The 72089-nt window shown below is 39.7% G+C and overlaps 1 protein-coding gene and 1 non-coding gene across 17 annotated transcripts; one reads left to right on the forward strand and one right to left on the reverse strand.

Annotated features, from left to right (window-relative positions):
• The first annotated feature begins 1291 nt into the window (after positions 1-1291).
• Positions 1292-53765, forward strand: AKAP11 (A-kinase anchoring protein 11). 16 transcript variants are annotated; one of them, XM_086328834.1, is made up of 13 exons: positions 1374-1483; positions 6168-6277; positions 13855-13964; positions 19938-20054; positions 22908-22955; positions 24473-24607; positions 29420-29684; positions 30676-35179; positions 39899-40054; positions 43178-43261; positions 44040-44086; positions 47339-47499; positions 49889-53765. In XM_086328834.1, the coding sequence occupies exons 3-13, from the start codon at positions 13905-13907 to the stop codon at positions 50027-50029; spliced, it is 5718 nt and encodes a 1905-aa protein (XP_086184960.1). In that variant the 5' UTR covers positions 1374-1483; positions 6168-6277; positions 13855-13904; the 3' UTR covers positions 50030-53765. The 16 variants fall into 16 exon arrangements, with proteins under 16 accessions (XP_086184963.1, XP_086184960.1, XP_086184962.1 ...); XM_086328832.1 differs by lacking the exon at positions 1374-1483 and adding an exon at positions 1939-2132 and having other exon boundaries at positions 6168-6414; XM_086328840.1 differs by lacking the exons at positions 1374-1483; positions 6168-6277 and adding an exon at positions 1948-2313 and having other exon boundaries at positions 49889-50045; positions 51928-53765.
• LOC147361379 (U2 spliceosomal RNA) lies at positions 13908-14105 on the reverse strand. The gene has a single exon (XR_015138527.1). It is a non-coding gene; the product is annotated as a U2 spliceosomal RNA (small nuclear RNA).
• Positions 53766-72089: the final 18324 nt, after the last annotated feature.

Genomic DNA, 72089 nt, shown 5'->3' on the forward strand with positions numbered 1-72089 from the left:
TGCTACTGACTCTGTTAGGTTTTTCTAAAAATTCATTTCATTTCCCTTTCCAGCTTCCCTCTTGTGGGTGTGTGCATGCCAAAATATAATTCAGGCTTAACCACTTTGCATGCAGGCTAGTTCATTGTCTTGTTTTATGCATGAGGAAGCTGAGACTTACGGATGATAAGGTACCTTGCTTGATTTGGCTGAGTCACCAGTTAATGAGTTCTTCTAGTTGGAACCCAGTTCTCCTGATCTCTGTTTCTTGTTAGTGAAACATCTCCATTTTCTAGACTTAGACCTCTATCTTTTCAAATCTTATACTCAGGAATAAATATCTGCATTGAACATCATTTTATGTTGGCTATTCTTAGAACTGACCTTTGGACAGAAGAGGTGGTTATCTGTGAGTTGTAAATGGAGGGGAAAAAATCAAAGGTAATGATTTTTTGGGGGCCATTTGTTTTCCCGTGTAATAAAATTTCCCATTTATTTCTCCAATTGTAATTAAACAGCAGTAACTGAAGAATATCTAGATTTTTTTTTTTTTAACAAAATATGGCAAACAGAACCAGGACTCTGACCTAACAGATTTTAGAACAGGAATGTCAATGTCATCGGAAATTAAAAATTTCGGGGCTCCTTCTTACATAGATTATAATCCTTTAATCTCCCTTCTTCCTCTGTGGCCTTCTTAAGATCCGTGCTCTGCAGCAAAGAGCTTAAAATTATTAAAACATAGGTGTCTCTTCCCTATTTAAAACTCTCCAGGGCTTTCCACTGCATTCAGAATAAACTAATTCCTATATTGGCTTACAAAACCCTACAGGATGTAACCTGTGCTTGTTTACGTCTCCAAGCGTGTTTCCAAGCTTACTTTCCTTTTACTTTCTCATACCTTCCCCCTCAAACCCAATTTAGGGCCTTAGAATTAGCAGTTTCCTTCGCCCCAAATTCTTCTCTGATATTTGCATGCCTGTTACGCAAACCGCTTCTTAAATGTTTCCTCCTCAAAAGGGCCACTCCATTGCAATAGTCATCAATCACATCATTCCCTGCATTTCTTCTGCGTGGAGCTTAACACCAAAATACTTTTCCTCCCCTGCTCATAAGCTCCCTAGAACTTAGATTTACATGTTTTTGAGGATGCTCAATCGAGAGTTTGAATAGTCCCTAACATAGAAGCTCAACAAAAAATTGTTAAGAAATAAACATATGAATATGCCCTTTGTTCCTTGCCCTCCTCTCTCCCAGCCTGGGCAAAACTTATAATGAAGATGTACTTAAAAATGTCGTTCTCATCTATCAGGTATCTCCACTCTTGACGAATGGATGTCTTCGAGGAGACTGCAACTTCACTGGACTAGCCCTTCCGATTCTACTTTCTTTTTTTTTTTTTTTTCTACCTTGATTCTAAACATACTAGCTTTTCATCTCTGTCTTGGTTTCTCCGTGATCAAGGCTTTACTTCCCGATTCTGACATCGCCTCACGACGGAAAGGTGAGCATTAGGGCCTGGAGATCCCTTGATACCATTTGTCCAGGTCTGCATGGGGCCGTGGGCCTGGCGCGCTGTGAATGGTCCTCTGGGAAATGCTGGGGGGAAAGGGCGGAGCTGTGTCAGAGGATGAGCCCTTCTAGAGCCGTCGGATCTCGAGGGGCTGCCGCTATGGGAAGGGGACCCCGGAATCAGAAGCAAGCACAAGCTAATCTGGGGCGAAGAAGGAGCCCAGCTGACCTCCGGCGGTAAAACCTAGGGGACGAAGGAAAGGAGGCAGGGCCTTACACCCGAACCGCAGAGCAAGCCAAGATTTGGATATTTTGCCAGAGGAAAGGGTTAAACGGTTTCCCAGGTAACGGACCAGGAAGCGCGCAAGACGTCTGCAGGAGGTTCGTAGGTCAGCCTCGAGTTTAAAGCTCCCGTGGGCCAAACGGACTCTGACCAATGGGAATGCCGCTGGGCGTGGTCACGTGACGCGCGCGGCCATCCGGCTGGCAGCCCCGGAGCACGTGGGAAGGCTTTTTCCTGTTCCTTCTCTCCTGTTTAAAAGCCCACCCACTTTTTGCGCGGGCTCGGTCGCGGAGTTCTTCTCGCGAGAGGCGGGGTGTCCTCTCGCGATAGCCAGTGGGAGGCGTGAGGACTCTCGGAGGTGTTGCGGGCTGGAGCTGCGGTGGCGGAAGCCGGGGGCGGGTGGGCCGGCCGCGGGGCGGGGAGGGGGGAGGGCTGGGGGCCGCTGCGGGAGGGGGGCGCCCGCCTCCTCGGCCGCTCTCGCCGCTGGTCGTTGCGGGCGGGTGTCATGCTTGTGAGCTGCGGAGGCTGCGGCCCCCCAGGTGAGCCTTGGCGCGGGTCCGCCCGCTGAGGTGAGCGGCGCCCGTTGGCTGGGGCGGCGGCGGGGCGTGGGGCCTCGCTGGATGGAGCGGCCAGCAGCCCCGGCTCTGACTTCGGGGCTGCCCGGAGCTGCGCCTTCGCACGGCGGAGGGAGGAGCGGGGCGGGGAGAGGAGAGGAAGCTTGAGGCCCTGGGCCTGAGGGGACGGGGACGAGCGTCCTCGGGCTCCGGAAGGGTCTTCCCGGGGTCTGAGGGCGGCGGCGGGGCGGCAGCTCTTTGGGTGACAGGCCTAGTTGCCGTCCCCTAAGGTGGTCTTCACAGCCGGGCCCCCGCCGTGCGTGCTGCTGCGTGTGCCTCGTTGGGGTGCGTGCTGCACGCACAGAAACCTTTGCGGGAGGAATAGGAGGATGCATTTTGTCCCCCGAACCAACAGCCATCCTCTGTCAGATCCCTTTGAGCCCTGGAATCGGGCACAGCCCAAATACTGTGACAGAAACGGAAAGCGTCAAGCAGCTCCTCGGGGTGCTACTTGGATTTATCTGCTCTCAGATTTCCTTCAGCGCTGTTAAACAGCTCAAATGCAGGCCACCACCCCTCATCTGAATGGACTGGGTAGACTTATTCTTTTATTCCAGGCACTTAAACTGCCTAATTAAAAAAAATACGTGGGTGTGACCAAAGTGTTAAAAACGTTGGCAGAATAACAATGGCAGTAGAATCTGAACCACAGTGTATGACGTGGGGACAGTCTTTCTGATTTCCTTCCACTGAAACCCCTGTTAAACTGGAGGTGGTTTAGCTTAAGATGCTAAGGAAATTTCAGGGTGAGAAATACTGCTGAGACATATATCTAATGGCCTTTTTGCAGCCTGGCGTTAAACATTCTGGTTCGCTTTTCAGCTTTGTAATTCCTCAGTCCCTTGCAAAACTCATAAGCTTTCCTTAGCTGTTTTCCACCTTGTTAGGGATGATATATTGATTGATACTGACTTTGGTATGTCTGGAAATAGGAAATGTACTCGGAAAATTTAGGGTTCTCAGCAGTTATTTTAATGTCTTATTATTGTCTTATTTATGGTTTTAGAGGAAATGGCATCCCAGTGCCCAGCACAATCACTGTCAGTTTAGGTAGTACCATTTTAATGAAGCTCTTAAAATACACAGTTGTATTTTTCTTTATGGCCCTGTGGCAGAACTGACTCAAAGGTTGACGGTGAATTTCACTCTTGGCTGTAACAGAAGTTTATGAGAAATCTGAGAATGTAAAGGGCAGTCAGAACAAATTCCCAAAATTGAACTGGTACCTAGGGATGAATATCTGTACCCACATAGCTGCTCTGTTAATAAGGGCCTAGTGGTTTACCTCCAGGAGAAGGCAGTGGCACCCCACTCCAGTACTCTTGCCTGGAAAATCCCATGGACGGAGGAGCCTGGTGGGCTGCAGTCCATGAGGTCGCTGAGAGTCGGACACGACTGAGTGATTTTACTTTGACTTTTCACTTTCATGCATTGGAGAAGGAAATGGCAACCCACTCCAGTGTTCCTGCCTGGAGAATCCCATGACGGGGAAGCCTGGTGGACTGCCGTCTATGGGGTCGAACAGAGTCGGACACGACTGAAGTGACTTAGCAGTAGCAGCAATGATATTTCCCAGTTATTGAGGATATGGGACCTGCCAGAGACCCTGAACCACAGTGAGAAGTTCTCTAGTTTTACAACTCTTCGGAGAACTCTAGAAGCTGAAGAAGTTTTCCTTTGCCTTTCAAGGATGGAAGAAGGATAGTACATTTGTTTTTCTTTTTTTTTTAATGAAACATTCCAGGAACTTAACTGTCTGGAAAAGTAAATCAAACCAAATCAGATGATACATTTTAGGTTGTTCTTAGGGAAATTTCCAGTAATGAGTAGGCTATGCTGTTGTTTGTACTTGGAGAAAACATGAAAAACTTCAGCAGTGTCTTTTTGAGAATGGGCAAAAGAGATTGTATAGATTTAAGAAGTTCTCTGTCATTTCATCTTGGGAAGCTGATTTTCAGGGATAGAAAAACAGTTTTATGCTGGGTTTTTTTATCACTTTGGCAATATTTTCAGGTTTAGGATGTAGATACTTGTAAATGAAGTCACTTTGGGTAGGATGATTAGGTAAGCTAAACTGTTCTTTTTCTGGCCTGCATTTTTAGTCAAATCAATGATTTGGAGGAAATGAGGAATGGGGCAGGTCAGGAAAAGATCTAAGCTGGCCTGGGCTTGAGTTAAGGGTTAGTGTATAAAGTGGTAAAGTAAGGAAAGAAAAAACTTCATCAATTTAGAAACAAATCAGACAGCTCCTAGTGGCTTTATTCTGGCACTCATCTTCATTATTAAAGTTTATTATAAAATACTAGCATAAAGGCATTTGAAATATACAGGTTAGAGACTGGACAGGAGAAAAGAAAACATTTTTGGACTAATCAGAGAATGTTTCATGGGAAAAAATAGATAAATGGCATTGAGGATTGGAACAGATTAGATGTTACTTGAGTGAAAGAGGTACAGTGTAAAAGAAAAAAGTAGAAAGAAAAGAGTTTGTGTTTGGGAGTCCAGCAGATCTGTCCATTGATATTACAAAGCCTCTTTTTCTTCATCCCCAACAGGAAAGTTTTTAAAACCTTAGTTACAGTGAAGCACATAGTAACTGCTTACCCAGTGTTTTTTATTTGACCTCTTTTAATGTCTTGAGGATTATTTGGCTGCAAGAAACAGAAACCATTTGAATTAACTTACTTAAAAAGGGCATTTGTCAGACAGAAGGCGTCTGAAGTCCAGCTCAGCGTTCTGGAAACCAGAAGATCTTCAGGCAGTTAACCAGCCAGTTTTTCTCTGGGAAGCCATGACACGTGTCTTGTGTCTCTGTTACTCTGTAATGTCTGTTTCGACTTCTTCAGACTGACTTTTTCTTTCAAGTTCTTGGTTTCTGCTTCCCCATACCTTTGGTTTGCACGAGACTTTGGTTTGCTTTAGTGCCGACACAAGATGTTTTGATTTTGCAGTGTGGTTCTCTTGAGATATCTCTATGTCTTAATTCCGAATTTCTGGAGATACAGATGGTCCAGTTGATCAGGTACCTACTTGTAGTCCTGTTGGCTGAGGGTGGGGAAAGATGGGGGAGAAGATGTAGGTGTGCTCTACACAAAAGTCCCAAAAAAGTCCCACAGTTTGTATTTTTTCAGGCTGGGTACTGCAGTTTCTCTAGTAAAGGGGGTGTGAACAGCAGGAAAAGGTGGGTACTTCCGGTGTACTCTGACCTCCTACAGTTAGAATTTTCCCCTTCGTACTCCTCTGAACTTGCTCTCACCAATGATCTCCTTCAGGACAGGTTCTAGGTGTATGAGGGAGAAATGTGTATGTAAGTCAGGTGTCCCCAACCTCCAGGATCTAATGCCTGATCTGAGGTGGAACTGATGTAATAATAATAGAAATAAAGTGCACAATAAATATAATGTGCTTAAATCATCCCGAAAACATCCCCCCCTCCGCAGCCCTGCCAGTCCGAGGAAAAATTGTCTTCCCCAAGACTGGACCCTGGTGCCAGAAAGGTTGGAGGACCACTGAAGTAAATGTTTTGTATCTCAGTTTTCTTATGTAAAAATGGGTATAAAACAGCAACTTCTGTTGTGAAAAATATAAATTCTGTTTATCAGCAATTCAGCAGTGCCTGCCTGGCAGAGTGTAAGGGATGTGGTGTGACTGACTGAGGGCTGTGGGTATTGTGTGTGGGTATTGTGGTGTGGCTCCTGCAGCATTTGAAGAAGAAACACTCATTCCTAGCTAAGTCTAGTACTGACCACTGCATACTTTAAACTGTTTCTTGACTTCAGTGACACCTGCTGCTGCTGCTCCTGCTGCTAAGTCACTTCAGTCGTGTCCGACTCTGTGCGACTCCATAGACTGCAGCCCACCAGGCTCCCCCGTCCCTGGGATTCTCCAGGCAAGAACACTGGAGTGGGTTGCCATTTCCTTCTCCAATGCGTGAAAAGTGAAAGTGAAGTCGCTCAGTCCTGTCCGACTCTTCCTGACCCCATGGACTGCAGCCTACCAGGCTCCTCCGTCCATGGGATTTTCCAGGCAAGAGTACTGGAGTGGGGTGCCATCGCCTTCTCCTCAGTGACACCTAAATTCTCCTAAATTGCTGCCTCACTTGCTTTGACTGCCACTGATTTGTGGTTCTTCGTTTACCTGCCTGGGGACTGTTCGTCATGATTGTCTTCTGTCTTGTCAGAGTCTCTAGGGTCAGTCAGCTTTGAAGCTCTCTCTATGCAGATAATTCCTAGAGTAGTGTCTCTAGCTCTGACTACCACAGCTAAATTTATTTTTTTAGGTGCTCTTTGGATATTATCTTGACATAAAATAATGCTATCTTCCACTTACCCTCTAGTTGGCTTCACTTACAGCTCCCCAAGCTTGAAACCTTAAAATTACCTTTCACACTTTTTTTTTTTAAACAACTGTTTATTTTTTTATTTGGCTCCACCTGGGTCTTAGTTGCAGCTTGCAGGCTCTGTCGTTGTGGTATGTGGGATCTAGTTCCCTGAGTAGGGATCGAACCCAGGCCCCCCTGCATTTGGAACACAGAGTCTTAGTTACTGGACCACCAGGTAATCCCCACACTTTTTTTCTTTATGCTTCATGTATTCTGTTGGTTAATAGGTTCTGCACAGAATTTTAGAATGCTTCATATGTGCCAAGCACTGGGCCCATCTGCAAAGGAGATCTGTTCACTCATTCCTGCTGCTGGCAGTTTGGGGTAGAACCTTATTATTATTTGCACGAGCTGCTTAAGTGCCTTTTCAGCAATATATTCTTAGAGCTGTGAAATCACAGATGCCACTGACATGGAGAAATGTGTTCCTGAATTAAAATTTTGAGCATACTTTTTTGTTAAAAATAATCTTGTAGGTGGGGATTGTGCAGAAGGTTAAGAATATTATTACCCTACCTTCTAGGAAGCGTATTCACGTTAAGTGCACAGCCTCAGTACTTTAGGGTATTTTTTTAAGTTGTGTTTGTTGTTCACATACAGGACATTTATAGAGAGATATCTTAGTAGATAATCAGATTACATTCACACTTCTTTTTGCATGAATGATTATTGTGTTGAAAGACAAAGTAGTAACTGATAGCTGTGATATTTTTAGATTTCATAAATCTAAGGAAGAAGCTAACATTTTTCAGTTCTTTCTACATCAAGTATTGTTTTTAAATGTATTAATTGTATTCTTATAACCATCCTGTGAAGATGAAGCCTTGGGTTCCTTACCTGCAAAAAGAGGATAGCACCTCTTCACACCACTTTGCTTTGTATTTGATGGTTGCTCTGGGGTTAACAAGATAACTTATCAATATCACTTTTTGTATAGTGTAGAACAGTATTTTTTTTAGTTCTTAACTGTGTGTAATTTTGTTACACATCTTACTTATATGTATGTTGTAAACCCCATAATTCATTGTTATTTTCAGTTTAAAGTTATTTTTTAAGGAATTAAAAAAGCAGAAAATATTTTTTATATTACCCTTATATTGACCCTTTGAGATATTATGCTTAGTTTAGATCCAAATTTGCATGTGATAGTGTTTTTCTTTTGCCTGTAGAAAAAAAAATTTTTTAACACTGATTATAGTGATGGTTGGTTGGTGATGAATTCTCATAGCTTTTTTTTAGTTCAAATAAATTTATTTTCTCTTAATTTTTGAAAGATATTTGGGAATGCGTATCTGGGTTGACACTCTTTAGATGTTTCCCCATTGTTTTATGGTTTGGCATAGTTTCTAATAAGAAATTTGTTGCCTTTGTTCCTCTGTATGTAGTGTGTAGTTTTCTCTCTGGTTGCTTTCAAGAGGTTTCTCTTTATCACACATTTTCAGAAATTTGGTTGCAGTGTGTATTGGTGAAGTCCTCCTCGTGTTTGTTTTCCTTAGGGTTTGTTAATCTTCCTTACGTCTGTCAGTTTATGGTTTTCATCAACTTTGGGACATTCTGAGCCATTTTGTCTTCATATGTTGCTCCTTGTTCTCACACTTTTTGGGATTCCAGTTACTCATCTTTTACAGTGAGTCATTTGTTTGTTTTTAAGTTTCTCTGTGCAGCATTTTGGGTAGTTTCTATTGCTATGTCTTTAAATTAACTGAGCTTCTCTCTTGCAGTGTCTAATCTGCTGTTAATTGCATCTAGGATGTACTTTATTTTTATCTCCAGAAATTCAATTTGAATCTCTTGCATCTTCTGTTCTCTCCTTATCATAATCATGTTTTCTTTCCCTTCTTGACTGTATGGAACACATTTGTAATATAGTTTTAATATCTGTTCTGTGCATTCCATTATCTCCATCATTTCTGGATCTGCACTTAGTGACTTTTATCCTCCTGCTTATGGGTCTTATTTTTCTCCTTTGTATATCTGATAATTTCAGACTGTGTGCCAGCTATTAAATTTTATGCTGTTACTTGCTCAGTTTTGTTGTATTCCTTAAGTGTTGGAGTTAGTTGGAGTATACAGCTAGATTATTTGTAGTCTGTTGGGTGTTTTGAGGCTAGACTTTTATCTTTGTTAGGGTAAGTCCAGAGCAGACTTTAGTGCTGACTTAGTTCCTCAGCTGAGGCAAATTTCCTTCTGAGGAGTCCATCCATTTCCTGGTATGTTATAGAGTTTTCCCACTCTGGTTGGTGGGACTTATTCCAAAAGTCCTGTGTGGCTCAAGGTACTATTTGGCCTACTGCTCTCTGGAAATTATTTCCCCATCCTCAGCTACTCAGCACATATAAGGACCCTAGGAAGCCCACCTTGCAGGTCTGTAAAGTTCTGACTCTTTCTGAGCTCTTTCTCCAGTACCTGCCCTGCAAATTCTAAGCAACTTGGCCTTCCCAAACTCTGGCCCCTGTTTCTTCAATTCGGTGAGACTGCCAGACCGCTTGGCATGTGTCTCTTTGTGTTGTGACCTGGAAGTATTTCTCTTGGATGATAGTCTTGCATAGATCAACTCTTGTGTTGTCTCTTGTCTGGTAGTGTCTGAAACTAATGTTTCACATATTTTGTCCTATTTAGTTGTATTTATATTCAATAGAATATTTATTTTTAACACTGGATATTTGGGATTTGGCCAAAATATGTATTTGGTGTATTTATTATAAATACGTTCCCAAATATTATACAATTAGAAATTATTGGAGACTTATATTTTCAGAAATAATTTATTAAATGTAGAGGTATCCATTTCAACATTTAAAGATCTACTTTGTACTTTAAAAATAATTTTTTATTTTTTTCAGCAGATGTTTGAATGCTTACTGTGCTTGAATACAAATACAATAAAACACTTCTGTTTTCAGAACTCAAAAAGAGGGAAACATGCAGTGTCAGTTTTGTATGTATATAATTTTTAAAAAAATCACCGAGAGCACACTATTTACGTTGTTCTGTAGCTTTCTTTTTTCCTTAATATATTGTGAACACGCTGGACTATCGTCAGTATGTATTGCTTTCTTTCCAACACAGTCATATGAATTTATTATAATTTATTTGACTTGTTGGGCTTCTAGGTTATTTTTAGTTTTCATCCTTTTTTGTCTTAGTGAATATTCTTTCACATATATCCTCGTGAATTTTGTGCAAGTATGTATATAGGATAAATTTTAAGAAGTGAAATCGCAGGATCAAGGATAGGTACAGTTTATTCAAAGTGTCTGATACCTGTTTTCTGTGCTCTTTATAATTGTTTTTCTAGTTTTCATTTGTTTTCTTTTACATTCTGTGGTATTTATTTTTCTTTTGTGATATTTCTTAAAACTTTCTTGGTTGTTTGTGTTTCAGCAAACAACTATTCTGCTTTTTTGCTGCTTCTCAGAAGATTTCATTTGTTTCATGGTGCTTTATATCCTGTGGCTTTCCTGAGCTCTGACAGCTTACTCTTGAGTTGTTTGCCTTGTCCATCTGTACTTTCTTTTCTTAGAGCTGTTTAGTAAAACATTATCCAGGTTCACTCTAATATTTGACTTTAGAGAAAAACCCTTAGTGATTTCGTGTTTAGGACTCTTGTTTATTCACCCAGAATGGAACACAAAACAAAAAAGCATTAAGGGAAAAGTTTATTATCCTAACATAAAGATGTTCCAGGGAAAAATACTGTATTTTTGCACCTTTTGTAAAATCTGTTTAAAAGTACATATTCTGTAATTATGAAAGAGTGAGGAACCCTACTCTGTTACTCTTTCTCCCTCTATCTGCCTTTGTGTCTTTTCTAAAGAGATTTTTGTTTCTTTGCTTTATCAGAAGTATGAGTCATACCATCTCATGCTGGATTCACTGTTACGGACTGTTTCATAGATATTCTTTGATAGATTTCTTTTCTCTGCAAGGTTAATATTTTGCTTATGTTTTAAGTGAAACACAGAAGTAATGGAGTAGGATTCAGTAAGTATTTTTCTTCAGTGAGTGAAGCAGAGTGTAAACGTGGGATTAAAACTAGTTTCTTAAATTCTAAAAATAGATAATGTGAGTTTTGGGTGGCATGAGTATGTTGGGAGTTTGTTTTTTTTTCCTTTCTTCAGTGTATATTTGTGTGTGTGTGTGTTTTAATGATTCTTTGTAGGTTCATACTGGATTGTTCAGTTCTCAGCTTTGAAAAGGGTGTCCTGTTTAGGTCTGCCATTCAGGAATATTTCAGGTAGTGAGCTGCGGTAGTACACGGTGTCAGATACGGATGTTGTATCAGAGGCCCTGGCCTTCCCCGAAGGCCTTGTGACTGCTTCTTGCCTTGGGGGCTTGGCCTGTTGCAGAGTCCACCTTCTGGTGAGGTAATGGGTCAGTTTCAGGTTTGGTGACGCCACCATTGAGTTCAAGTTTAATCTTTGCTCGTGTTGCCTTTATTCTGCAGCTGCAAAGTTAATTGCTTTTAGCAATTACCATCTCTTAGCAACTCCATCTCTTGGGGAAGATTAGGGGTCAGAGAAAGTACAGATGCTTTGCATGCTGGTTGTCTGTCCTTGCGCATTGTGTACCACGGCCGACATCATGTCATGGTGGGAAGGCACTCTCGGGCATTCAGTCTTTCTGTTTCTGACATCTGGGGTGGTCCTTATTGCTATTACAAAGTGCGATGAACAGCTTTTCAGGCCTCTGTACACTGTAGAGAGGAGGATAAGCGCCTGGGGGCTAGAGTTCAAAGATCTGGATTTGCGTCTCAGCCCTCTGCTGCTAACTGTGGGGGCCTGGTGAGTGGTTAACTTTGCTCACCTCTGTTTTTCTCACTGTAGAACTGGATTCTGCCAGTCCTAAGGATTGAACGATACGTGCAAGGAAGTCTTTTAGCACAGCTATTGGTGTGTCTTAAGCTCTCCTGAGAACCCTGGCTGCTCCAGGGGCATTCTTTCCTTTGATGAATTCCCAGAAGTGGAGTGGCTGTGTCAGAGTGTAGGGGTGTTTTCAGGGTTTTGGCATGCATTACAAAATTGCGCTCCAGAAAGGTGATGCCAGTTTACTCAGGAGCTGAGTTAGAGTTTCACTGTTGTTGCATCCTTGTGTTGGCCTCTTAATTTTATATGTTTTATGTGAAGTTTGAGGCAAGTCCACTCGTCTCTGAGGGTTTTTGGTAGGTGTAGAAAAATCGGGGCGGGGAAGAGGGGAATGGAGAGTGTCTTGGACTGGGACAAAGAAAAAGATTATTTCTTTGCTTTGGTTACATAAACCTTTATACCTTGTTTTGAGAAGTTTGGTCCTCTTAATCATTTTGGTCTATAAGTAAATCTTTTACCTATGTTTATAGTTTTTGAAGTGCCTCTTATAAATTTCTATTTGATTCTTACAATAAACTTGTCCAGTAAGTAGGGTAGTATACATCGAGGTTAACATACATCATATACACCCAGATATATACATAGAGGAAACAGATCCAGAGATAATGCAGTTTGCCTAGAGGGAACAGAGCTAGTGAGAGTCACAAGGGGGATACAAATGCTACTTTTCTGTATCCCAGTGTATCACTCTTTATCTTGTGCTATCTGGACATTCCTTGTCTTTCTGACAACTCTGCTTCAATTCCAGTCACTAATCACGTTTTATTGTTAAAGAGACCAGAATAGAAGTTTATTTTAGTTCAGAATAGAAATTCTTTGTCTGAAACAATTAAATTCTGGGACTTCCCTGGCAGTCCGATGGTTAAGATTGCGCTAGTCCTGCAGAGGGCACAGGTTTGATTCCTATTTGGGGAGCTGATAGCCTCCCCAAGTGTGTGGCCCCCCCAATAAGTAAAAAATATAATTCTTTGGGAAAAATTAGAATCTAGGAATCCCTAAAGTGAGGTGCATTTGTGTGCAGGCGCTGATACTTCAGTTTTATCTTTGTAGCAAAAGAATATAAAATTAGAGCTCCACTATAATTTAGGTTTTCTTTTTTTTTTTTTGCAGTTCTGTGGGGGACTAGTTTGAAGTTTGGTTTTGTGTATAAATCTCTTCATAGTATAAATTAATATCAACCAGATGTCTTGAAAACTTCAACTAGGTAATTCTTGAGAAGACCAATTTGACTGAAACTGGTTAGGCATGTCTTCAATCTCCATTCAGATTTTTTTTAGTATTAAGGATTTATTTAATTATTTATTTTTTAGTATTTTTTTTTTTTTTAGTATTAAGGGTTTAGAATTCAGTTCTCACTCCTGCCCTTTACAGTAATAAAGGATTTTCCTTGTAAGGCTCTGACCCAGAAGGGCTGTATATGCCCCGTTCTATACCTGTATCCATAGCATCTGGTGCCCATAGATTGTGAACGAAGGGACAAGTTACTGTGGTCAAATGTGGGTATTGAGTGGTTAATACTCAAGTTGATTTAAGCTCTCAAAGGTGTTTCATTAAAGCATTGATAAAAAGTGACATAGCTCTAGCGTTTTCTACCAAGGAGGGTGTGTGTGTGTGTTTTAAATACTATGGTGTTAATCATTTGAATTGGATGTTTTTGAATTCTTGCCATTGGTATGCTCTTAAGAGTCCTGTAGAAGGGATTTGTTTTTATCTGATTTTATCTGATATGTACAGATTTCATATTTTCGTTTGTATATTATTAAACCTTTCTCCCCAAGAAATAAGAATGTCTAGAGCATTCATGGTTGCTGTAGTAATAGAGTCACTTTTAGGAGACAAGAACGTTGAGGTTCTTTCTGTGATACTCTATGTTTTAGGTTTTTTTAAAGTTTTTGAAATATTTCTTACTAAGGCTTTCAGATATTATTTGTAATTAAAAAGGGCTAAGACTGACTAGATATGGGTAATTTTGAATATATAATAATTTTGAACCTAAAAATAACATTTTGTAATAGTTTGATCTTACTAAGGTACCAGTATTCATAGTTTTCATGAATATTCAAATATTCATGTTAGACTGTTGAGTACATTTTTATGTCTGAGAATTTTTGTTTATGTTTTCATTTTTCTAAGTGAATTTGAAGAAGTTATTTTAGGACAAAATGCTTGCCTGAATTACTCAGATCAATAAATTAGTTTCTTTTACTATTTTTTCTTTAGGTCTTTAGTGGATTAACTCTTCATTGATTACATACAACAGCAGAATAGTCATGGCGACCTTCCAGTCTTTCAGGAACAATCACATGAAAACTAGAGCATCTGTCAGAAAAGTAAGTTCACTATATTAGATTTCTTTTAGTGATCGTTTTAATAAAAATGTTGATCCTTTTTCTGAAGTCAGAGTCTTTTTAAGCAGCTGTGTTATATTACTGTTTTTACACTTGATCTTAGCCAAAAGGCCAAGAAGGAATTGATATTACTGTTTTTAAATGCATTTTAATTATTGAAATCAATAATGATAAAATGCAGAGATTGGGATATATGTAAATAGTGATATGAAATCATGGAGACAATAAACATTATTTCCCAAAGATCAAAATCTCTCCCTATTTCTTCTCAGTAGTTTTCTTTCTTCTTCTTCACAATATAAGCATCAGGTGTGACTTTTCTTACATAGCTTTAGCTTTACCTCAAAATATTACTGTTCACTGATTCACTCAGCAGATATAAACTTGAGTGCTGCTAGTATGCCTGGCCCTAGGCTAGGTAGCAGGTGGAAAATAAAGAGTGAGCAAATGAAATGCGATTTCTGATGCTTCCGGGTTTCTCGTCTGAGGAAGAACCCTCTCTCTTTTCCTCTCGTGATGATTTTGTTACCCTTTCATTCTTGACATTTTTCCTGACTAACACTGTGGGGGTGTCACTTGATGAAAGGGAGAATGAACACTGGAGGACGGTTAGCAGTCTTTGTCAAACCTTTTTTTAGCTTCATCTCTTACATTATATGACACTGTTGACAAGTCCTTGCTTGATAAATGGTCTTTGACTTCTTGCATTGTAGCTTTTTCTTGCTCCTCTCTTATAGTAGCTCTTGTCTCTCTGCAGATCTTCTTTCCAGCTTCTCATTGTTAGTATTCTTAAAGCTGCTAGGCCTGCTTTTTCATTTAGCTATTCATTTCTTCAGAGATCTAAGAAATGTTTGCGTTTGACTGCTAACTGGAATAGAGTGGTTGTCGAAAAAGGTGCCTGTAAAGTTGGAAAACAGAAAGTAAACTTATTTATTTTATATTTTTTATTGGAAGATAATGCCTTTATAATATTGTGCTAGTTTCTGTAGTAATTATATTTTTAAGTAATATGCCCCTTGTGTTTTCAGGGACCTTTAAACTTAGTAGGTCCCCTTTTTAATTTGAAAAAAGAAACCTGGGTTCTATCCCTGAGTCAGGAAGATCCCCTGGAGAAGGAAATGGCAACCCACTCCAGTACTCTTGCCTGGAAAATTCCATGGATGTAGGAGGCTGCTGGGCTATAGTCCATGGGGTTGCAAAGAGTTGGACACGACTGAGCAACTTCACTTCATAGTAAAAACTATTTTCTGTGTGTTTTTACTTTTTGTAAACTATAGGTATATTATAGTTTTTTCAGATTAGCCATTGGATCCATAGCTTTAAATTAGTAATTAAATTGTACTGATTGCTTTAAATTAATATTAGAACTAAGAAATGCACATATACAGAAAATATAGTAGTGAGTGACCATGTACTCCAAGCATTGTACTACCTATTTAATTTGAATTCACCAGTGTATTCAGCCACAGCCGAAACTTCATACTGTTAATTTAATATTGTTATTTAGCAACCCACTCCAGTACTCTTGCCTGAAAATCCCATGGATGGAGATGCTTGGTAGGCTGCAGTCCATGGGGTCGTGATGAGTCGGACTTGACTGAGCGACTTCACTTTCACTTTTCACTTTCATGCATTGGAGAAGGAAATGGCAACCCACTCCAGTGTTCTTGCCTGGAGAATCCCAGGGACGGCGGAGCCTGGTGGGCTGCCATCTATGGGGTTGTACAGAATCAGACACGACTGAAGTGACGCAGCAGCAGCAGCCCATTGTTTATATTAGACACATGATAAAATTCTGGCTTGAATTCTCTTGAATATTTGGAAACCCTTTTAGATAGAAGTATGTGAATCTAAATCTTATATACTTTGTATGTGTGTTCTGTATGCACAGTACAACTTTTGACATTTTTTATTTCAAAAGGTCTGTGTGTGTGTGTGTGTGTATTATATGTATTATATGTATAATATATATATAATATATATATATTAGCTGAAAAAAACTTCCCTGTTGGCTAATGTGGAAATTGGAAACGTATACTCAGATTTTCTAGATTTCACCTTACTTTGCATTAAAGGTAAAGAGATACTTTGAATATTTATTGGGAATCAGGGACTATGAGAACCAGAAAGAACTGCACTTTATATTCCATTAATTTTTTTCTAACATTTTATTATGAAAATTTCAAGCATATAGAGAAACTATAGTACACCCATATGTAAACCTACATACCAACCACCCCTATTCAGCAGTTAATATTTTTGTTTTATTTCTGTGTGTATTTAATTTTTGGCAGAACCATTTGAAAATTAATGGTCTTTATTTTTTTTAAAACTACCATTGATTTACAATATTGTGTTAATTTGAGGTATAGAGCTTCAGATTCTTTTCCATTATAGGTTATCACAAGATGTTGAATATAGTTCCCTGTGCTATACAGTAAATCCTTGTAAAAGTTAACATTCTTGATGTTTCATCACTCCAAACATGATCACATTCAAGAAAATTAAATATAATCCCCTATATCTAATACCCAGCCATACTCAGATTTCCTTTATTACTCTGAAAATGTTTTTTATAGGCCATCACCCACCCCACTTCCATTTTGGGTTCAATGTAGGCTCCTATTGCATTTGAGCTAATTGCATTTGATGGTTATGACTCATGTTTTTGAGGAGTGGTTCTGAAAGAGCTTCTCTTCTTTTTCTCTGTTTTTAAATTCAAGACTGACTGGTTGAATGGGCCAGGCCAGTTTCTTGTACAGTGTTCCACATTCTGCATTTGTCTGGTGGTTTTCTCACAGTGCTATTTAACTTACTCTTCTCCCCTCTCTGTATATTTCATATAAACTAGAAGTTAGGTGTAAAGGCTTAACTTAGATTCAAGTTAAAAATTTTTAGCCAGGATACTAAAGGGTAGTGAGAAGACAAAATTGCAGGTTTTCCTAATGATTAGTGATGCTAGAATCGATCAGTTGATTAAGGTAGTAACTGTTGTCCATTTTAAAAGTGTTTCTGTTTTTTAGTTAGCAGATAATCTATGGGATGATACTTGGTGGTGTGCAAGCATCTTGTTTTTTCAACTTTCATTAACACTTTTGGCATCCCTTGATGGTCCTTTCCTGCAGCTAGTTCCTGAAAGTTGCAACATGGTGATTATCAATTTTCAGATGAATGATTTGGTGGAATAGTCACCTTACATGGATGCTAGTAGTTTAAATTTATTTGTGTTGCTCTGGAAGCATTGATTTTAAAATAACTATGTTTTCTTATCTTTTATTTATTTGCAATCATTTATTTATTTATTCACTCGTTTATTTAAGTTGCTCAGATTGCCCCAGACTTGGTCCCTATAAGCCCCTTCAGGCAATGCCAAAGTCCTTTTGTCTCAGGCTTATAATTCTTTAATTGCTTCCTTGCTTTCTAGTATAAGACTGACCCTGTTTCTGCTTTACCTTCCTCAGACCTGGAATGGGCTCTTTCTCCACAGAACCTTTTGATTTTAGAAATCAAGATCTGGGTACTAACTGTGACTGTTGTTCTTTTACTGTCAGGAGTTTATGTTGATTGCTTATGTTCAGATTTCACATTTCATATTTTTTCCTTTTTTAAGTTCATGTTCATAATTTAGCCTGAAAATTTCCACTCATTAGTGAAAGAAGAATCATTTAAAATTTTGAATATTCAAATATTGGGGGGAAAAGCAGTACAATGAACACCACATCTACTCTTCACTTAGATTCACCCTGTTAACATTTTACCAAACCCATTCTATCTGCATGTGTATATATGTACATACACACTTCCCTTTTGAAACCAAATAAGAGTAGGCTACAGACATTATTTTACTTCTCGTTTTCCTCTGCTAGCATGCTTCTCTTAAGAACATCAGCATTATTACTGTCCTTCAGAAAATTATTAATTCAGTAGCACAGTCTTAACGTGCAATCCATGCATAAATTTCCCCAGTTATCTCAGTATCCTTATGATTTTCCCCTTGCCTCTCATCTAGGAGTCAAGTAAGGTTGACATTCTCTACTTAGGTATTGTATCTTTTTGATCTCCCCACCCCCGTCAGCTCCATCTCTGGTCTAAATTCTTTTCTCATGATGGCAGATCTTTGGAAGAGTTTGTAGCGCTTATCTTGTAGAACATCTTCATATTCTGAGTTCACTTGTTTTTTCCTTGTGGTTAGGTTCAGTAGGAACACCTCACGGATCATGTCATGGTCATTCTAGTGTTTCAGATCAGAAGGTGCATCTTTTTAAGGCCAGGCTTGACCAGATAGTTAGTTACCCTTAACTGCCTTAACTCTGATAAACCACCAGTTATCTGCAGCATAAAGACACATAATCCCTTTGTAATTAATACTGTTAATAAGTAATCTATAGGGTGATGTGGCAAAACACTATCTTGTTCCCCAGTAGCTTTTAATCTGGTAGATTAGGATACATTGATAGTCCTTTCCTGAATCAGTAGTTATATTGGGAGTTACAAATGGAATTTTTAAATTTTGTCATTCTGTTCATATTTGTTAGCCAGCCTTCTAAGGTAAGGTAGCACAGTCCTCCAACCCCTACCCTTTTATCTGTCTCTCTTAATGGGCTTGTAGTTTCTTTTAAAACTCAGCTGTCGTACTCCATTACCATCTGTATTCTTTTGATGCTTAGATTATCCCATATTTGGCCAATTGGAATTCCTTCAAGTGTTCTTCAAGCTTCTGTGTTCTTTTGAGACACTTTCTTCCATTGTGTCACAGTAAGACGTTCAGCTGCACTTCATAAGTTTCCGCCTCTGACCTGGAATTCCTTCACTCAGAGAACTTCTAGTTCTTTTAATTGGTGAATGGTATTTAATTGGTGAATGGTAAATACCATTCCAGGAGTTTGTGTGCTGGATTTGCTCATTGCTCTTAAGGGTCATTGATTCTATGATCTATCAATGGAAAAAATGTAGTACAAACGTTTAAAGAGCCCTGAGTTCATATTGAAAGTTCAGATTTAACATTACATTTTTTTTGTTAATTGCTTTGATTTCATATTTGCATCTTTTCTCTTTGTTTGAGTTCATACTGTATGTGAGGTACTGAAATCTGGGGTAATAGATTGAGTAAAGGACAATTACTTCAGTAATTTGGATTAACAGGTAGGAAAGACATACATACAAAAGCAGTAATTATAATACATTGTGGTATAGATTAAATGATCTTAATGTGCAAACAATACAGTAGGAAGTTTGGGAGAGCTTTATTACGACTAAGGGGTGGGAAATCTTCACAGGTCTTGGAATACATAGGATTTCTACAGGGGAACATTAGGGAATAAGGACATTTTTGCCAAAATAGCAGATCAACAAATCAGAAGGGGAATAAGGTAGAGAGAAATTAATGTTCTCTTTATATCCAACTATAATATTCATTTATGAAATTTTCCTCCTCCTCTGTTTCTTTGCACTTATGACATCCTTTTCTTTCAAATCTGGAATGCCTTCCCTCTTTCATCATTCTGCTGCTTTAAGAACCCTGAAAAGCCTTATTTTGGGTTCTTACCTCTTTGATTTTTCCATCCCCAACTTCGCTATGAAATTAATCACATTGTTAGCATACCTTACTGTAAGCCCCCCCATCATCATCTTATGAATTGTTGCTTCTGTTCTTCCAGTGACTTGGAAATCAGGTGTGCGATCTGCTAGGTGTCAGTGCAGGGTGGAAGGGAGAGGGCCTGGCTGAGGGCCTCACGTCTCTCTAGGTTGAGAGCCTGGGGCTGTTGTGTGTTGAGCATGTGGAGTTCTGCTTCAGCCTTTTGTTCTTTCTTTCTCTCAGTTGAGTTGAGTTCTGTTACATCAAAAGGTGCCCACTGAATATTCTCTGGAAAGTTACGGACTCTCCATTTAATACATCACCAGGTTCTTTTACATTGTCTTAGAATTAAGTAAATTAAGAGTATCTTTTGTTTTCAGAGCTTCAATGAAGATGTGTTCCAGTCTGTGAAGTCTTTATTGCAGAGCGAGAAGGAACTATGCAGTGTATCAGCCGAGGACTGTTTGAAGCAGGATGAACATGCCAATTTGACTGAGGTTTGATGGATTACGCTCTATACCCTTTTCTAATACAGCACAGTGTATTTTCATGTATCTTTGTAGGACTACGTGGTCTGTTTTTAAATGCCTAAAATCTCTGCACATTAATTCATGTGTGAGAAGTACCTGTTTTAAGTACCTGCTATGGTGGCACTAGTGGTAAAGAACCTGCCTGCCAGTTCAAGAGACATAAGAGATGTGAGTTCAGTCCCTGGGTCAGGAAGATCTCTGGAAGAGGGCTTGGCAACCCACTCCAGTATTCTTGCCTGGAAAATCCCACAGACAGAGGAGCCTGGCAGGCTACAGTCCATGGGATTGCAAAGAATCCCACACACCTGAAGCAATTTAGCACGCATACACAGCATAGTCATCTTAGTGTATTATAATGCACACATTTAATTCAGTGCACAGACATTACTGACCACTCAGACACACAGCTGTGTATTAAATGATTTCTACTATGTTCAGTAATTGGGACTTACATTCTGAAATTTTCTACTCGGAAACAAAATATATACTTATTTTTAATACTCATTTATTGGTTGTTTAAATTCAGTGCTTTGATTCAAAAATGAAATAGTGATATATTTATTTTGAAGTAAGATATTTGCCACTTAAGGATATGATATACTACTTGCTCACCTTTTTCTCTGTTGCGTCAATGTTTCCAATCTTTGTTTGAATTTATTACTATTAAAAGGGGTAAAGTTTTTTTCTACAATATATAACCATAGTCCATCTATACATTTATTTACCAAAGAAGAGAGACAGGATATTGGGGTCATTGAAGCTCAACACTGATAAATATGTTGATTAAAGATTCTTTTTTGAAATCAGGGTTCTAATAAAAATATTGGTTATTATTTTGGGTATGGTTTTCTTTCATATTCCTTGAGAAACTGTTTGAAGTAGCTGCACAGGATGGCGAGCACAGCTTTCAGGCCTGCAGTGGTTCTGACCCGAGCCTCTTCTTTTTGTGTGAGCTCGGTTCTCTGGCTCTTGGCTGTTCTCCTGTTTGTTATCCTTTATTGTTTTATTTTAGTCGAGCCAAGCCTCTCCTGATCTCCTCAGCTGTTGCCAGGCATGACAAGTCTTCTGTGTCCTCTGCCCTCAACCGGGGTCCCAGCCGCCTCTCTCCAGTGGTTTACTCAGTGCCCTCTGAGCCCACATTCCTTAAGCACTGCGAAATGCAGTGCTCTGCTGGCACCTTCAGACCTCCATGCCAGCTCATTTTCTCTCTCGTATTCAGTTAAAGGAAGCTTAAAAGAATAGAAGGAATTTCTGTCTCATGTTAGGGCATATATATTTCCGAAGTATCTTTGTTGAAGAAAGGAAGCTTATTATTTGAGTGTCTCTTTGTTGTTGAGTGCCTGCGATATGCTGGGCACCTTCCTCCACATTCTCTTATTAGCCCTCACAACCATGGGAGAGGAGTTGTGTTGCCTTAAGATTTATACGTAAGGAGACAGGTTCCTACAGGTTAATGACTTTACCTGGACACCTGGAAGTTAACTGTAACATTTCTGTGAAGGCAGTACTCATAATTAATGAGAATAAAGATTCTGCAACAATCTTAAGATTCTTACTTGCTTTTGAGTCATCAGAAAGATGTCAAAAGTATATTGAGTGTTGCTTTGTATTTTAATTATGCTGTTTTCCATTAATTCTTGAGAATTGATTATATTGTTGCCACTTACTTCATATTTTTAGTCATAGAACTTACTTGGTAGACAGTTACTAGTCTAGCTTCAAGCAGTCAAAATTTCTTCTTATGATGTCAAAGACAAAGAAATATAAATTTTTAAAGTAATGATACTCAGATTACAAAACTGTACATATTCCGTATAGAAAAATAAGAAATACTGAAAGTATTAAAAAAAAATGTCATTAATCCTGTAAGTGAGGAAAGAAAAAACCATAGGGGGGCAAAAGTAGAGAAAAATAAGATCACTTACAATTCCATCATTAAAAGTTAATCCCTCCTTATAATTTGGTATATTAACTTCCAGAATTATTTTCCTGGTGTATATTTTTAAAAATAAGGTTGAAATTATGTGTATAGTCTATATCATTTTTCTATAATTTGTCCTTTTTGCTTAATAATGTGACATTTCTTCAGACCATTAGATTGTCTTTAAAAATTTAATTTCTATAAACTTTTGTAGAGAAATCTCCATGTAAAGGTATTGAAGGAAATAAATGTGATATCACAGAGAGTCAGTCAGGAGGTACCTTGGGAGGTTCCCAGGGAAAGCCTCTCTGTGGAGGTGACGTTTAGGTTGGAACTAGAAGAACAAGAAGCAGCTAGACAGGTAAACATCCAAGGAATAGGGGTCTGGGTTGAAGGCACCACTCTGAAGCCCTTAGGCAGGAACAATCAGGCGTGTCCTGGACCCAGCGAGGGGGCCCATGTGTTTGAATGAAGGTGAGGGAAAGTTGAAGCCACCAGCTAAGCCGGAGCCTTGGGACCTCCATTAGGACTCTGCATTGAGAAGCTTGGAAAGGTTTTGACAGGGAAATGACAGGATGGTTCCTGAGGCAGGTAGGAGAGGACTGGGGTCATGCCGGGGAGAAGTGGCCACAGAGGCTGTGGAGAGAAGAGACATGTGCTTTATGTTTGAGGGTGAGGATTGAATTTGCTAATGAGTGGGTGTGGGAGAGGTTTGGGAACCCCAGTTGGAGCCAGACCTTTGGTGAAAAACCTTTGTGATCATCTTTGAAAAAATTAATCATCTTGCAGCAGCATTTTAATGCATTGTGTGCTTTGCTTTCTGTTTCTCAGCTCTGTCAACAATCTAATTGAGACAAGACTTAAAAATTTTAATGGACCTTTATTCCTTTTTTATTCAGGTCACATTTCTAGGTTTTAATGAAGAAACAGATGCTGCTCATATACAGGTACGGTCGATTTATTGAACTGGAAAGGGACATGAGAGATTATTTGAAACAAATTTTGAGAGCATGGAAAATTTGCTCATTAGCCTTAAAGTTACGTTAAACTCTTCTGTTATCATTCCTATTTAAAGTTAAAAGATGACATTTTGAGGTCACCTTTTGAGTGTGTCCTCGACATTTTCACTTTTAGTGTTTTCACTGAGTGTTTCTGTTACGGAAAGCAGTTTTAGGTCAGGGGACCACAAAAGTCATTTATCTGAGAAGGTTGCAAACCACAGGCTAACTTTTTCTGCATCTGTCATAATGTAGAATGGAAGATTTATTTTTTATTTCGATGGTTTTTATAATCTAACTTCAACAGTCATATTCTTATGTTTTTAATTGAGAAAAGAGTTAAATTTGTTAAAGTAAGAGTAAATTTGTAAAAAATAATGAAGAACCAGTGTAAAAATTGTAGCCTGTTTGATTTAGGCAGGTGTTTATAGAGGCACTGACAGTTGAGATTAGGATCAGCAAAGCAAAGCTGCACACTTAGGTGAAGAGGAGTGGAAGCTCGGGTAGATGTGATAGGGGTACTTTCTTTTTCACCTTGTACTGCTTCTTAAAACTTGTGCTTGTCGTGTTTCCTTTTGTGTCAGTAAAACATCTGGCAGAAGCAGCAGCACTAGCACTGCATTGTTTGCAAAGGTAATGCGTATCTGGTGATGAGAAAAGAAACCTTTGCTGTGTGTCTTGATTGTGCCCTTACCTGAAGGAAATAGTTTAGACAGAGGGCACAAGAGAAGATATAGTTGCGAGAGCGTAAGGCTGAAAAGATGAATCCAAAGTTATTTCTTTCATACTCCACTTCCTCTTTAAGAATGACTGATAAAACCATGTTTATGAAGGAAAGTACTATATGAATGGTCAGAGATGGTAATAATTCTTGCACTGGGCAAAACAGTTACATAAAAGGGGCAAATGGAAAGAAAAACAGGCGTTTTTCATTACATCTTCATAAAATTTTCACTAAAGGGAAGAAAGGCAGAAAAATAGACTTGAATTATACAAATATGTAACTTAACCGCCAAAGAACTGTAAAAGCAAGAATCCCATTTGAGACATTTCATGGTTAAACTTGAGGACTCCAGATTTGACATTTGCTGCTGAAAACTGTTAAATGCCTCGTTGTTGTTGATGTGTGAGGTACCATGTGAAATCTTGTTACAGTTTGGTATCATTATGTTTAAAGTGCTAAAAAAATTGTCAATTTTAAAATATTTTAGTACATTTTATTTTTGAGTTTCTAAACAATCGATGGTGGTCAATAAACTGCAAGTGTTAGCTATTATGAACTGGAAAGTTTACTAACTAGTAGGCTTTAGCGTGCTGCAGTCCACGGGGCTGCAAAGGGTCGGACATGGTTGAGCAACTAAACAACAATAACAAGTAGACTTTATGATTTTAGTTCAGGGCCACAATATAAGGGATTTAAAGTGTTATGCTACAGTGTTATTTATTGTGTTATTGCTTTACATTAGGATTTGGCTGCAGTTTCTTTGGAACTCCCAGATCTTCTGAACTCACTGCACTTCTGCAGTCTAAATGAAAATGAAATTATTTGTATGAAGGATATAAATAAATCATCAGATATAAACAGTGATCCTCTAAACCAGGTAACTTTTATATATTATTTCTAATGAGTTTTTGTTGGCACATTTTATAAATGACTTTTAATTTAGCATTGTAGTTCACTCGCTCAGTCCTGTCCGAATCTTTGCAACCCCATGGATTGTAGCATGTCAGACTCTTCTGTCCTCCATGATCTCCTGGAGTTTGCTCATATTCATGTCCATTGAGTTGGTGATGCCATCTAACCACCTAGTCCTCTGCCTCCCGCTTCTCCTTTTGCCTTAAGTCTTTCCCAGCATCAGGGTCTTTTCCAGTGAGTCAGCTCTTTATATCACATGGCCAGAGTATTAGAGCTTCAGCTTTAGCCATCAGTCCTTGCAGTGAATATTCAGGGTTGATTTCCTTTAGGACTGACTGGTTTGATCTCCTTGCTGTCTGAGAGACTCTCAAGAGTCTTCTCCAGCACCAAATTAGAAAGCATCAGTTCTTCAGTGCTCAGCTTTCTTTATGGTCCAACTCTCACACCTGTATATGACTACTGGAAAAACCATAGCTTTAACTATATAATATAGGCCTTTGTCAGCCAAGTACTATCTCTGCTTTTTAATATGCTGTTTAGGTTGGTCATTGCTTTCCTTCCAAGGAGCAAGCATCTTTTAATTTGATGCCTGCAGTCACCATCTGCAGTGATTTTGGACCCAAGAAAATAAAATCTGTCACTGCTTCCACGTTTTCGCTTTCTATTTGCCATCAAGTGATGGACCGGATGCCATGAGTTTTTTTTTCTATTGTTGAGTTTTAAGCCAGCTTTTTCACTCTCTACTTTGACCATCTTTTGGGTTTGCCAGGTGGTGATAGTGGTGAAGAGCCCGCTTGTCAACGCAGGAGACAAGAGACTGGTTCAGTCCCGCATGGGAAGCTCCCATGGAGGAGGGCATGGCAGTCCACTCCAATGATCTTGCCTGGAGACTTCCATGGACAGAGGAGCCTGGTGGGCTACAGTCCATAGTTGCAAAGAGTCGGACACAACTGAGACTTAGCATCCACACAAGAGACTCTTTTCTTTAGTTGCTTTTCATTTTCTGCCATTAAAGTGGTATTATCTGCACATTGAGGTTGTTGATATTTCTCCTAACAATCTTAATTCCAGCTTGTGATTCATCCAGCCTGGAATTTGGCATAATGTACTATGCATATAAGTTAAACAAGCAGGGTGTCAATATGCAGCCTTGACGTATTCCTTTGACAGTTTTGCACCAATCACTTATTCTTTGTCTGGTTCTTTTGCTTCTTGACCTGCATACAGGTTTCTCAGGAGACAAGTAAGGTAGTCTGGTACTCCCATCTCTTTAAGAATTTTCCACAGTTTGTTGTGATCCACACAGTCAAAGGCTTTAGTGTAGTCAGTGAAGCAGAAGTAGATATTTTTCTGGAATTTCCTTAGTTTCTCCATGATCCAACGAATGTTGGCAGTTTGATCTCATGTTCCTCTGCCTTTTCTAAATCCAGCTTGTACATCTTGAAATTCTCAGTTCATGTGTTGCTGAGGCCTAGCTTGAAGGATTTTGAGCATAACCTTACTAGCATGTGAAATGAGTGCAATTATCTGGTGTTTGAACATTCTTTGGCATTGCCCTTCTTCGGAATTAGAATGAAAACTGACCTTTTCCAGTCTTATGGCCACTGCTGCATTTTCCAAATTTGCTGGCATATTGAGTATAGCACTTCCATAGCATCATCTTTCAGATTTGAAACAGTTCAGCTGGAATTCCATCACCTCCACCAGCTTTATTCATAGAAATGCTACCTAAGGCCCACTTGACTTCACACTCCAGGATGTCTGACTCTAGGTGAGTGATCACACCATTGTGGTTATCTGGGTCATTAAGATCTCTTCTGTATAGTTCTTCTGTGTGTTCTTGCCACCTCTTCTTAATATCTTCTGCTGCTATTAAGTCCATACCATTTCTGTCCTTTTCTGTGCCCTTTCTTGAAATGTTTGCTTAGTATCTTCAATTTTCTCAAAGAGATCTTTAGTCTTTCCAGTTCTGTTGTTTTCCTCCGTTTCTTTGCATTGTTCATTTAAGGCCTTCTTATCTCTCCTTGCTATGCTCTGGAACTGTGCTTTCAGTTGGGTATGTATTTCCCTTTCTTCTTTGCTTTTTGCTTCTCTTTCTTGCTCAACTATTTGTAAAGCCTCCTCAGACAACCACTGTGCCTTCTTGCATTTCTTTTTCTTTGGGATAGTTTTTGTTACTGCCTCCTGTACAGTGTTAAAAATCTCCTTCTGTAGTTCTTCAGGCACTTTCTCTACCAGATCTAATCCCTTGAATCTATTGATCACCTCCACTGTTTAATCATAAGGGATTTGGTTCACTGAATCAAATCAAAATGGTTTTGATTTGAACCACTGAATGGTCTAGTGCTTTTCCCTACATTCTTCAGTTTAAGCCTGAATTTTTCAATAGGGAGCTGATGGTCTGAGCCATAGTCAGCTCCATGTTTTGCTTTTGCTGACTATAGAGCTTCTCCATCTTTGGCTGCAGAGAACATAAGCAATCTGATTTTGGTATTGACCATTTGGTGATGTCCATGTGTAGAGTTGTCTCTTGGGTTGTTGGAAAAGGGTGCAGCATGTTCTCTTGACAGAGCTCTGTTAGACTTTGCCCTGCTTTGTTTTGTACTCCCAAGGCCAAACTTGCCTGTTACTCTACTCTGGGTATCTCTTGACTTCCTACTTTTGTATTCCAATCCCCTATGATGGAAAGGACATCTTTTTTTGGTGACAGTTCTAGAAGGTCTTGTAGGTCTTCTTAGAACCAGTGAATTTCAGCTTCTTTGGCATTAATGGTTGGGGCGTAGACTTGGTTTACTGTGATGTTGAATGGTGTGCCTTGGAAGCGAACCAAAGTCATTCGGTCATCTTTGAGGTTGCGTCCAGTTACTGCATTTCGAACTCTTTCATTGACTATGAGGGTTACTCCATTTCTTCTAAGGAATTCTTTCCCATGTAGTAGATACAATGGTCATCTGAATTAAATTCACCAATTCCTGTCTACTTTAGTTGACTGATTCCTAAGATGTTGATGTTCAATCTTGCCATCTCCTATTTGACCACATCCAATTTACCTTGATTCATGCACCTACATTTCAGGTTCCTATGCAGTATTGTTCTCTATATATCTGACTTCACTTTCACCACTAGACACATCCAAAACTGAGCACGTTTCCACTTTGGCCCCTGGTCTTCATTCTTTCTGGAGCTATTTGTAGTTGCCCTCTCCTGTACCCCAGTAACATATTGGACACCTTCCGACCTGGGCAGGCTCATCTTCTGGTGTCATAACTTTTTCCTTTTTTATAGTGTTGCTGGGTTCTCAAGGCAAGATTATTGGAGTAGGTTGCCATTCCCTCCTCCAGTGGACCACATTTTGTCAGAACTTTCAACTATGACCTGTCTGTCTTGGGTGGCCCAGCATGGCATGGCTCATAGCTTCATTGAGTTACGTAAGCCACTTTGCCACAACAGGCTGCAGTCCATGAAGGGGTTAATTTAGAGCATTAAATTTTAAAATGCTTGGGTGAAGTTTCTTTTTGTTTAATACCATCTGAAGGAAATATAATTCATAAGAAATCGAACTCATGAATCTTTGAAATCACTGAAGGGTAAAATAATTTTGGTCATAGCTTTAAATTAGATTTTCCATGTATGAAGCTCCATAAGTGGTATGTAAGACATATTAATTTTTTTCTGAAAATTGATTATTTCTGGATTCTTGAAGTTTTACCTGTGTGTAAGTCATATAAAATTTTCCCTCTTCTTTCCAACTCCAAATTTATGTAAATATTGAGCTGTATCTTTTAAAGAATATACTTTAACTCATTTTCTGGTTTAAAAAATTTCATGTTAAATCAGTACCTGAAGATGTGTTCTTTATTTATTTATAAGCAAAAATGTCACCTTTCAGTGAGGTCACTAGTATCATAATATTGAACATTTAGTTCTTTACTAAGTGTTAATTTATTGATAATGCACCAAACAAAAATACATTGCATATTTTCCCTCCTAAAAATTGAATCAGTAGGTTTAAATTTAGGTTACTTATTCCTTCAAGTGTTATAGACTACTGTGTTTTTTATGAGATTTACAGATAAAAGTAGAACTGTGCTCATTTCCTTCATTAGATTCTTCATTTATATTTACTTTGTTTTATTTACGAGAAGAGGTGATCAGCTATTTTATCTCATTTCTAGCCTTTTGAACAAGTCATTTGTCAACATTTGTCTTTTAATATGTATGGGAAAGTTCAGTTGACTATTTTTAATCAAAGCTATAAACCTTGGAAATTGAAATACTTGGGGAATTTAGGAGAAAGGAAGGGACAGTTCTTTTATGGTAGAAGAGAATGTATTATCATGCTGAAAGCTGCAGGAAAATGGGATACGGGAAGACTAAGACCTAGTTCCTGTCCTTAAGCAGTTAATAATATAGTTAGTGAACCAGGTGAATGATTAAGAAAAAGCACAGGGCTGTATAGTAACAGGAAAGCATCGTTGTCACAGAAATGGATGGCAAGTTCTTTTGACATTTAAAGAGACATAATAGGTAGAATTTGAATACCTGGATAAGAGAAAGGTGGGAGAAGACACTGGAAAGTGAGAAGTGTTGTGGAGAAAGAATGAAGAAAATAATTAAACATTACAAAATCAGGCAGCCTTTTAGGATGCATGTGTTTCTTTTTTTTTTCTTTTAAAACGGTATCGTGTTATTTCTGGGCTTTGTTTCCAGGTAATATGTCTTGTAAGTATAGTATATTTTGAAATTAAAATTGTTACCATCTTTTATCTTTTCCCAGAGTCAACATCCTGGAATGCTTTGTGTCATGAGAGTGTCACCTACATTACCAAGACTTAAAATTGATTTTATTTTTAGTCTCCTAAGTAAATACGCTACTGGCATAAGGTACACCGTGGACACATATTTGCATCACAAGCACCAACTTGAGGCCACCAATGAGGACGACGATGATACTAACCAGTCTGTATCTTCCATCGAAGATGACTTTGTCACTGCTTTTGAGCACTTAGAGGAGGAAGAGACTTCAAAGCCATATAATGATGGTTTGTTCTTCACTAGATTTTTTTTCTTGAAATAGAGAATTAAGGTTTAAAGTTCAGTTTTAAAAGTTTTAAGACAGACTTGTTCAGTTGACATTTATTTTGAAATTTGTTCAAATTAAAGCATTGATACCTATTTTTTGTCTGATTGAGGAATTAACTTTCTTGTGTCTTTTAAGGTCATTGTTACCTGGTTTTTAGTTTTGCTCTTTTATTAGGTTGCACTGTTCAGACACTGTTTCCCTTAAAAATGCCTAAGTTCAGACTTGAGTTAGCTGTCAGGGTCACCTAAATATTAGTGTTTCTAACATGTGGCAACGTGCTAGATATTCCTTAGACCAGGTATTCCTAGATGTGGTGTAGAATGAGAATATTTTAGTAATGGGTAAACTCCAATACTTTGGCCATCTGATGCAAAGAGTTGACTCATTGGAAACGACCCTGATGCTGGGAAAGATTAGGGGCAGGAGGAGAAGGGGACACCAGAGGATGGATGAGATGGTTGGATGGCATCACTGACGCAGTGGACATGGGTTTGGGTGGACTCCGGGAGTTGGTGATGGACAGGGAGTCCTGGCGTGCTATGGTTCATTGGGTCGCAAAGAGTTGGACACGACTGAGCAACTGAACTGAATACTTGCTCTTAAGTACAACTTGAGATGAATCTGTTAATTCAGTGGTCCCCAACCTTTTTGGCACCAGGACTGGTTTCATGAAAGATAATTTTCCCATGGAACTAGGGCAGGAAGGGGATGGTTTCAGGATGATTCAAGTGCATTACATTAATTGTACATGTTATTTCTAGTATTATTACATCAGCTCCACCTCAGATCATCAGGCATCACATCTTGGAGGTTGGGGATCCCTGTGTTAAAATAGTATAGAAGATACTTATAATATAAATGAGTATTTCATGGTTCACGTCTACTTATTCCCATCGATTTAAATCAGTTAAATTCTTTTCAAGAATAATCATTTTATTCTTTTCCTCTAGGATTAAACATAATTGCACTAAGGAGCCAGTGTGATGCTACTTCACAGACTATTTCTGGTCACCATTTGGATACCCATGATTTCAGGGTTCTGGTTGGCTCTGAGCAGCAGAAGTCATTGGCTAAACCTTCAGCTTCTTTAATAAACATTCTGGGACATAAAAAACTGCCTCCAGTGAGAACTTCAGTCACGACATCAGTCTCTGAACCGTGGGTCCAAAGGAGTTTCTATAGTTCCTTTGCTGCTTCAGAGAAAGGTAGTGATGCCCAGAGACCATTGTTCTCGTCTTCTCCTGCCTACTCGTCTGAATCAGAGTGCTCAAGTCCAAGTCCTGTTATTTTCTTGGATGAAGAAGGTTATCAAAAAAGTTTGAAAGCAAAACTTGAGTTACCTAAAATTCCTGTGATGAAAGATGATATTGAGGATTCAGACTCAGAAGTGAGTGAGTTTTTTGATAGTTTTGATCAGTTTGATGAACTAGAACAAACGTTAGAGACTGCTTGTCCGTTTCTGAAAGATCTTGCTGTAGGGAAGCCATCGCAAAAGAAAGGGCACAAACATGAAAAATTGTGCTCTGTAACCACTACTATGAATCCTCAAAAATTCAAGTTTGATCGGCCAGCTCTCCCAGCTAATGTTAGGAAGCCAACACCTCGTAAACCAGAATCCCCTTATAGTAACGTGTGTGATGCCCCAGATTCTCCCCGCCCCGTGAAGGCCTCAGGGGAAGACAGTGGTTTGTTTAGTCCTATTCGATCCTCTGCTTTCAGTCCTCTTGGAGGCTGTACTCCAGCTGAATGCTTTTGCCAAACAGATATTGGTGAAGATAGGGGTCATGAAAATCCTGATTCTCTTTATTATACCTTTGAAGATTATGCAAATAGCCTTTCCTATGAAGTTCTGGGTTCAGTTCTTCATAGCCAACATACTAATGCAACATCCAACACTAATAGTATTAAAAAGGGAGAAAATAAAATGGTAGCTCTTCAGCATGGAAGCCTTGATCAAAAAAGTAAATCTAAAAATAAACCCATAATGATTGATAGCATTCAGAAGTTTGCAGCAGATCTCGTGGAAAAAAGTTTTGGCAGTGCATTTAAAGACTTACAGAAAGGGGTCTCTTCATGTACCAATGCCTTATGCCAGTTAGCCATCAAATTGACGTCATCCATTTTTCAAATGGCGTTTAACGAACTGAGAAGGCAGTGTGCTTTTTCACTGAAAGAACGAGCCATTAGTGGCCTGGCTAGTTTTTTGGTGAGTGAGGCATTCTCAGATGCTTTAAAAGATCTACAATATGTAAAGAAACAGATCTTCACTAACACCGTCACTAGATTTGCTGCAGATCTTGCTGAAGAGCTTGTTTTTGAAGGCATCATGGAAGTGTGTCAGTTCTCATATCCTCCAACACCTGCATCTCTGCAGGGTCGGTCATTTCACTGTGAAGACAGAGTGGTGAAGTCCTATGCAAGAGATCTGTCTGAATCTGTAATACAGGAAGCATTCATTGAGCTGTCTCAAGTTGATGTTACCTTTACCACAAAGGCAGCAGTTAGTGTTTCCCCAGAAAACATCAAGTTTGTGAGCACAGAAGATGTAGTGCCAGCAACACAGACTTCTGTGTGTTCCCCTACTTCTAACAGTCAAACAGTTACGGTGACAAAACCAGTGCAGGAGTATAAAAAGGAATACACGGTGCAGCAGGCCTTGCTCTGTACTTCAGGAATTGTTACTTCAATACCAGTGCCCTTGGCAGGAAGTGCCCTTCACCCGTACCGTATTTCTTCTAATACGTATCAGACAAAGTCTCATCCATCATGTGATGATAGTCATTTGAATGGTGGTCCTACCCCAGCAAGTGTTGCCACAAAAAACAAAGAAGAGGAGCTAGCTTGTCTCAGGAATATTTGTTTACCTTCAGACCACAACCCCGGTAGCCAGAATGAGGTGAAACCAACTAGTGATGTTGTTGAAACAAAAAGCTCTTCAAAGTTAACAAATGATCCTGTCATTATTGGCGATTTTTCTGCCGCAATGGTGCATACGATAGTAAATGAAACTATAGATTTAGTGACATCTTCCAAAGTTGCAAAAACAGAAGAACACACAGATTGTTTAACTCAAACAGGAAAGGGAAAAACCCCTTCTTTCTACTGGGATCAAGCAACAGTGCCACAGAGTGAGGCTAGCAAGAAGGACATGTTCGCCGATCGGTTATCTAAATCTATTATCAAACATTCCATAGATGAAAGCAAGTCAGTGATCCTAAATGTAGATAAAAATGTCCTCCCCAAGAAAGACTTGCCTGTTCCTGGAGATGAGTCACAGTTGACCTTGGAAGAGTTCCCCAAGTTTCTTGAAGCTCAAGATCATTTAACTCACTGTTCACTTTCAGAAGTAAAGGATTGTGTTCCAGAAGGTAAAGGTTCTGTGGCTCCTGGATTTTCTTTGGAGACACTACCACCTTGTCTAGCAGCGGCAGGCCAGAAAGCTGATCTGAAGGAAATTGCTAAGGACAAATCTGTGAAAAAGCAGAATTTGCATAATTCAGCCCTCGAGCCCTTGGCTTTTGGGCAGGAAAACTCGTTTCCCCATTCACATGCTTTCTCATCCACAGTGCTCACCTGTGTAGATGGTTTGCACGTGGAAGATAAACAGAAAATGAGAGATGGGAATGTAATACCTGACACCCCTCCATCAACTCCTCTGGTTCCATCCCAGGCTCCTTCTGATTGGGATATCAAGAAGTTAACCAAAAAGCTTAAGGGGGAGTTAGCAAAAGAGTTTGCACCGGCCACACCACCATCCACACCTCACAACTCGTCTGTAAGCAGTTTGTCTGAAAATGAACAAAATGCAATAGAAAAAGAAGAGTTCATGTTGAAGCTCATGCGGTCTCTCTCAGAAGAAGTTGAAAGTAGTGACGGCGAAGAGCAGCAAGAGGTGGACATGAAGTTGGAGCCAGCAGGGAAAAAAGTTCAGTTTGCAGACGCGTTAGCGACACACATCGTTTCTCTTGCAACAGAAATGGCAGCTTCCCATTTGGATAATAAAGTGATTCAAGAAGCCAGGGTGAAAAGCCCTTGCTTAAATGTGCAGAGTCAAAGAAGCCTATCACCTGCTTTTTTTAATTGCTCAGATGAAAGTTTACAAGCATTATGCAGTTTTGCAGGTGATATGGCAGCAGAAGTCATTACGGAAGCTGAAAAAATAGCAAAAGTTAGGAGCTGTATGTTTTTCAGGAGGAAGAGGAACAGTTGTGTTGATGGTGACCAAGATCATAGATCCGAAGAGAAGTTGGATGTAGAGGCTGTAGCGCACCCGGGAGGAGTAGATCCATTTGTTCTTCCTTTACCACCAAGTTCTTGTCTGTCAGGTCTAACGTACAAGTATCCCAGCTGTGAAAGTGTGACAGATGAGTATGCAGGTCACATTATCCAAATACTAAAACAGGAAGGTGGCAACAGTGAGTTAATAATGGACCAGTACGCCAACAGACTTGCCTATCGGTCTGTTAAGTCAGGATTGCAAGAAGCAGCTAAAACAGCCAAAGTGAAGTGCAGCTCCAAAATATTCCCTGTGCAGAGCTCACAGGTGAAAACCAACGATGAACTGTTACTGTTTTTAAATAAAGAACACCAGCAAGAAGCAGATAAAAAAAGACAAAGCAGAAGTGCTGGAAGTTACCTTCATAAAAACCAGACTTGTGAGTGGACACGGGACACGTGCAGAAACGAGTGCTCGGAACTACGTAGTTTTTCAACCTGTCTTGCTCACAGCATCACAAGAGATGTTAAAAAAGAGCTGATGGCATCGACAGGTGGCTTGCCAAAATCCTTAACAGATTCTTGCCTTTATGAAAAAAACGTATGTGACGAAGATACTGAGACTCATGTCGGGCCAGAGTTTCCCAAGTCTCTTCAGCCTTCTTCACAGAATCACAGATTTTCTCAGAGTACAGGCAGCTTGAGTGGGTGTGGCTATGGAGAGACTGTCGTTCAAGCTATAGAGCAGTATGCTAACAAAGTTGTGGGCGACACTTTAGAGCTGGGTTTAGGATCTGCCACCTTCCACGTGTCTGAAGCCACAAAAGCAGTTGATAGGATTACTTACGCAGAAAAGCTGTCACCTCTGGTGGGTCAGGCTTGCCGATACTGTGACCGTAAAGAGCTCCATGACTGCACTGGAAATTCGTCTCCTCGCTTTCCCAGACCGGATTCGCTTGCTGGTAGTAAGCCAGTTTCTCATTCACAGCTTAGCAGCTTCTATCAGAAATCTAGGATTTTTCATCTCGATGTTCCTCAAATTCACGTTGATCTCGATAAGAAGACAGTGCTTGCTGAGAAGATAGTTGCTGAAGCAATTGAAAAGGCAGAGAGAGAGCTGAGCAGTACCAGCCAGGCAGCCGACAGTGGGATTGGACAGGAAGGTGTCAGCTTTGCTGAGAGCCTCAGCACAGAGATACTGGCGTCAGCGGTGGTCAGTGCTGGACAGGCCATCAGCAGGTAAGCTTCTGATTTCTTTTGGGTTTTGCAGTAAAGAGTTAACTTGATTATTTATGTCTTAGAAAGATGTTCAGAAAGATGTGATTCTTTTTAATCCTAAATGAACAAAAAGAAATACTCCCTATTACATTTGCATATCATTGATATCCTACCTGTTACTTTTCATAGACACTGTCTCATTATCCCCCAGCAGCCCTTTGGGGGAAGGAAGATATGAGCCATTTCCTCAATTGGAAGGTGAGGCTTAGAGTAGAAAGTCACTTTGCCCAAGTTTACACAGCTGTAGAGTAGGTAGGGTTGAATCAAGGAAACAGCTGGAGAAGTTCATACAGCAAGTACTGAGTTTCACCATATTAATGTACCACTCTGAGATTATGTTTTTATTTCTGTTCACAAAGGTAAGTTTTCTTACAAAGAGTATAAATAACGTGCCAGGCGTCTCTGTCCATGGGATGTCCCAGGCAAAACTACTGAAGTGGGTTGCCATTTCCTTCTCCAGAGGGTCTTACCCACCCAGGGTTCTGTGTTGCCAGTAGATTCTTGACCAATTGAGCCACCAGGGAAGCCCCATGAAGAAAGCAAGTGTTCTCTACATAGTTCCCTCCTGCCACCACTCCTCTTGATAAGCCGCCGTCTAAGGGGCAGTTCTCTGTGATAGTCCTACGGTGTTTTGTGTTTCAGAGACTGTGCCTTGTGCTTAGTGGTCCTAACAGCTTAGTTCAGATGTTTACTTTTAGCCTTCTCTCTCCCTGGGAAAACATCAGGACTGACTTGTGTTATTAGTTTGTAGGATTATTTTTGTTAGTCTTATGGAAAGAGAAAATTTCTTGAGTTGAGAAGGAATTCCATTGAGCCTCATGGTAACCCAGGATATTTTAGTAGCTTTTGTCAATGCCGTGACAAGCACTGCCTCTTTTCTTGGCCAGAGGGAGATGCAGGGAGCTAGTGCTGGGGGTGGCGGTGGGCAGCAGCAGGCGGGGGTGGCATGCAGTTTTGAAGAGGTAGCAGGAAGCAGCTCGGACAAAGTGACATTTGAGCAGTGAGCCAAAGGTGAAGAGACAGTAAGCTAAGTGGGAATCAGGGAAATGGGGTTCCCAGCCAAGGTTAGTGGGACTGCGTTTTGGGGAAACAGCAGAGAGGCTTGTGTGGCTGAGGTGGGTGAGCCAGGGAGAGCAGGAGCCCAGGGAAGGTCATGAGAGGTTATCATACCAGATGCATGTTAAAAGGGTTTGGACTCTTTATTTTGATTGATGAGAAGCCACTGGAAGGTTTTGATCAGAAGACTAACACTTCCCCTCTTCATGTTTGAAAATACGGGGCAAGATTGGGGTATAGGGTTAAGAGGCACAAACTACTATAGTGCAAAATAAGCAACAAGGATAAATTCTATAGCATTGGGAAATAAATATAAGCCATTATTTTGTAATAACTTTAAATGGAATATAATCCTCAAACATACCGAATCACTGTGTTGTACACCTGAAACTAATAAAATAATGTAAATCAACTGTACTTCAACAAAAAGTTAAAACATCACTTTAAACTGTTCAGTTCAGTCGCTCAGTCGTGTCCGACTCTTTGCAACCCCATGAATCGCAGCACGCCAGGCCTCCTTGTCCATCACCAACTCCCAGAGTTCACTCAGACTCACCTCCATCGAGTCAGTGATGCCATCCAGCCATCTCATCCTCTCTTGTCCCCTTCTCCTCCTGCCCCCAATCCCTCCCAGCATCAGGGTTTTCTCCAATGAGTCAACTTTTCACATGAGGTGGCCAAAGTATTGGGGTTTCAGCTTTAGCATCATTCCTTCCAAAGAAATCCCAGGGCTGATCTCCTTCAGAATGGGCTGGTTGGATCTCCTTGCAGTCCAAGGGACTCTCAAGAGTCTTCTCCAACACCACAGTTCAAAAGCATCAATTCTTCAGTACTCAGCCTTCTTCACAGTCCAACTCTCACATCCATATGTGACGACTGTAAAAACCATAGCCTTGACTAGATGGACCTTTGTTGGCAAAGTAATGTCTCTGCTTTTCATTATGCTATCTAGGTTGGTCATAACTTTTCTGCCAAAGAGTAAGCGTCTTTTATTTCATGGCTGCAGTCACCATCTGCAGTGATTTTGGAGCCCGAAAAAATAAAGTCTGACACTGTTTCCACTGTTTCCCCATCTATTTCCCATGAAGTGATGGGACCAGATGCCATGATCTTCGTTTTCTGAATGTTGAGTTTTAAGGCAACTTTTTCACTTTCCTCTTTCATCTTTATCAAGAGGCTTTTTAGTTCCTCTTCGCTTTCTGCCATAAGGGTGGTGTCATCTGCATATCTGAGGTTATTGATATTTCTCCCAGCAATCTTTATTCCAGCTTGTGCTTCTTCCAGCCCAGCGTTTCTCATGATGTACTCTGCATAGAAGTTAAATAAGCAGGGTGACAATATACAGCCTTGATGTACTCCTTTTCCTATTTGGAACCAGTCTGTTGTTCCATGTCCAGTTCTAACTGTCGCTTCCTGACCTGCATACACATTTCTCAAGAGGCAGGTCAGGTGGTCTGATATTCCCATCTCTTTCAGAATTTCCACAGTTTATTGTGATCCACACAGTCAAAGGCTTTGGCATAGTCAGTAAAGCAGAAATAGATGTTTTTCTGGAACTCTCTTGCTTTTTCTTTGATCCAGCGGATGTTGGCAATTTGGTCTCTGGTTCCTCTGCCTTTTCTAAAACCAGCTTGAACATCTGGAAGTTCACAGTTCACGTATTGCTGAAGCCTGGCTTGGAGAATTTTTGAGCATTACTTTACTAGCGTGTGAGATGAGTGCAATTGTGTGGTAGTTTGAGCATTCTTTGGCATTGCCTTTCTTTGGAATTGGAATGAAAACTGACCTTTTCCAGTCCTGTGGCCACTGCTGAGTTTTGCAAATTTGCTGGCATATTGAGTGCAGCACTTTGAGAGCATCATCTTTCAGGATTTGAAATAGCTCAACTGGAATTCCATCACCTCCACTAGCTTTGTTCGTAGTGATGTTTTCTAAGGCCCACTTAAATTCACATTCCAGGATATCTGGCTCTAGGTGAGTGATCACACCATTGTGATTACCTGGGTCGTGAAGATATTTTTTGTATAGTTCTTCTGTGTGTTCTTGCCACCTCTTCTTAATATCTTCTGCTTCTGTTAGGTCCATACCATTTCTGTCCTTTATCGAGCCCATCTTTGCATGAAATGTTCCCTTGGTACCTCTAATTTTCTTGAAGAGATCTCTAGTCTTTCCCATTCTGTTGTTTTCCTCTATTTCTTTGCATTGATCGCTGAGGAAGGCTTTCTTATCTCTTCTTGTTATTCTTTGGAACTCTGCATTCAGATGCTTATATCTTTCCTTTGCTCCTTTGTTTTTCGCTTCTCTTCTTTTCACATCTATTTGTAAGGCCTCCCCAGACAGCCATTTTGCTTTTTTGCATTTCTTTTGCGTGGGGATGGTCTTGATTCCTGTCTCCTGTACAATGTCACGAACCTCATTCCATAGTTCATCAGGCACTCTATCATCAGATCTAGGCCCTTAAATGTATTTCTCACTTCCACTGTATAATCATAAGGGATTTGAGTTAGGTCATACCTGAATGGTCTAGTGGTTTTCCCTACTTTCTTCAGTTTCAATCTGAATTTGGCAATAAGGAGTTCACGATCTGAGCCACAGTCAGCTCCTGGTCTTGTTTTAGCTGACTGTATAGAGCTTCTCCATCTTTGGCTGCAAAGAATATAATTAGTCTGATTTCAGTGTTGACCATCTGGTGATGTCCATGTGTAGAGTCTTCTCTTGTGTTGCTGGAAGAGGGTGTTTGCTATGACCAGTGCATTTTCTTGGCAAAACTCTATTAGTCTTTGCCCTGCTTCATTCTGTATTCCAAGGCCAAATTTACCTGTTACTCCAGGTGTTTCTTGACTTCCTACTTTTGAATTCCAGTCCCGTATCATGAAAAGGACATCTTTTTTGGGTGTTAGTTCTAAAAGGTCTTGTAGGTCTTCATAGAACTGTTCAACTTCAGCTTCTTCAGCGTTACTGGTTGGGGCATAGTCTGTTAGTCAAGAATAAAATGTAGAAGGGGCATACACAGTAACTGAACAACAAATGGAATTTCTTGTGAAGATAGAATAAAACTATAAATGTTTTTTCCTCAATGAATAAAACTATAGATGTTTTTTCGTTGAGGAAAAAAATGAGAGGGATTATGATCCATGCTCAGAATGTTGAAGAGATTTGGCTAGTCTGACTGTACCCTCGATTGGCAGTGTAGAATTCCTTGAACTACTTTTTTTGTTGTTCTTAAAGCCAGAAAAGGGGTAATTTTTGGTACAAATAAAAATACTGTTTTACAAAGCAGATGTGGCAGACTTAGGAACTTGTGGTCCTTCATAGTGTCCCTATTGAAAATATGAACTGCTTTGAAGAGAATTTAAATAAATGATGTGCTTGGGATGAACCCATAATGAACAGAGTAGGTTAGGGATATCAGTGGGTATCTCAGTTAATTTTGAAATTAATAAGCTGTCCTGCCAAGTCTCTTTATTAGCAGATCCAAACAAAGGGTTAGATCGACCACTGGTCTAATTCTGAAGGTCCCATTTCTTGTTTTTGTCATCGGTATCATCAAATGGATATTCCTGTTAATAATACAATTCAGAACCTGATGCTTTTGGACTTATTTTCTTTCTTTCTTTTTTCTAGTCCAAAAGAAACAGAAGAGATTCAGTCAGCTGAGTCTCTTGGTAGCCAGCAGATGCATCTCAGTATTGGTGAGGACAGTACTGGGAGCTGGTCCAACTTAAGTTTTGAAGATGAACACCAGGATGAAAGCAGTAGTTTTCACCATCTAAGTGAAAGGTAACTCTGATTTTGCATGTAATTGCATAGTTTAGGTACTCAGACTCCTCAGAAATAAGTCCCAAATTATACTGAATTTAATTTTAAAATTCTTAATTTGTAAACCTAACCATTATTATCAAAGTGTATTTTGTTCCAACATTATTTCTAATGGTTTGACATTTATTAAATATAGTAATTAGCTGGACTAATTTTCTTTGTGCCAATAATTGAAAAATATGTCATACATTTGATTTTATATGCTTCATGCTATACTTGGCCTTCTCATGAACTTTTGAGAAAAAATTTTCTTTCTCACTTTAAAGGACAGGAAAAAGAATAATTATCTGTAAAAGGCATCAAAATGGTCCTGTAATTTTTTTAATATTATAGTAGTATTTTTCTAGGGGAAGGATTCCTTATTTGTCCATTCAGGAACACTGTAACTTGAGCAGTTATACCTGAATGACTGAAAATACGTAAACTCATTACAAAAATACAGTATAATATAACAGAAGGCACTTCATGTATCATTCTCTCAGTTAACCTTATTCCTAAAACCAGTTTTAGAATATTTTATTAATTAGAATTATTTCCTTTATTCGTAATGCTGTACAGACCTTCCTGAGTAACCTATAAAATGTTACAAAATCTTTATTCACATTAAGTGATACTTGGAAATAGTAAACACTGACCATAGCTGATCCTAGGGAGAGGAGGGGGTTTTGGGCACTTGTAGAAAGGACCCTGTGAAGCTTCTGCAGAACAGGCCCTTGGAATGGACTTACCAGGAGGAGAAGGAAAGAGGGGATGAAGAAGCAGAAGGAAAGGAAATGGTTTTTCAGCTGTTAGAACACATCATCTCGGAGTACTTGGTTTGATGCTTGGATTAACCAGTGAGTGTTAATATTTTTATATTTTTATTGTCATAGTTTTTAAAATGTGACACAAGCCACCAACATTTTACAAAATTTAAATCCAAAAAAGGCAGTCTTTAAAATTAGTAGTAGGAAGTGGGGTAATATCACAGATTATCATTTGGCCCTCTCCATAGCTTTAGAATGTTTACACTTAAATTCTTCTCTCACTTTGAGAGGCTTCTAGAATTTCAGTGGAGTTGACATTGTTGCTTATGAAATCCTGGTGTTAAAGTGGGAGAACTTAAAGGCTAGTGGCCATAAAAGGACTATAGCTGGTTGAACGACTCAATATGGAATGCTGTCCAATATGATGAAAAGAAGGAAGTGCCTACCAGGGTCAGCCCTTGGTTCTTCCTCTTTAGCATTATTTTATCAGTGGTGTAGAACACTCATTATTTGTGAGTGACTCAAAACAGAGATGAAAAGGTTAATCCTGTTAATAGAACCAGAGTTCAGAAAGACCAAATCAGGCTGAGGCTATACCAGTTGTGTTTAACATGAGTAAATATCTTTAGGTTCAGAAAATGAATTACTTGAATGGGAAAAACCTGACCTGATAGCATTTTGTCCAGGGGAAAAAAAAACCTGTGGTTTAATTGACCATAGAATTAATAAGAACTAACAATACTGTGTGAATTTAAGGTTCCGGCACAAAGAAAAACTTAGTGGGGCTCATCCAGGATTGGTGGTGTGCTTGTCTCCTAGAGATTAAGATTCACTGGGTCATTGGCAGTCCCAAGATTCTGCATGCTTGATAAGTGCCTCAGATGATTTTAAAGCAGGTGTTTCAGAGACCTCACTTAAGATACATCCACTTTAGTGTAGAAATGGGTAAAAATTTTAATTTTGTAATTTTTTTCTGTGCGTAATCATTCTATTAATGGAAGTAAATATGGTGTTTGAGATCATTGATTTTCTCTCTCTTTGGCTCACAGCTGTCTAACCATTCTGTATTTCCATATTTTCTCGATTTTGGTTTGTCTGTCACCAGACTATGTAGGCAAAACTGGTTGGTTTCATGGTTTTACACTAGAGCTATATTTGTTTGAATGTAATGTTGAAAAGACACTGATCAGTTTTAATTTTTATTCTGTAATGCATTACGGTTTGTGACAGTTGGATAGTGCTAATACGTACATGTTAATTATTGAGATAGCCTGGAAACTCTTTAGAACTTTTAAGTAATCAGCCCCTTTTTGGGAACCGTATCAACATTTACTGATGGATAAAAGGTGATTTTATGTTAACTAATTTTTAGAACCCAAATTTTATATTGTGTAAATATTTTTATAATTGTCTAGCCTACTATGGGAAAATACAGCTGCTTATCACTGCAAACTAATGTGCTTACTAATTATTTTAATGATAAGAATTTTTTTAAATTGCATGTTTAGATTTTAATCCGAAAAGCTGAATTTAGTTTTGTTTCCGAACACAGTTGCTTTTTGTGTTGTGTCGCTTTGCCGCACTTGTAGAATGTAGCTGCTTTCTTCTTTTGATTAGGCAGTGAAAGAAGGTATTGGTGGGGTGTTAGTGACTGGCTGATCTGTCAAGTGTGACACGTGATTAGACCTTGCAGTATTCTGAAGAAACTGTATATTATTTAACCTGCTGAATTATACATAATGTGTGAAATGAAGGTAATTGACATAATAACAAGTATCTTAAAGTGAGAAGATGTCTTTTCTCCCCGTAGTTAGACGAGGTCTTTTGGGAATGTTTCAGTGTCTTCCTTCTCATCCTTTTCCCATCCTCCTTCCCTGCCCTGGCCATCACTGTGTGCACTCTCTGAAGAATCAAGGGAAAAAAAAGACTCGAGAGAATGTTAACCTGTGTAAACTTTATCCAAACTGAAGAGCATTGGCTTTTTACAAATTATGTCCTAAGTTTTGCCATAGACGTTAATTTCATTGTGAAACTTTTTCCTTCTTCCATTCATTTACTGTCCTAAAAGTCACTGTCTGAATCTGTAAAATAAATATAAATTTAGAATAATTTTCATGAACTGCTGAGGACAAGTAAGAAAACTCCCTAATCTCTGAAGCTGTCAAACACCTCGTGTAGTAGCAACGATGGTCTTCACGTAACTCCATGGATGCTGCACCCACCGAGGCAGCTTCAGAACATCCTCAGTTATCAGTGATGGATGCCGTTCCAAGGAAAACCAGGGTTGTTTTTACCATTCATTTTCTAGTTCAGCTCTGTTCTTTTCTTCCTCTGGCAGTAATGGTAACAGCAGTAGCTGGAGCAGTCTTGGTTTAGAAGGAGATTTGTATGAGGACAATTTATCCTTTCCAACATCAGACAGGTTGGTCCAGTCCAGAAATCTAAACACTGATGAGTCTTTCACCACTAATGCATGATATCATATTCTTAAAAGAATGTGGGTTAGAGTGCCAACATGTATCAACCTGCTTTTCTTCTATATTTGATTCTGCTTGATAAATTTACATATAATGAAAAAATTCAACTCTACTAAGATACGACTGACACCTAATTGCAAAATGTGTTACTTTTATGCATGTGTTGCACTGCTTGCTATTTTTCATTCTACCAATTACTGTTTCATTAAAAAGAGCTTGCTTCCTACAGGATTTCTGTTGTTTTGTTTTATTTTGTTTTGTTTCTGTATATAGTTTCATTTCATTTATAAGAAAAGTATAGGAAAAAATGTGTTTTTAACTGTTAAAAATATACAAATGGCATCAACCGAAGCACTAATAAATAATTACTCATGGCATTCTGTGATATTCAAACGCTGTGTTATCTAAAACCAAATTAGCATATTTTTGCTTAAAATTATTTTAAATTTTATTATGTAATTACTTGACACTCTGTATGTTGTGGTCAGGTAGAAATTCTATTACTGATAACTTCCCTTTAGACATCATTGGCACTTGAGATTTTAACATGAAATGGTGTGAGAAGCAAAGCTTCCTTTTTATTGTCATTTCTCCCCCTTTTAAATGTCATATGTCATATTGTAACATTCATTTTTTGGTCACATTTTAAGAATTGACTTTAATACCATTATTAATTAAAGCTTTTTTTTTTTTTTTTTAACTGCTTTTGCTTCATTTGGTAAGTGATGGGCCAGATGATGATGAAGAGGAGCATCAGACTGATGTAGAAGGTAACTGGCTGTTTGTTTTTTAAAGTGTTTGCCTGTTTTTTGTATAAGGTATAAAGTTCTTTAGGAAAGTCTTTAATATTTGTGCATTTTCATCAAATAGGCACTGTATTATTGTTGAGTTATCAGGGTTTTTACATTGCAAAACAAATTCTTTTTTGTTTAAATTCATTAATTTATTTGCCATTTTACTAGACTTGGAACATTCAAACAATACAAACATACCAAAAAAAAGACGTTTATAAGAATGTATATGGAGCCCTATCAGATGGGAAATACTAACTGAAGACTGTTAATAATAACAGAAAAAATCATTTTATAATTCCATAATGTTTTTTTTTCCCCTTCCCTTTTGGTTATTAATGTCTTTTGAGATCCCTTCAACACAATATTACTCATTTAAACTATTCAGTGTAACTTGAAATTATTTATTAGGACAAACATTGATTTATTTTTAAATTGTTTTCCATTAAAATTACAGAAGTTTGCAATTGGAGTAGACCCAGGAGAAGTTCTTGTCTACATTTCTTATTACACAGATAATAAAGGAATTGAAAGATGAAGAAATATTCCAAATCAGGGTATTCTTGAACTAATCTATCCAGTGTCAGATCTTTTGCTGAGCAGCTTGTGTTATTTGATAAACTAAAAGGAGGGGTACTCATCAGTATAAAGATGAACTACTTTAAAAGAAGTATTCAGTTATTTGAGGGAGAAATTTAGAATAGTCTCTTCATATAATTTTGTTTAAAATATAAAATTCTTATATAATGAGATATAATTATTATAATTATCACATGTCAATTTGTTTTCCTTTTCAACTAGTTATTTCTAGAATTACTGTTTGATGTCAATCTTATAAAAATCAGTAAATAAAAGATATTTTTAAACCAGTTCTCCCTTCCATTAATTGCAGTCTTACACTCGCACATATATTTGAAGAAAATACTCATTTCTTCCTTTAATGATCATGGTTCCAAATGTGTAAATACTACAGTTCTGGAATGTGATTTGTAATTCTTAGTTAAATATATTAGAATGTCTTAAGCAAATATCAAAAACTTCTCATGTTGAAACTGAGTTTTCATTATATTTAGATGGGTGTTGAGTTTTTTTCCAAAAATTTTATTTTCCTTTATTTCTGAAAATACCAATGTAAGAATATTCATGTTTAGACATTAGTTTTTGAACCAGTGATTCTTTAATCATCTCTTTAGAAATAGGCAAACAGAAAATTGTAGGAACAAATTACTTAAAATGTACTTTCCACCTGGGTTTCCAGTTAGTTTTATTACCAATTGTATTTTTTTAATTTAGAAAGGTCATGTATCAGTTTTGAGTCCAAATCCTCAGACCTAAGATTATTATTATTTTAGTTCTAAAACCACTCCTAAGTAGCCATTTTTTATATAGGGTTTCTGGAAGTAAGTTTTTTTCCTCATCAGATACAAAGTAGGGGTGAAAAGGGAAAGTAAAAGTGAAAGTCACTCAGTCCCTGTCCGACTGTTTGAGACCACATGGATTATACAGTCCATGGAATTCTCCAGGCTCTAATACTGAAGTGGGTAGCCTTTCTTCTCCAGGGGGATCAGGCAGTATTTTTAGAGTTTTTGTTAGACTGTTTATACTTAGTTGCTCAGTCGTGTCCAACTCTTTGCGACCCCATGAACTGTTGCCCACTAGGCTCCTCTGTCCATGGGATTCTCCAGGCAACAATAGTGAAGTGGGTTCCATGCCCTCCTCCGGGGATCTTCTCAACCCAGGGATCGAACCCAGGTTTCCCGCATTGCAGGCAGATTCTTTACCATCTGAGCCAGCCAGGGAAGAATATTTGCTTTATTTTTTGCTGACTAAAAACAATTCAGAATTATGGAAATCCTAAGGCAACAAGCTTTATTTATTTATTTATTTTTGTTTGTAGTTGTAGGATATCAGTTCTTTCTCTTTTCACTAGAGTTGAATGACCTCTCTTAGAGATCACTCTTAGGCAACCAGACATCCTGAACTGAAAAATCAAGTGATACAGCGAACCTTTCAACTCCATGACCTCTGCAGAATTTATAGAATGGCCCAAAGACTATGGGACTGTTGTGTGCCAGACCCATTTTTGATTGAGAATCAGAGTGTGGAAAGGAAGGAAATGATAATACATTTATTTTAAGAGAATAGCATGAACCAATTTTTTTAAATGAAAAATCTTACAGGTCAGTAGGAACCCTAAAAATTAGTAGTGGTCTAAAATGCCCTCCCAACTGTAAAAAAAAATTAGGGACATTCACCAGCAAATGTCCATTACTTGTGCAAATTGGTGTGGTGTCTGCCTACATCCCCGCTTCCTGCTTCTTGTGGGGGAGGCCTGGGCCTCAGCACTGCTGGTTGCTCAGCCACCACTAAGCAGTGGTATTCAACACAGGATATTGGTTTAGTTTTATAGTCAACAGAGATTCACCTTTTGTTATGTTGAAAACATAATTTTATTAAAAAAACAAAACAAAGCAAAACTTGAGAACAGTGTCTTATAAGACTGTATCAGAAAAGTCCGTGGTTTGATTTTGTGGATGTAAGTGTTGCATAAGACTTTCCCCTCCCACCCCCACGCCCCCCGCCATATTTTGCCTGAAAAGTGAAGTGATTAAGAGCATGGAGCCAGATTGCCAATGTTAATATCCTGACTCAACTGTGTCCCACCTGTGAGACTCTTGGTCTGTCTCTACCCCTGATCCCTCACCTGTAAAATGAGATGATGGCAGTTCCCTCCTCCTAGGGTGCTTGTGAGGGGTGAGGGCGTTAGTGTGTATAAAGAGCTTAGAACAGCACTTAGGCTGTAATGTGTGTGATCCGAGTATTCACTCCTGCTGCTGTTTCTCTTAGTTCAGAAAGCTTTCTGAAAGTCCATTTAATATATTTGTGTTTTGATTGTAATTGTAGCATTTTAGTTTTATTTGCTATACTTGTGGATTATATTTTGACATAAATTATGGCATTTGTGAAGTGCCAGTTGAATTCAGTGCCTCAGAATAGAGTTTTGCATTGTGCTGTCACAGATGATCAAACTGTTTCTTTATTTTAGCATTATTTTGCCCTTTCGAAGTAATGCTTTAGTTGGTGTTACGGTGCAGTTAAGAAAAGATTATTTTTTGGAAAATTCCTTGGAATCTTAAGAAATGGAAAGTGTTTATATATCCTTAGAAACCAGAGAACTGACAGTTGAATTGATGGATTTCACTACATATTGCTTAAAAATTTAAATTTTAGGTTTGGAGCAAGATGGAAAGACTCTGCTAATTACAAATATTGACATGGAGCCATGCACAGTAGACCCCCAGCTAAGGATTATTCTTCAGTGGCTCGTTGCTTCTGAGGCAGAAGTTGCAGAACTTTATTTTCATGACTCTACAAAGAAGGAGTTTATGCAAGTAAGTACCTACCTTGTAGGGTGGGTGTGAGGGCACAGTGTATGCTGCTCTGTGTCACACAGTTGATCTGATAAGATGCCCACTGATAGCAAATGGGCAGATGCCCAGGCATTAGAGTCCAGTGCTTGGGCTCAGATACCAGCTCTGCCGTAGTCGCAGTGTGACCTTGGGTGGTTCACTAGTCGCAGTCTTTTTATCTGGACTGTGGAAATGAGCATAGAATTTACCTGGCAGAGGTTTGTGAGGATTAAATATAGCACTGTTAAAAGGTGCTTAATCCAGTGCCTGGCACATCCTAAATTCTCAAAGCTGGGTGTCTTTAATAAGCATTTCATGTGCTCATATGAAAAGATTGAGTTATTCTTTGTACTTAATTGATGCATAATTATGCCTAGTAATGAGTATGTCTCTTCTGTTAATCCAGTGTCATTAGTATGAGAAGCTAGCATAAGCAAAAGCCCATAAAAGTTTATAAACATTTAATAAGGGATAATAGTTCACTTTGAGCATTTAGTAGGGTTCTAATAATAAAACATTCAGATTAGGTGCATTAAGAGAATATTTTTATTGATAATTTACTGTGTACCAGTTACATTATTAGCCAGAATTTTTCGTTTGCAGCCTTAAGGTTTTTGTCCAGGACTTTTCTTTATCAGAACTTTAATTTAATCGTATTATATAATGTAGAATAGTTCAAAGAATAACCAATATAAAATGATTAATAGTAACAAAAAAAGGAATTGTCAAGTTACTCTTGATTTCCAGTTCAGAATTTTCAAAAATATTATTGAAAGAAGTATGTGAAAAAGATATATTAAAAAATTGTTTTTTGTATTTTGTTGTTTTTATTTAGACTTCTTGAATTTTTCCAGCATAGATTTCTGTTCAGAGGCAGAGGGAGAAAATAAGACAGAAAAAAAGTTCAGGAAATGAATTGTCAAGGGGAAAAAATGGGTAGGGAAAGTATTAGAACTGACTATATGGAAGCAAGCATTTTCAAGTCGTTTAGTCTTAGATAAATTGAGGACTAAGGAAGGCCTTAGGCAGAGCTGAGTGTAATGGTGCTGAGGTAAGGGAACTGCATCCCCACATAACCTAAGAAAACATTCTTGCAGTTCCTCAAAAAGTCAAACACAGCATTATTATATAACCCAGAAATTCTCCACCTAGGTCTGTACCCAAGAGGAATGAAAACATATGTGCAAGGTGGTGTTATTTGTAATAGACCAAAAGTGGAAACATCGTAAATGTCCATTAACTGATGAATAAAATGTGGTCTGTCCATGCAGTGGAATATTGTCAGTAAAAAGGAATGAAGTAGAGACATGCTACACCCTGGAGGTGGAGGACCCTTGAAGTCATTATGCTAAGTGAAAGGAGCCACGTCACAGAAGGCCATATATTTTGTGATTCCATTAAAATGAAATGGCCAAAATAGGCAAATCTATAAACTGAAAGTAGATTAGTGATTGCCTCGAGTTGACGGGGTTGGGCGGAATGGGCAGTGATTATTAACAGGTAGGACTTTTTTTGGTAATAAAGATATCCTAATGTTTGTGGTGATGTTGCATTCAACTCTGTGAATACACTAAAAACCATTGGCTGGTCTATTTTAAATGGGTGAATTGTGTGGTATGTGAATTATATCACAGTAAAACTATTTTTGAAAAGGTTAAGCATATTTATATTACAAACAATTCGTTTTTATAGAACTAAATAGGAAAAAAATCTGAGTTGAAGACATATTTAGATTGGTGATGATAGTTTAAACCTGTATTTTTATACTTAAAAAAAATGAGGTATAATTGATATATAACACCATATTAGTTTCAGGTGAACAACATAATGATATTTGTTCATACTACAAAATGACTGCCATAGTATTTAATTTTTATTTACTTTTTTTCTGAAACATGAACATTTCTTACGTGTTTCTTTTGAGCCTGGAGTGCGTATTCCAGGGGAGAAAGCCACACTGTACGTTGTGGAAGGAAGATCCACATCCTTTTATTAAGCTTGACATTGTCTTTATTATTTTATGTTCCCAGTTGAGGGTGTGGCAGATGTATTTAGTTCAGTTCAGAGTTTCCTGTAGAGATGGAGCCTCTCCACGCCCACACAGACACTGTGCTGGGTGAGGTTTGTGGGGTTCTGGCTCCCGCAATCCCAAAGTGTCCCTCTGTGGAGGAGAGTATTTATAAAACCCAGGAAGGAAAAATGTTTAATTTGTGTAAAGAGTGGTGGTTTAGGGGAGAATACCTTGTTATAACTGGGAAACAATATTTTGCTGCAAACAGCAGTTTGATCCAGTGTTATAAATAAAAATGAAAACTTTATTGTTAAAAAATTGCTTTTGGTTAATGTTTGGCTTATCTTCCTTTTTTACTAGCTTACAAAACGGCTACAGGAAAAAGGGTGGAAGGTGGGAGACCTCCTGCAGGCTGTGCTTAAATACTATGAGGTGGTGGAGAAGACATCCAATGAGGAGAGATGCAAGTCCCTGTTTGATTGGCTCTTGGAAAATGCATAGAACAAACTCCAAACCAGTAAATTTTATTATTTGTTTTGGGAGAGGAAGAAAAGACACATAGGGTAAAATTTGAGTAGTGAATATTAACATTTAAAGTGAATTGGGAGGAAAGTAAATAGCTATTAAGTGTGTTGTGTCATCATATGGTGTATATAGTTCATACTTTCGTAATCTGTCAGATATTATCTTCATTTATTCTTCTGTACACATGTGCAGTGTGTTAAGTAAGACCCTAAGAACATGTATTTGAAGGAAGGTCTGACTGTGAGGCTTTCAGGAACATTGACTGATGACAGCGTTCTTTTCGCATCCAAATAGTGCTGCTAGAAATTGCACTGAGGTGGCTGAAGGTGGGTTCCAGGGATAAAGAGTTATAATTTTGCTCCTTTACAAGCAAATGGTTTCCTGTTAATAACAAATCTGACATCAAAAAAAACAGCATTGAGGCTAATTTATTTTTCTGACATCTTTTTCTATTTTTAAGGGTCAGTTTTATTTTCATGGTTCAGCTATTGGTATTTTTTTGAATCCCCCAAGTTATTTAATTTCTTATAAACTGTAGTTTAGGTTTCTATAAATACTATAAATGATAGTTTCCCCAGCCTTTCATTAAATGATCTTATTTGCTAATGTTTCCAGTTGTTCTGGCATGAAAGTGAGTGAGTGAGTGTGTGTGTGTGTGTGTATTTGTGTGTATGTAAAGGAGAACTTAAACCTTGCTAGTGGTGGGTACCCTCTTTTATTTTACTCTTTTCTGGTTACAAACCCACTGTTAACATTAAAAAGGTGCTTTAAAATAAAATGTCTATAAAGATTGTGCAGTAAGAATTTTTCTTTTTTGACTATTTTGAGTCCCCACCTTATTCTTTAAGTGAAAATAAAGGTGCAAAACATATTGAAATTTTAAAACTTAATGTTCATTTGGAAATGCATTTAGAGAAGCCCAATAATTGTTTTCTCTGTTGGGATTTTGAAAACCTTTAGCAAGGATTTTTAAATTAAAACTCCACTTTAGCAGGGATAAGCTTTTTCTAGGAAAAACGGGACCTTCCCACCAACCCCTTCCCCAGTAAAATGTATCTGTACTGTTTTGTAAAGTCCTCTGATACAGTCTTTCTGGGCTCTGCATTCTGTTCCACTCGTCTTCAGTAACTGCGAGTTGACCAGGATTGTGTTTTGTGTGAGGTATGTGCATGTGAATTTTTGATTCTTCCATTAGCAGATTTTTAATTGAGAGGGAATCATTTTTGTTGGAGGCTTTTGGTTTTGCTCTCACTTTTTCTTTTTTTCCTGAGAACTGACTCTTCTGGAAGCTGCACAAAGTATCGAGGACAGTAGCACCTGCAGGGGACAAGGAACAGGGCACTTGCATTGATTTGAATTACAGTTATGGCAGGAAATCATTGCTTCTTAAGAAAAATGCCAAAATCTATTTAAATGTTTTGAGGTTACACTTACAGAAGCTTCTATTTTTCTCAATTTAAGATGAAGAAATAGAGCAGGCCTTAAAAATAAATTTTGCTAAAGTTTCTTCGGGCATTTTTTAAGGTTGGAGAAATGTAGGAAATGTATGTAAGCAGAATTGATTCTGTCTTTAGCTTCTTAGAATTTGATCTGCAGCAGCACTGGACTAGGTTCTTAATTGTTAGGAAGCAGGTTGTTATAACAGATTAATTGATTATTAAGCTTAGGTTGAATTTTTACAAGTGTATAGCTATCAAATTGTGTTTGGTATTTTCAGTGTATGTACGGGTGTTATTAACAGCAAAACTGAGTTCTGAATTTCTTTTAAGCTAAAGTGACAATATGTTAGTTCTGTAAAACTCTCTACTTGAAAACGTTGATTTCCTGTATGGTAAGGTTTTCCTCCTGTCTTTGTTTTTGTTCGTTTTCTGGAGCTGTGCTGGATTCCGAGTTCCCTGTTCAGCCACTGTGCCCAACAGACCAGTCCTTGGACCCTGGTGTGTATAGTACTGATGACAGTGGAGCTCCACACACAGCGGTTCAGTGCAGGGATGTAGAGAACGTTGGCAAACGTGAAAAGAAGCGGGAGTTAAGCTTCCTTATATAGAGAGAGAACATTGGAGTTTAGAACAGTATCTTTTAATCAAGAACAGTCTAAACTTACTTTGTTTAAAGGCACTTTGTGATTTTTCCAAAGATGTAGATCTATTTGGTTGCTTAGTCTTCAGAACAGATCTGTTTGTCGAGGACGACTCTTATTTTGTTAAAAATCTATTTGATGTAATTTTATTATGATACTGTAATATTGCCATTCTGCATACTTTGGCCCTTATGAATATCATGTCTTATTCAGAACTGTTAAAGTTGTGATGTGCTTTGGGTTGAATTTTCTGTTTTATCAGTTTCAGAACCATTGGAGAACTGTGAAAAAAAAGTGAAGGAAGCCTTGGATGGGGTTTTTAGAACATTGTTTCAGACGGAACTTCTTTTTCCAAGCCAAGTTTAAAATTCCATTTATATTTGGGGTATTAACTCATTTTGATTTTGATTTATTTCCTGATTTTCACAAAAGGAATGATTCATTTATAAATCACAGAAGAACATTACAGTATCTCTGGGATGGTTTAACACAGTTTAATGGTTTAATGGAGTTTTAAAATCTTTGAGAACATTTACTCAGTGAATATATGTGATAACATCTTCATAGTTTGACAACCATTCCATTTACCCTTTTAGATATTTGATAGGAATTAATTCAACTCATAATACTTCCATTTTGCTTAAATAAAGGTTTTATTTTGCTGGTAGGAGAAGTTAGTTATTAAATGCACCAGGTATAAAGTAAAAGATGGTTTACCCACGTGGTTTTGATATCACGCACATTCCCCAGATGCAGTGTTTAACCTTGACTCATCACCAGGGTCTAGACTCAGATTAGTAAATATTCCTCTCTCACAATTAAAATGATCAATTTCCCATCAGTCTGTTGCTTTAAATTTTATTTCTTCAAGAGAAACTTTCCACAGAATTAAGAAAAATAATAATGCATCCATATTCAGGGTGTAGGGAAAATTCTTTCCATTTCAAGCTCTGTCCACCCGTCACCAGCACAAGAGAAGTAGAGCTTCCCTGGGAATTACGAAGCTGTGCTCAAGTGAAATGCTTTTTTCCTCACTCTCGTTTGAGGCCCTGCATACATTGACTAACTCACCGTATTCCTGCTCTGGAGATGCAGACGCAGTGTTGGTCACACTTGTCACTTTATATATTTATTTTTTTTCTACCATCCATGTACATTCCTTTCACAGGGGTAGAATCATAGGTCTAGAAGTTCATTGTCTTGTTTTTTGTTGTAATGTTTGAACACTATTTAATATCAGGTTTTAATATTGCTGGATTTGCTACCTTTTGTTACTTGTGCAGTGTTAATAGTAATAATTCACATTCTTGTTTAATATACCAGCTATAGAGCAAAAGCAGCTTTGAATAATTATAGCTGTTTATTTGACTGTGCTGAATTATTCCGTTAAGATCTTGTATAACAGTAACTTTTTTCTTTTGCTTTTTCAGTAATTTAATATGTTCATTTACCAAAATATGAACTTCAGGATGCACTAAAATTTTGTTTTTGCAGTGGCTCAAAAATAAACATTTCAGAAATTACTTTTGTAATAATTTGCGATCAATTGTTCTTTTATTTTTTCCAATTGTTTAAGTCTGTGATCTTTCTCTCCCAATTAAGAATTTCCCAATAAACTTAAGAGATGCCTGACTTTGGTTTTCAATCTGTAGTATCTTGTTAACACACTCAATACTGGACTAAAACAAAAGCATAGAAGGCACATCAAACAACCTCTACGTTTCTAACATTATTTTAAAGAAGAACGGAAGCTAGAATATTTTTAATTGGACACTGAATCCTAAGTTTTTATTTGAGTGCCTCTGAATGCTGACAGGATGACTTGACAGGCTGTTTGCCTTTTGGATTTTAGTGCAAAGTAGAATATTGTGATTGCCTTGAATATATAGTGTGTTAGGGAATTCTCCAGTCTGGACCGAGCACTTCTTCCATAGGATATAGAGATCAGACCTTTGTCATGCTGTATAGTATCAGGTACTTCAAAGCTAGGTGCTTGATTATTTATTACTAATGGAATTTGACTTTAAGTGTCTTCAGCCTTGGAATTAGTGATCTTTTAGCTTTTCATGAATGTTTCAAAATGTTAGGAAATAATGATCACATATAATGGCTTGGGTATGAGTACATCTCAGGAACCAAGAAAACAAAATGCTCTCAAACCATAAGATTCTTTTGACTGTAATTCCAAAGAGGAAAAACATTTCAAAAGGAATGGGACCTTGTGACAAATGACATTTGAATACCTTTGCAGCAGCATTTATTTACAGCAGAAACAGTAAAGAGTTTAGGAAGTTGCATTTTGGGAGGCAGTGGTGGTTGCATTTTTTCCTCTTATTTGAGATCTGTGTTTCAGCTGGGATAAGGAGGGAGGATGAGAGACAAGCCTTGAAGAAGTACCTCACATTTAAAGTATGAAAGATGGAAGAGCCACATACCCCAGGATGAATATACTCTTGGTGCTTTTATGCAAAGAGGGTAGGAGGAAAAACCTCAGAGCCTTTAGCAGCAGCATTTACAACAGAAACAAGAGTTCAGGAAGGCTGCCCCTTGGGAGTGGAGTGGTGATGGTTTTTTTCTCTGTCCTTAGTAGTTTTGTAATCACCTCACCTTCATTTTACTTTTGTGCTCTGGAGCAAGAAGGGTAATATTTTAGATTGGAAAGAGAGGAAAAGAGACATCGCAAGAGGATTGAAGCTTCAAATTTGACATTTTAGGTCTTTCCCTCCCTGCCTTTCCCCATCCTGCACCCCATGTTATCTTTTAAACAGACACTTCGATTTTTTAGTTTAGAGCAAGGGATTAAAACCGGACTCCTTGGTCCAACGTGAGATCTGATTTTTAAAATAATTGCCAACACTTAAAAATAAGGAGATTTCACATTTAAATAGGTTTTGTATTTCAGCATCTCTTGAAGCATTGGATGCCATGGAGTACTGATTGGGGGCTTCCCAGGTGGTGCTAGTGGTAAAGAAACCCGCCTGCCAATGCACAAGACATGAGAAACACTGGTTTGATCCCTGGGTCAGGAAGGTCCCCTGGAGGAGAGCTTGGCAACCTGCTCCAGTATTCCTGCCTGGAGAACCGCATGGACAGAGGAATCTGGTGGGTTGCAGTCCATTGGCTCGCACAGAGCTGGAACAGTCGACTGAAGCAGCTTTGCATGCACGCACGCACTGACTGGACTCCCGTGTGGCAGCAGTTTGACAGGAGCTGCATAATGGTTGCTCCTGTAGTCCAGCCTTGTGTTTTTCTTGGCCAGTGGCCTGACATGCTTCACTTTACTCACTTGTGTTGCCTGCTGGGGCCCTATAGGAGTTTGAGATGCAAACTGACTTAAAGCAGATGAGTTACTTGATGTGTTTAGAAAATCTGAATGATTCTCTAACAGCTCTTTGCTTCTCTAGGATTGTGCAGAGATGGGAAGCAGAGTCTAGAAATTACAGACTTGGTGAGTTTATTGCTCTTGAACAGGGAACAGATCCTAATTATTAAGAGCACGTAGAGACGAAAGAAGGGAAAGCCAGCCTGGCTCTGCCAAGAGCAGATTCAGTTTACATTTCCTTTTTCAACAGAACTACCCGGCGGGCATGATGGAATACCAGAGATATAGTATCTATTTTAATGAGGCATTTTGTATGGATAAAGGAATGACAAATTGTGTCTTCCTGACTTTTTGAGAAGGCACAACAGTTCAATTAGCAGTCTGCTCAACAGTGCGTTGAAAGAGAATAGCTTCAAGTGCTGGTTAACCATCAAATCTAGAAATTCGTATTTTTCTAAGCTATTTTTCAAGAGTGATCATAAAAATTAAGGTAATTTCCAGTTGACTGAAAGAGTTTATGTTTACCTCTGTTGAGAAGAAAAACTACTGAAGTGGATACTATTTTTCTAAGAAGGAAATTGAACTCTAAAGAAACAGGGTTAGCAGCATTTAAAAAAAATAAGAAAACGAAAGCCACCCAAAAGCAACACTTATTCACATAATCCTGTTTACCATTATGGCAAGCATTCCATGTCATTGAATCCAGACATCAATCTTGTTGTTATGATTCCTATTTTTCCTGTGAGAAAACTCAGGCTCAGGTTGAAATTTTTTACATCAGGGATAGTTGTGATGCCCTGATCTCCCAGGCTCCAGAGCCTGAGTTCTGCTCGTCACACTACATTGTTTCACCATAATTAAAAACCAAAATACAAAAACATGATGAAACCACCTGTAAGAATACATGTTGCTAAATTGTCTCTGACTCCTTTGTGACCTCATAGACTGTAGCTCACCAGGCTCCTCTGTCCATGGGGTGGGTTTACATCTGTCTAGTTCCAGAAAAACATCTTTCTGCTTTATTGACTATACCAAAGCCTTTGACTGTGTGGATCACAAGAAACTTTGGAAAATTCTGAAAGAGATGGGAATACCAGACCACCTGACCTGCCTCTTGAGAAACCTATATGCAGGTCAGGAAGCAACAGTTAGAACTGGACATGGAACAACAGACTGGTTCCAAATAGGAAAAGGAGTACGTCAAGGCTGTATATTGTCACCCTGCTTATTTAACTTCTATGCAGAGTATATCATGAGAAATGCTGGGCTGGATGAAGCATAAGCTGGAATCAAGATTGCTGGGAGAAATATCAATAACCTCAGATATGCAGATGACACCACCCTTATGGCAGAAAGTGAAGAAGAACTAAAGAGCCTCTTGATGAAGGTGAAAGAGGAGAATGAAAAAGTTGGCTTAAAGCTCAACATTTAGAAAACAAAGATCATGGCATCTGGTCCCATCACTTCATGGGAAATAGATGGGGAAACAGTGTCAGATATTATTTTTTCGGGCTCCAAAATGACTGCAGATGGTGACTGCAGCCATGAAATTAAAAGACGCTTACTCCTTGGAAGGAAAGTTATGACCAACCTAGATAACATATTCAAAAGCAGAGACATTACTTTGCCAACAAAGGTCCGTCTAGCCAAGGCTATGGTTTTTCCAGTGGTCATGTATGGATGTGAGAGTTGGACTGTGAAGAAAGCTGAGTGCTGAAGAATTGATGCTGTTGAACTGTGGTGTTGGAGAAGACTCTTGAGAGTCCCTTGGACTGCAAGGAGATCCAACCAGTCCATCCTAAAGGAAATCAGTCCTGGGTGTTCATTGGAAGGACTGATGCTGAAGCTGAAACTCCAATACTTTGGCCACCTGATGCAAAGTGTTGACTCATTGGAAAAGACTCTGATGCTGGGAGGGATTGGGGGCAGGAGGAAAAGGGGACATCAGAGGATGAGATGGCTGGATGGCATCACTGACTTGATGGACATAAGTTTTGGGTGAACTCTGGGAGTTGGTGATGGACAGGGAGGCCTGACGTACTGCGATTCATGGGATCGCAGAGTCGGACACGACTGAGCAACTGAACTGATATTATCTATTGATATCTATTGATAACGTGTCTATTTATATCCATATCTATTTATACCTATTTATCTTCTATTGAGAAAGATTTATTTTAAAGCATTAATTCACATGATTGTGAAGGCTGGTAAGTCCAAAATCTAAGTGGGCAGCAGCAGGCTGGAGACCCAGGGAAGAGTTGATGTTGTAGCTCTAGTCCAGAGGCAGCCTGCTGGAAGAATTCCCTCTTTTAGGGGGAGGGGACTTCAGTCTGTTTTCTCGTAAGATCTTCAACTGGCTGGATGAGGCCCACCCACACAATGGAGTGTCATCTGCTTTACTCAGAATCTACTGATTGGAATGTTCATCCCATTAAAAAGAATTCCTTTTCAGGTAAATATATCTGCACTCCAGACATGTGTGACCAAGTATCTGGCCCTGTGGCCTAGCCAAACTGAAGCATTTTTCCTTAACCATCACACCAAACTTTTGGGCATGACCAGAGTGAAGACCTCAGATGACTACACCCACAGTATCAAAGTGAAGTTGGGGTTGGGGGAACAGCTTTCCCACTCTGGGGCTTGGAAGAAAACTTCTCTAGAACTTTGGCAGTGACTCAAGTTAAAAATCTTTCGTGAGACTTGATAGGCTAACTCTCATGTGAGCAGTTTCTCAAAAAGTCAAAGTTATATAATTCAACAATTCTATTCCTAAGGAGATTCTCAAGGGAAATAAAAACACAGATTTCTACAAAAACTTGTGCATGAATATTTATAGAACTATTCATAACAGTCCCAAAGTAGAAACAACTGTCAGTTGATGAATAGATAAACAAAATGTTTATCCATAAAATATTCAGTCATTAAAAGGAATGAAGTAGTGATACACATTACAACATGGATGAACCTTAAAAATGCTATGCTAAGTATAAGAAGGCAGACACAAGTGGTCACATGTTATGTGATGCAATTTATGTATAATGTCCAGAATAAGCAAATCCAAAGTGACACTTAATTGTTTCCAGGGTCTGGAGAAAGAAGGGAACGTAGAATGACTGTTAGTGGGTTTCCTTTGGGTGATGGAAATGTTCTGGAATTATATAGATTGAGAAGGCAATGGCAACCCACTCCAGTACTTGCCTGGAAAATCCCACGGGCAGAGGAGGCTGGTAGGGTGCAGTCCATGGGGTCGCGAAGAGTCGAACATGACTGAGTGACTTCACTTTCACTTTTCACTTTCATGCATTGGAGAAGGAAATGGTGACCCACTCCAGTGTTCTTGCCTGGAGAATCCCAGGGACGGGGGAGCCTGGTGGGCCGCCATCTATGGTGTTGCACAGAATTGGACACGACTGAAGTGACTTAGCAGCAGCAGCAGTGGTTGAAGAAATCAACCATCAATATTCATTGGAAGGACTGATGTTGAAGCTGAAGGTCCAATACTTTGGACTCCTGATGTGAAGAGCCGACTCATTTGAAAAGACTGTGATGCTGGGAAAGATTGAAGGTAGGAAGAGAAGGGGACAGTGGAGGATGAGATGGTTGGATAGCATTATCAACTCAATGGACATGAGTTCGCGAAAACTGCGGGAGGTAGTGAAGGACAGGGAAGCCTGGTGTGCTGCAGTCCATGGGGTTGCAAAGAGTTGGACTTTTGAGACTTAGCGACTGAAAGTCCGACATATCTTAGCAACTGAAAAACCATAACAAGTGGTTGTACAACTCTGAATAAAGATGACTGAATTTTATATTTAAAAGGATGAATTTTGTGTGATAAAAGTTATATATCAGTAAATTGAATTAAAAACAGCAGAAAGCAAGGAAATAGTTTTAAAAAACAAGTAAAAACTTCTAAAATTAAAAAAATAATGGAGCCAAAAAACTCAAGAGTTTAATAGCAGATTAGTCATGGCTTAGAATATTGAAAAAAAATGTCCAGAATGCAATGTAGAAAGACAAAGATGTGATATATTAAAGTTTAAGTGACCAGGAGGGAAAGGACAACTAATAAAAGGAGAATAGGGCATGAACAGGATCAATAGCTGAAAAGGTGATTGTTGGGAATTTCCTAGAAATGATGGATGAACCACTCAGTTTCAAAAAACCTAACAATTCTTAAGTAAAAACAATATTAGATTTCCCAGGTAAACCTATACACATACTTGCCTACTTTTCCGGATTATTCAATAAGCAAGCTAAAATAAATTTCTAGGATTGCCAGTAAAAGAATATAAAATTTATATATATTTAAAACTAGTGGAGAAAAAAGATTAGAAGCCAAGAAAAAATAGAAAAACAACTGGGGCAAAAAGTGAAAAGCACAAAGTAAGATGGCAGATCTAAATCTCACTTCCTTCATCCCTCACAGGTGTTCCTGAGAGCACCCCCTCCCAGTAAACTTCCTTCCAGGAACATCCTGGTCTGTTTGCAGGGCAACCTCATCTGTGAAATGAGGACAACTGCTTTGGAAAAGGATGATTACTTAGTTAAGGTGGACGTGTGTGTGCCCTGTGACACGTCTACCCTTATATGGAAGCTTTAGAGAAAATTTTGCATATGAAGACCAGGAGATGTGTACAAGTGTTTATCAATAGTGTAAGTTATGGTATGTTCATCCAGTGGAATAGTCCACAGTGGTAAAGAAGGATGACAGATACATGCTTCAACATAGACACGCTGCAAAAACAGCAAAAGAAGCAAGTCACAGAAGAATATAAAAGAGTGAGTCCATCAAGGTTCAAAAACAGGCAAAACTATGTTCAGTTGACCTTCTATATCTGTGGGTTACGTGCCCCTGGATTCCAACCAACTATAGATTGAAAATACCTTTTTAAAAGCCCCAAAATTTCCAAAAAGCAAAATTTAAATTTGCTGCATGTCTACAACAATTTACATAGCATTTACATTGTGTTTACAGCAATTTGCTTTATATTTACATTGTATTAGGTCTTATAAGTGATCTAGAGTTGATTCAAAGTATACAGGAAGATGTGCATAGGTTAAGTGCAAATATTAGGCTACACTACTTTATATAAGGGGTGTCAGCATCTGTAGATTTTGGCATACAAGGGACTTGTGGAATAATCCTCTGATGATTGAATTATGTTGTAATATAAACATCTACACATACATGTATGGGCTTCCCCGGTGGCTCAGTGGTAAGGAACCCACCAGCCAGTGCAGGAGATGCAGGACATGCACGTTCAATCCGTGGGTTGGGAAGATCCCCTGGAGGAGGAAATGGCAACCCACTCTGGTATTTTTGCGTGGGAAATCCCATGAACAGAGGAGCCTGTCACAAAGAGTCTGACATGGCAACTGAGCATGTGTGCACACATATATGTATATATACCATACATTCATTAAAAATTTTATTGTATTTTTGGCTGTGCTGGGTCTTTGTCGCTGCATGCAGGCTTTCTCTGTTTGTGGTGAGTAGAGGCTACTCTCTTGTTGAAGTGCATGCGCTCACTGCGGCGGCTTCTCTCGTTGAGCATGGTTCTAGGGCTCTTGGACTCAGTAGTTGTGCAAGGGCTTAGTTGCTTCACGTGTGCAATCTTCCAGACCAGGGACTGAACCCGTGTTCACTACATTAGCAGGCAGATTCTTAACCGCTGGACTACCAGGGAAGCCCCATACAACCACTTAATAATCAAGTATGGCAGCGGAACCTGATATCAAATTGCCAACATCCGCTGGATCATGGAAAAAGCAAGAGAGTTCCAGAAAAACATCTATTTCTGCTTTATTGACTGCCAAAGCCTTTGACTGTGTGGATCACAATAAACTATGGAAAATTCTGAGAGAGATGGGAATACCAGACCACCAGATCTGCCTCTTGAGAAATTTGTATGCAGGTCAGGAAGCAACAGTTAGAACTGGACGTGGAACAACAGGCTGGTTGCAAATAGGAAAAGGAGTACATCAAGGCTGTATATTGCCACCCTGTTTATTTAACTTATATGCAGAGTACATTATGAGAAACGCTGGACGGGAAGAAACACAAGCTGGAATCAAGATTGCCAGGAGAAATATCAGTAACCTCAGATATGCAGATGACACCACCCTTATGGCAGAAAGTGAAAAGGAACTAAAAAGCCTCTTGATGAAAGTGAAAGAGGGCAGTGAAAAAGTTGGCTAAAAGCTCAACACTCAGAAAATGAAGGTCATGATATCCGGTCCCATCACTTCATGGGAAATAGATGGGGAAACAGTGGAAACAGTGTCAGACTTTATTTTTGGGGGCTCCAAAATCACTGCAGATGGCGACTGCAGCCATGAAATTAAAAGACGCTTACTCCTTGGAAGGAAAGTTATGACCAACCTAGATAGCATATTCAAAAGCAGAGACATCCCTTTGCCAACAAAAGTTCGCCTGGTCAAGGCTATGGTTTTTCCAGTGGTCATGTATGGATGTGAGAGTTGGACTGTGAAGAAGACTGAGCGCTGAAGAATTGATGCTTTTGAACTGTGGTGTTGGAGAAGACTCTTGAGAGTCCCTTGGACTGCAAGGAGATCCAACTGGTCCATTCTGAAGGAGATCAGCCCTGGAATTTCTTTGAAAGAAATGATACTAAAGCTGAAACTCCAGTACTTTGGCCACCTCATGTGAAGAGTTGACTCATTGGAAAAGACTCTGATGCTGGGAGGGATTGGGGGCAGGAGGAGAAGGGGACGACAGAGGATGAGATGGCTGGATGGCATCACTGACTCGATGGACGTGAGTCTGAGTGAACTCCAGGAGTTGGTGATGGACTGGGAGGCCTGGCATGCTGTGATTCATGGGGTCGTAAAGAGTTGGACATGACTGAGCGACTGATCTGATCTGATCTGATGTGTATATGTGTGTAAAACTGTAAGGGAATAATTAATACAAAACTTAGAATAGTGAATTACCATGGAGATGGGAGATGGATAGGGAGAGGATGTAATAGTGTGTTCTAAGGTACCAGTGATCCACACAGTCAAAGGCTTTGGCATAGTCAATAAAGCAGAAATAGATGTTTTTCTGGAACTCTCTTGCTTTTTCTATGATCCAGCGGATGTTGGCAATTTGATCTCTGGTTCCTCTGCCTTTTCTAAAACCAGCTTGAACATTAGGTTCACGTATTGCTGAAGCCTGGCTTGGAGAATTTTGAGCATTACTTTACTAGCATGTGAGATGAGTGCAATTGTGGGGTAGTTTGAGCATTCTTTGGCATTGCCTTTCGTTGGTATTGGAATGAAAACTGACCTTTTCCAGTCCTGTGGCCACTGCTGAGTTTTCCAAATTTGCTGGCAAATTGAGTGCAGCACTTTCACAGCATCATCTTTCGGGATTTGAAATAGCTCAAGTGGAATTCCATCACCTCCACTAGCTTTGTTTGTAGTGATGCTTTCTAAGGCCCACTTGACTTCACATTCCAGGATGAAAGAGATGGGAATACCAGACCACCTGACCTGCCTCTTGAGAAATCTGTATGGAGGTCAGGAAGCAACAGTTAGAACTGGACATGGAGCAACAGACTGGTTGCAAATAGGAAAAGGAGTATATCAAGGCTGTATATTGTCACCCTGCTTATTTAACTTATATGCAGAGTACATCATGAGAAACGCTGGACTGGAAGAAACACAAGCTGGAATCAAGATTGCCGGGAGAAATATCAATAACCTCAGATATGCAGATGACACCACCCTTATGGCAGAAAGTGAGGAGGAACTAAAAAGCCTCTTGATGAAAGTGAAAGTGGAGAGTGAAAAAGTTGACTTAAAGCTCAACATTCAGAAAACGAAGATCATGCCATCCGGTCCCATCACTTCATGGGAAATAGATGGGGAAACAGTGGAAACAGTGTCACACTTTATTTTGGGGGACTCCAAAATGACTGCAGATGGCGACTGCAGCCATGAAATTAAAAGACGCTTACTCCTTGGAAGGAAAGTCATGACCAACCTAGATAGCATATTCAAAAGCAGAGACATCACTTTGCCAACAAAGGTCCATCTAGTCAAGGCTATGGTTTTTCCTGTGATCATGTATGGATGTGAGAGTTGGACTGTGAAGAAGGCTGAGCGCCGAAGAATTGATGCTTTTGAACTATGGTGTTGGAGAAGACTCTTGAGAGTCCCTTGGACTGCAAGGAGATCCAACTGGTCCATTCTGAAGGAGATCAACCCTGGGATTTCTTTGGAGGGAATGATGCTGAAGCTGAAACTCCAGTACTTTGGCCACCTCATGTGAAGAGTTGACTCATTGGAAAAGACTCTGATGCTGGGAGGGATTGGGGGCAGGAGGAAAAGGGGATGACAGAGGATGTGATGTCTGGATGGCATCACTGACTCGATGGACGTGAGTCTAAGTGAACTCCAGGAGTTGGTGATGGACAGGGAGGCCTGGCGTGCTGCGATTCATGGGGTCGCAAAGAGTCGGACACAACTGAGCAACTGAACTGAACTGAACTGAAGGTACCAGTGATGTTCTGTTTATGAGAGGTAGATCCCTGGATGTTCACTTTATAATTTTTCTTCAAATTATACACATTCTTTTATAACACTTAAAATTTCACACCCTAAATATTCATTCAAAACAGATTACTCAACAGAATTTGTTCAAAGAGGTTGCGGGGCATGTTAATTAGGTGTTTTCTCAAATGTTTCTAAAAACAACTTTGAAGAAAAATTCAGTTTTTAAGCACAACTGAAGATTAAAGGGGAAAAGCTGAAAACTTCTCTGTTTCCCAAATTGTGCCCTGAAAAGGTACGCATTACCAAGGCTTTCTGCTTGTCAGCCTCTTGGAGTTGGGGCGGGTGGCAGTGAGGGAGGAGGGGAGAGAAGCCGCGGCTGCCTTCTCTCTATGTCTGTCCTGCATTTCCTGGTCTGTATTCCCACATCTGGACTCCACCCCAGCTCCTGACACAAGCTGGGTTTATCCACTCTTGTTGTTTAGCCACTAAGTTGTGTCCGACTCTTTTACTACCTCGTAGCCACCTGCTGGGCAGGAGAGGCAGAAGACGTGGGTTCCATCCCTGGGTCAGGAAGATCCCCTGGAGGAGGCAATGGCAACCCAGTCCAGTATTCTTGGGCTACAGTCTATGGAGTCACAAATAGCTGGACGTCTGAGGGACTGGGCAGGGACTGTAGCCCACCAGGCTCCTCTGTCCGTGGGATTCCCCGAGCGAGAATACTGGAGTGGGTTGCCATTGCCTCCTCCAGGGGATCTTCCTGACCCAGGGATCAAACCTGTGTCTCCTGCACTGGCAGGTGGATTCTTCATCACTGCGCCTCCCGGGAAGCCCTATCCACTCTTCCTCTGAGGTTGTATCAAGAAGTGCCTGTGGCCCTGCAAAGGGACTGGATCTGAGGCAGGGGATGGAGGGCGATGGGGTTGGGCAGGGAAGGACACGGGGAGGCTTTAAGCAGAGCTAGCACCATCAACAGGCGGCAGTGCTGGATGAAAGGACACCAGCCAGCCAGGAGATGAAGAAGGGCGCAGCGCCCCGGCCAAGAGTGGGGAAATGCTGAACCCCAATCCCCGCCCCCCCCCCACCCCGGGAAGTTGCCTCCTGATCCAGCCTGCAGAAACAGGAACCTGAGATGCCTGAGCTCCGGGCTGAGGCGATCATTTTGGCAGCGTGCTCTCCACAGTGGTACTCTGCATGCCCCAGCCAGGCTGGACCCATCACAGAACAGGCTGGCTGGAGGCCCTGCCCCTCTGCAGCTATCTTGCAGCCTCTCCCACGGGGTTCACAGCAGGGAAACCCCATAGCCAGCCCCGGAGCATAGGGCACTTTATTACGACAAGAGGCAGCCTTTGGGAAGGGGCCGCAGAAACCCAGCTGAAACATCGGAGAGGCGGCTGTCCTAAAGCTGCAGTCTCACTTTGAGCCGCTAGGTGGTACAGCAGCCCAGCCTACGGCTTAACAAAAACCAGAAGAATTAATACAGCTTTGCACGATGCTTTGTTCTTGTTCAGGCACTAAGTCATGTCCAACTCTTTGCGACCCCTGAGATGCTATGGCACAATTCCTACCCACCCCACCCTGATGCTTAAACCATATATCTCAGGCACTTGCGGGCTTTCTTTATTTCAAAGAACCTGCCTCCTACTCCAGCCCGGATTTTAGGGTCTTTTCTTGCTGACTTCTTCTCTTCTATCCCTGGTCCAAATCTGATTCATCTTCTCAGTGTTTCAGGCTTCTGTTCAGGTTCACCCGTCAGTTTCAGGGGGCTGAGCTGCCGCCCTGTGACCATGGCCCGTCTTCATGCCCCCCCCACTGCCCCGCCCCAGACAGTGCCAGGCACCCAGGACAGGTAAGTGCCATTCCTTGTGCAGTCACGGGGAAGCTCTGGTGAGCAGCCTGCCACCACTAGCATTCCTCGGGTGTCCAAGCCACCTTCTTATCTTACCTGCCTCCCCTCCACACGCATCCTCAGTCACTCCTCAGGCGCTTTGCTAAAATTTTTCTGGAATTTTCTATTAGTGTTTCATTATGTCCCTGCCATTCATGATCAGCTTTTATTCTGAGTGTACTGTAAATTGTAATTCAAATTTATTCTCTGCTCAGTGTCACCTTACGAGTATGGTTGTCCCTGAGCTTGCATGGGAAATAGCAGCCACCTTCTAGCACTCTATTCCCTTGTTGTTTAGTTGCCAAGTCATGTCCAACTCTTTTGTGACCCTCTGGACTCTAGCCCACTGGGCTCCTCTGTTGGTGGGGTTTCCCGGGCAAGAATACTGGAGTGCATTACCATTTCCTGCTCCAGGGGATCTTCCTGACCCAGGGATCAAACCTGTGTCTCCTGCATTGGCAGGCACATTCTTTACCACAGAGCCACCAGGGAGGCCCCTCTTTATCCCCTTAGGTTGCTTTATTTTCCTTCTTAGCCTCTTTTCCGCCTGAGATAAGTATGTATTGGTACTCTCTTCATTCCCTAGAGTGGAAGCTCCCTGAGCACTGGAACTTGGCTGGTTTTGTTCTCTCTTGTGGCCTCAGTGTTAGAACAGTGTCTGGCATGTGGTGGGCACTCAGCAAATGTTTCTTGAATGAAAGGGTAGATGGATGGATGGAAGGATGAATGAATAGTTGGAGGGATGGATGCATTGGTGGATGAGTAGAAGGATGAATGAGTAGAGGGAGGGATGGGTGGATGGATGGATAGATCTGCCTCTCCCCAGTAGGCCATGGGGAAAAGCAGTGTCCTGGGGGTTTGGAGTCTAAGGTTTTTGGCTCCAGTTGAGCCACTACTGGACTTTGAGCAAGTAACTAAATCTCCCAGTGTGGCCTGTTTCCTATTTTGTAAAATGAGTGGGCTGCACTTTGTGATCTGGTGTTTGTTCCTGCCCTGACCAGTTTTGGTTTTATAATTATTCCCAAAGGTGCTGAGGTCATTAGCTAGGTAACAGACAACATGCTTTTTTGGCAGAAAGCTGTTGCAAGTAATAACTTAGAATCAAAAGATGCATTTATATATGTGGATAAAGACATAATTGCTTCACAATATTGTCCTATGAAAATATTGGGTGCATTGGTCTTTGCTTATATTTCCACCTTGACCTCTGACTTCATGTATTAATGATTCTGATTATTCTGACAGATTTTTTAAAAATATATTGTTCTTCATTTGGAATTTTCCTTGGTTATTTCTTTTCATTAGTAATTTATGATTATTTAAAGAGTTGAAAATATTCTATAGGAGACACACCTACAGGTTTTGGAAAATTAGTAACATTATTTTCAAAAAGATATCATGTTTCTAGTGCACTTCCACTATTGTAAGCAGATTTTAAAATAAAATTATTAATAATATAAAAATTCTTAATGTTGAAGAAGAATGATCACCCAATGTCATGATTTTCCTTTTGCTACTTGGTTGTAATTATTTTGTAGGACTGGCTTGTGTCTGGTATCTGGAAAACCTTCAGATGTTTTTGAGTGAATGGCCAGTGGCCTGTGAGAGAAAAGACTCATCCTAAGATATAGGTAGAACTTCATGAAAGTAGTTCTCTCTTTCTTTTCCAAGAGCAGAAATCTAAATGAACTTAGGAATAAAAGGAAGGACTCTCTCCTAAATCCTCAATTCTATTTAATCAGTTAATTAATTTTGAATCAAGGCTGTCTTTTTATTTTTTTTTGAAATAAACTATATTTATTTAAAATTTTTTTAATGTGGGCCATTTTTAAAAGCTTTATTGAATTTGTTACAATATTGCTTCTGTTTTATGTTTGGGTTTTTTTTTTTTTTTTTTTTGCCACATGTGGGATCTTATGTTCCCCACCAGGGATAGAACTCACAACCTTTGCTTTGGAAGGCAAAGTCTTAATGACTGGACTACCAGGGGAAGTCCCAGTCCTCAATTTTAAATGTTTACTCTTCTCTGTAATAAGGGGTAACAAAACTTGATACCTGTGGTTAAATAGAGTAGTGGCCCCTCAAGTCCAAGTCCTTCTCCCCAGGAACTGTGACTATGTCACTGCATCTGGCCAAAGGGACTTTGCAGATGTGGTGAAGTTGAGATGGAGTGATTTGAAGTTGAATATCCGAGTAGGCCAATTTAACCTTCTTGAATTGGAAGACTCTTTCTCAGCTGCTGTTGGGGGAAGATGTGGTTAGAGAGGAGGAGTGAGAGGCGGGGCATGGCTGGCTTTGAAGATGAAGGAAGATGTCAAGGGCCAGTGGGTGCAGGCTGTCTCCAGAAGCTGGAAAAGGCAGAGAAGTGGGCTCCCCCTCAGAGCTTCTAAAAGAAACGCATCCCTGATGATGCTTTGATTTCAGCCTCGTGAAACCCAAGTCAGGCTTCTGATCTACAGACCTGTGACAGGGTGCAACTTGTGCTAAGCCACTAAATTTATGGTCATTTGTTACAGCAGCGACAGGAGACTGATACATTACCTTTTCTTCTTTTTAACTTAATTTTTATTGGTGTACAGTGTTTAGTTGCTTTACAAAGTTGTGTTAGTTTCTACTGTGCAGCAAAGTGAATCAGACATACGTATACACATATCCGCTCCCTTTTGGATTTCCATCCCATTCAGGTCACCACGGAGCACTGAGTGGAGGTCCTGAGCTATACAATATGTTCTCATTAGCTGTCTGTTTTATACAGAGTATCAATAGTAACAATATATTGTACGTCAGTCCCCATCACCCAATTTCTCCCACCCTCCCTGTCCCCCTTGGTATCCATCTATTTGCTCTCTCTGTCTGTGTCTCTGTTTCTGCTCTGTAAATATGATCATCTATACCATTTTTCTGGCTTCCCTGGTGGCTCAGATGGTAAAGAATACGCCTGCAACACAGGAGACGTGGGTTTGATCCCTGGGTCGGGAAGATCCCCTGGAGTGGGGAATGGCAACCCACTCTAGTATTCTTGCCTGGAGAATTCCATGGACAGAGGAGGCTGGTGGGCTACAGTCTGTGGGATTGCCAAGGGTTGGTCACGAGTGAGCGACTAACACACACACACATATATACCACTTTTCTAGATTCCACATATATGTGTGAATATATGACATTTGTTTTTCTGGCTGACTTTGTATGACAGACGCTAGGTCCATCCATGTCTCTACATGCATTACCTTCTTATTTGAACAAATGCTTTGAGCTCCCCAGAGTGAAAGAGAGAGGCCAGGCAGAGAGCTAGAGCTGGGCTAAGCAACATGGTAGCCACTGGAAAGGCAGCTGGTCTAAATTCAGTCCTATGAGAGGAATATACATAGATTTCAAAGAGTCAGTATGAAGAGAAACTTACGACTCATTTATTTTTATTGATCAGATGTTGAAACGATACTGCTTTCAGACATACTGATTTAAATTAAAAAATTATTCAAAAGCATTTCACCTTTTTTTTTAAAAATAGCTTTTAAAAACTGTGACTGTTAGAAAATGTAAACCACACACATGGCTTGCATTTGTGCTTCTGAGTCAACTCTTCCGCTGTCCTCTGAAGGATAAGAGGTAATCATTCCCAGGGCAGACAGTTCTCCGGCTAGGCCGTGATCTGGGACATGCAGGTATAGGTTTTCAAGAGGATGGGTCAGACTTTCCCTGTATCTTCCTGTACTAGACTTCCTGGATGAGAAAGTGTCTCGTGGGTCTTTATATCCTCAGCACCTTAATACAGTGGCCAGCTTATGTGGAGACTGTTTGCAGAGCACACACAGACGCCGCTGACCCTAGAAAGTGCTTTGACAAGGCACAACAAGGTGATAAATTTGTCTCTAGCAATTGTTCCAACAGACCTAGACACTGTGGTCTAACAGAAAGCAGGATCCAACGGCTGAGCCTTTTCCCCTTTTAGCCAGTATTTGCTCCCCTATCTTTCCCATCCCGGAGAAGGTCTGTTAGCATTTCCAGGAAAGAGAGATGTCAAAAAGAGAAATCAAGAGGCAGCCTCAGATGTCTGCGAGCCTAAATACCAAGAACCATTCTATATAGTGATTTCTGCTCGGCCTGTTTCTTGTCTCTGTGGCAACTTCTCAGTAACGCTGAGAAAAGGGGCTTGAGCTGAGAACCGAGAGATAAACTCTTCATTTGAAATTTTGGTTCTCTCACTGATGTGCCCCATGCTGAATTTACCTTACTGTAGTTCCCCTCATCATGCCTGCATAAAGATGCCAATGTTTACATTGACCAGCACCGAGCGCCCTGAGGATTAATTAGTGACTGTGATTAGAAGCATTCTTTAAATATCAGGAATAATTTGTGTCCTGGGAACAGGATTGGGGATCTGATTGGTTGCTTAGGTGCAACCCTGAATTTGGCATTTGCAGAATATTTTGGGATTCAAAGCTGAAGCTATGAAAGTCAGGACTGCCTGTATGTACAGATGTATGCTGTCCATGCGCAAGACAGTGAGCTCTCTTTGGGATCCTGGAAGAATAGAAAGCACGCCCCAAAACCATCTGTCATTGTTTAGTTGCTTAGTCATGTCCGACTCTTTGCCACCCCATGGACTGTAGCCCACCAGGCTCCTCTCTCCATGGAATTTTGGAGGTTCAAAAGTTATTAGAGGTCCAAAATGCCGTATTGGAAAGTGTCTACCATGGTTACATGCAGCTAAATGTTGCTGTTCCCCCTACCCCCGCCCCACCGTATGGTATCATTTGCTTAACTCAAATGAACTTTGTGCCATTAAAAATGGGGAAATGCAATTGATTTCAATGCCATTTGAGTCTGTTTTGAGGTCTTGTGGACGGAAATATCCTGGTTACTTGGTTCCGATGATTCATGTCATAAACTTTATCTTGTCTTTATTTTTGTTTTCTATATGGAAACTCATCATTTGAGGTTGGCAATGTGGATGTGGACTGAAGTTCTTCAATGAATTTTTTTCCGTGGCTCTCTGTTTCAGACCCCAAATCTCCAATTCTAGGCTGTTTTCCAAAAGCAAACATAATCATGGGCCCTCTGAAAGACGGCTGGCCTTTCGGATATTACAGTTAGCCCTCCTCTGAGGTTGGTTAGGCTCAGAATTTATTGCCTTTTAGTCAAAAAGAGAGAGTGTTACAATTCATTCCCAGGAGGGAGGAAGCAAATTAGTCATGAAAACGTTGTCTGGGAGACTGTTGCTAGTACACAGGACAAGCTCATTAGTGTGATCACCTTACTGGGGCAGGGGCCGCTGACCAGGAAGAAAGTGCTGATGACCAGGTGATCGAAGACAGCGTATGTTCATATTCATTGCCCTGTCTTCAGCAAGCGACATGGCTGTTTTGGTTAAACACACACACATACACACACACACAGAGTTATGTCTTTCTTGATGCTTCAGCAAAGTCTGTAAGTTAAGGCAAATGATACGGGCTGGGAGTAACTAACCATCCTGTCAGTATGGAAGTGTCGTATTTGCAGGAAGTGAATAATTTGCCCAGTAAGAAAACAAACTATATGAAGAAAGAGGTCAAGGCATTACCTATCCACAGAGGGATAACAGACAGATACTCCAACCATTCCAAGATTTCTAATAGCCATGTATATTTATCCTCTCTAACTTCTTCAGTCACTAAGTTGTATCCGACTCTTTGCGCCCCTGTGGACTGCAGTCCTCCCTGTCCTTCACCATCTGACTAAACAAATGTAATAGTCTCAAGGCTCCTATTTAAAATTGAAGACCACTCCTTAGATAAATCTGTATTTCTCTGAATTGACCACATGTAGAGTAAATATCCTGGGGCTTTGAAGTATACCATGAGACCATGTACAACTCAGCCCTGGTGGATCAAGCTTTGAGGACATACACAGCACAACCCTGTCCCTGCTCCCCACCTCGTGAACGCATAACTGTGTCCATGTGATGTTGTGTTTAGTTTGAGGGGTGCTGGAAGCAATGTCTTTTATTTCCTCTTTTATTTTCTTTGTCTTGCTAGCTCGCAGGGCTGGAGGCCACAGGGCAGTGTGTTATCACCATCGCAGTTTAAGGTTTAACACGCTGAATGTGATCATACTTGGGGATTGTCAAAACCTGAGGAAATGTGTCCTTTGTTGAATGGCCCTGGGGTAATAGGACAACATTTTCAGGGTGGCCGGGCACTTGCAATGCTACTCGTGGGCCAGGCAGGCATGAATCCATCGTTCTCAACCTTGGAGCCTCTGG

Source organism: Bos grunniens, chromosome 12 (assembly GCF_055505025.1).
Source record: "Bos grunniens cultivar Pamir isolate PY7600 chromosome 12, Bosgru_T2T1.0, whole genome shotgun sequence".
Lineage (NCBI taxonomy): Eukaryota > Metazoa > Chordata > Mammalia > Artiodactyla > Bovidae > Bos > Bos grunniens.

Excerpts from the sequence above, each read along its gene's own strand:
- AKAP11 (XM_086328837.1), top strand. The coding sequence starts at position 13,905 with ATGGCGACCTTCCAGTCTTTCAGGAACAATCACATGAAAACTAGAGCA. Across the intron at positions 13,965-19,937 it reads CTAGAGCATCTGTCAGAAAA|AGCTTCAATGAAGATGTGTT; the intron begins GTAAGTTCACTA and ends TTTTGTTTTCAG. Across the intron at positions 20,055-22,907 it reads AACATGCCAATTTGACTGAG|GTCACATTTCTAGGTTTTAA; the intron begins GTTTGATGGATT and ends TTTTTTATTCAG.